At 41.1% G+C, this 72,089-nt stretch overlaps 1 protein-coding gene across 4 annotated transcripts; it reads right to left on the bottom strand.

The window, feature by feature from the left end:
* Positions 1 to 21,018: 21,018 nt before the first annotated feature.
* LOC308077466 (protein NLRC3-like) lies at positions 21,019 to 70,005 on the bottom strand. 4 transcript variants are annotated; one of them, XM_080418154.1, is made up of 10 exons: positions 69,891 to 70,005; positions 48,065 to 48,238; positions 45,174 to 45,287; positions 44,498 to 44,599; positions 42,172 to 42,347; positions 37,790 to 39,581; positions 36,291 to 36,464; positions 32,342 to 32,494; positions 29,585 to 29,634; positions 21,019 to 23,826 (listed from the first exon to the last, which is right to left on the bottom strand). In XM_080418154.1, the coding sequence occupies exons 2-10, from the start codon at positions 48,217 to 48,219 to the stop codon at positions 23,291 to 23,293; spliced, it is 3,252 nt and encodes a 1,083-aa protein (XP_080274280.1). In that variant the 5' UTR covers positions 48,220 to 48,238; positions 69,891 to 70,005; the 3' UTR covers positions 21,019 to 23,290. The 4 variants fall into 4 exon arrangements, with proteins under 4 accessions (XP_080274280.1, XP_080274282.1, XP_080274283.1 ...); XM_080418156.1 differs by having other exon boundaries at positions 37,790 to 39,578; XM_080418157.1 differs by having other exon boundaries at positions 44,498 to 44,596.
* Positions 70,006 to 72,089: the final 2,084 nt, after the last annotated feature.

Raw genomic sequence — 72,089 nt, 5'->3', positions numbered from 1 at the left:
ATGCTGGCTGGGCTGATTGAAGAATGAGGCCCAGGTGTGTCTCCAGACACCATGCCACTCCTCCAATCTCCACTTCACCATCCATTACCAAATAGGGCACTGCAATCACTCAAGAGGGTTAAAAATACAATATGAGGCCACATAGGGCCGTAACACCCCCTCCCATAAAAATAAACTCAGAGGTTTACAAAACAGAAACACCTAAATATCCACACCATACAAATCAAAACCGTTGGAAACAAAGAATAACACCAAGTCATTCAAGGTTAACCTGTGTCCACCCCACAAAAAGACCAAGTTCTGGACATACAGTCACACCAGACTGTGTCCACACAGAACAAGGGGATGACACATTTTAAAGTATTGACCAACTGACAATTTGCTCAAAATAGGCTTACTTGACTTGTAGAGGTTGACCTTTAAACTGGGGATCAGGACAGTCGGCAATGCTATGACCAGGCTGGTGGCAATAGTAGCATAGTCTACCTGGCTTCAGCTTGGAAGTGGTTTGGTTAAGTTGCTTGGACAGAGTCGGCACCTGCATCGAATGTAGTAGCTGGAACAGAGGACACGGAGGGTTCCGGTTTCTCCACCTTTACGCACTAAGTATATATATATATATATAAGATATATAATATATCATATACATTATAATACATATTATTATAATATATGTAATTATAATATAACATTTTATTACAATAATTAATTTATTATATCTCTGCTGTCCATATATATATATATATATATATATATATATATATATATATATATATATATATATATATATATATATATATATATACACACACACATATAATATGCATATTTATATTATTTATATAAATTATAAACATTTCTACAATCTCGTCTAGATGAACTCTTCTTTCTTTTCACTTGCTAGCATCATTTGCTTCCACGCATTTCACTCATTTACTATCCACTCATCTGCACTACCATCAGTTGCTCACATTTACATACATTCCCAAACTATGTTATAACTACCAATGCCAACCACATCAATCACCTACAACAATGAACACTTCCCCTCTACACCAAACCTCTTTGCCGAAAATAGCCGATCTACAAGCTCACAACAATTTTTGGCTAAAGTTCTCCTCAAAATAGGGATTCCAGGGTTCAAGTGGTTAATGAAAAAAAAAAGAAATACTACTAAGATTTAGGGGGCCTCCCTGTGGTAACTCTGAAGACCCCTAGGGGTCCTGGACCCCCTGTTGAAGACCCCTGGTCTAGATTGAAGGACCAGAATCACAGTCACCAGCATCCAGATTCATGAGTAGGTCATTGGTGACCTTAACCATGGCAGTCTCAGTATTGTGGCGTGCTCTAAAACCAGACTGTAACTTTTCATATAATGTCAATTGTTATTGCTCAACTGAGTAAGAAGCTTTGAGGAAATCACCTTTTCCAACATTTCTGACATGAAGGACAGTTTTGAGATGGGTCTTAACTGGAACAGGAAAGGAGTATGCCAGCTTCTGGAAACCTGCAGAGCCTATTATGCATTTATTGACAGTTAAAAGTGGGAACAATGCCTTAAGGTAATAAATCCTTTTGTATGCACTTATTAACAGTTAATTTTTTTAACACTTAAAAGCAGCAAATGAGTGAGACGGCAAAACCAGCAAACTGTAGCCACTTTACTTGTGAAGGTTGTCAACACACAGGTACAGTTAGTGAAACAACACAACTAACTGATGTAGCCAACACATATAATTACACAATACACACCTAAAGTGTTCACAATGACAGTATGTGGATTATATCTGCCTACCCACAACAACAATAATAAACGTAATTATTATAACACAAAGCAACAAAGTGCTTTACAAAACAAGATACAATTACAGCAGAAATATAGAGGTAAAAGAATAAGAATAGACAATAAAATGGTGTAATGTAAATGATATGCAGCATTGAATAGGGTCACCTTCTGGCCAAGAACTCTGTACTTGATGAATGAAAATAACTACAGATAATTATTGGAAGTTCACTGTGGGTTTATCTATGTACCTTGTATAGGTTTAACACAGGGCAGTTTGCCAGTCTTGTGGCAGAGGTACAGCAAAGGCTGAACAAACCCAGTGACTACAGTAATGAACCAACATATACCCTTAACTAAATATAAATCATCATTCATCATGTAGCCTTGCATTAAAATGGCAAAAATGCTCCAAGTAAAGAAAGTTCCCACAAATGACCCCATGATCAGGCAGATGATAATGAAGGCTCTCCTCTTCATGCTGTTGTCCCTCTCCCTCTCCCTCCCCATCTCCCCTGGCATGGGCTGCTTCAGAACCCTGAGAACGGCGAGGCTGCAGAACACCATCACTATCATGAAAAATAGGCTTTTCCCCAAATGAACATAACGCGATATTTTGGTAAAACCCACCAGCATGTAAAATAGTGAATCCCCAATGATGACCAACCAGGCCAACGCAGAGCAAGCCATCCGGTACCTGAGGGGTTTGTACTTGAGGAAGAGCACTGGGTGAACCACTGCCATGAATCTCTCTACGCAGATACAGCTCTGGAAGACGGGACGTCCAGTGAACAGCAAACCACTTGTGAATCGTTCTAAGGGGTGAATTTGCAAGATGACAGCTGGAAGCCATAACAAGCTGATGAGGATCTCACATACACTCAGATTGAGTGTGAAGAACTCTGAGGCCATTGCACCAGCTGGTCCGGTTAATACCAGCCACAGAACCCAGCTGTTAATGGGGACTCCCAGGACCAGGTTGATTGTTGTGCTGGTGATGACTACAATGTCCCCATTGCTATAGATGGAGGACTCATTTGATGTGTTCATTCTCCTGGCAGCTTTAAATGCGCTCTGTCTTTTCACAATTCAGTAAAGTCTTTTGGAGAGACGGACAACAGATGAAAAGACAAATAATAGACAGACAGAGACAGAGAGAGGACATAGTGATAAGATACACTTTGAATAGTAAAACACCTCTAACATAATGCTAATCAAAACACCTCTAAAAGATAATAGGCCTACTACTGAAAATACCACTACAACATAATACTAATCAAAAGACATCTACAACATAAAACTAAACCAACAACATAATATTACTCAAAAAACACACACATAATGTTAGATATAACATTTGCAATCAGACCTTGTCCCGTGCTCTTGTCTGTGTGCTCTGCTGTCCACACATGCAGTGTACCAACTTTTAATGCTCGGCAGTGGCTTCATATGCAAATAGTTACCATCATAATTATGATGACAGGCCATCAAATGTTCACCAATCAGTTCTTGCTTTCAGTCACCCCATGATGATGAGCTGAAATATCACGGAAAAGAGTGACTTGTAATTGGAAAGAACATGTAGATAAACACTGTATGGAAAGTGGTACCTCTTGACTTTAAATACTAAATATGTTGTTGATATCGTCTCTGTCGGGTGGAAACCTCACATTTTCAGGATTCAAATGCAAAAATGGCAAAAGTAGCAGATCTACAACGCGTCGCTTCATGCCACGCTTCGTGCTTGTAGATCTGCTACTTTTGATGCTTTTGTGTGACACTGTAGTATGATCAAGTAGGACATTAATTTACGAAATAAATACAAAACGTTCCACGTCAGAATGCACTTATATTTTGTGAGAGACACTCCTCGGCTCTGTACTCCTGCATGTTGTCATCCGTGATGCAGCAATGGAGGTGTCTTCTTCAAACTTTGTAGAGGGCACGTTCCAGAGTTGAAGTGGAAGTCAGAGGTGTAGAGATTTTAGCACCGTCTGCTGGGCATGATGCAAGTGCATGTCCCTTGTGTCCCTTGATCTTATCTTATAATGCATATGTTATTATCTCCACCAGGCCGGAGACTATCGTTTTCACCCCTGTCTGTCCGTCCATACTGTATATATCTTTTGCAACTTTTTCACTCTACATCAAAAAATGATCAAGGCTATCAAGTATTGAAATTAATATCCTTAACATCTCCCATGCTTCTATAGCATGAGCGATCCCTGGTTGGAATCCACTATTTTGAAAATATTCACATCTAAATCCTAACTAGGCTAAGTAAACTGTAAGTAATGGCACGTGACTTTGGGGGGGGGTGCTACGGCAGGGGTTCCCAAAGTTGAGAGACTGATGGTGGGGTCGCAAATTTATTTATTTATTATAAATTGGATGAAATACATTCAAAAAGTTATCTAAAAATGATTACAAATAGTACATTTTACCATTTTAATACATTACAAATGCGCACCGAACATGCAAGTTTATGTGCATAAATGACCTCCAGCTTTAGGTGGGGTCGCGAGTCAATTTCCGCATTATTTTGGGGTTGCGGGCTGAAAAGTTTGGGAACCCATGTGCTACGGGGTGTGTGTCATATTAAAGCTCTTCAAACCATGACTAGTTAGTAGTTTGGCTTACTATGTTGAGTATGATTTCGAACTCAGTAGCATGAAAGGCTATTTTTTCCTACATTTAGACAATAAACACCTGGACCTTGACCCTGAAATTATACCCCTGCTGGCTGGCTATGAGTAACATGCTTAACATTGTTGAATACCGGTAAGCTAGTTTTACGATTTTTTTGGAGGCTGAATACTAGAATGATCTCATAATTTGTATCAGTTAACTGGAGAAAACTCTGAGACATCCAGCACTTAATGTCAGAGAGAAACAGAATATTTCCTGTAACGCCGTTTTTTTATGGAATGTAAAAATCTGCATTACCTTGAAATTGCTTGTTGTGATTAGGAATGATATTACCATGGGGAAGAATACTATAAATAGAAAACAATAATGGACCCAAAATTGATCCCTGCTGAACATCACAGTAAATGGGCATCCCAGATGAACATGCTTCCCAATTACGATCGAAAAGCTTCTGTCAGTGAGAGAAACCAGTCCAGTGCCGATTCGCCAATACCAACCCATTATTCCCAACAGTCTACTTAAATGGAATGGTCTGCAGTGTCAAAAGCGGAGCTAAAATCAATGAGGATTACAATTGCCCAGTGAGTGACCATAATCTGCGGCCAGTAATAAATCATTTGTGACCTTGAACAAAGTTGTCTCAGTGCTTTGGAAGATCCCAAAGTCAGATTAAAGTCCTTACAAACAGTATTAAAATTCATAAACTTTGAGTGGAGACAATCCTTTAAAAAATGTAAAGCACACGAATGGAAGGAATTATGGAAGCTTACAAATCAGTATTATTTAAGAACCAGGGGCTCCAGTAGGCCTATTGGTTGAACCAGGGTACTGTTAAGGCTAGAGGGAAACAAGCCAGTGGACAGAGAGCAGTTTTTGTAATGGGTAAAATATTTGGGCCAATTAACTGTCTGCAATATCTCCTTCATGAATGTGGTGGGGATGATATCTAAAGGGCAGGAAGATGATTTCATATGTGAGATGTTTTCCTCCAGGGTGGCCAATGAAATAAGATCATAATAATTAGTTAGTAGAGTTGGGAGCACAAGACAATCGAGCACAAGACAATCTCCAGGGTCTCTGATACATTTTAAAGAAAAAAGAAGGCCTGGAAATGGCCTATGTAAGGCTGGACCTGTGAATCAGTAACCGGGTTTACATTAAAACGTTTTGCAAATACTGACATGTAGGCCTTTAATGCCTTTTTCTGAAATTTATTCTGCATGGCAACAGAGGACAAGATCTGTGAAGTTGACCTGTGAAGTTGTTTTCTCTGTGTGCTCTGCTGTCCACCTGATGACCACCTGCTAATGTTCTGCAGTGGCTGGAAATGCAAATTAGTTCTCATATTCTGGCAGGGCATCAATCATCATCAACACAATGTGAAAACTCTGCAGCACAAATCAAATATTGCTATCAGTCACAGTCACAGACATAGATGAATACATAGATGCAATGCAAAACAATCAGAAATGTAAAGTGGTGCCTGTTGAATTTCTATATGAAACATACAGCACATACTAAAATGTTTATATACTACATATTATATATATAATGCATTAAATAGGTAGTGTGTATACTGATAATCTTGAAATTGATCACCAGATTTGTATTAACGTTTGCATTGCGTGCACGCGTGTGTTGTGTCAATGATGTTTTACCTTCCTGTGTATTGGTGGTATAGCAGTGGATGAATAAACACTCAGGTTAACGATTATTAAGGCAATTTCAACTGACATGATTACTGACATGACGGTTATCATAGTGACATACATTATGATAGCATGCACACAAATGCACACACAATGTATAGTTTCAAGTTAACCCATTTCAGTATTTGAATGCATAGCACTATCACTGACCTTATTCAAAAATAAGAGTAAATATGTTTAAATATATTACATAAACCCATGTAATAATAATGACCTGAATAGAGTGGGGTTGGGAGCCTTCAGATGTTACATTTTCCAGGTTGTAAATCTTTGTTAATTTAAATAAAGTTGTCCACCAACCCCCAAAAATGTATTTAAAAAAGTGTTGCATATGCAGTAGGCCTATACACAACACACATTATCTTGGTGAAGCCCTGCTGAAGCCAAAAAAGGTTTGGCTTTGTTTGTAGCATGCTGCAGGCTATAAACATACAAATAGCATACATTATTTTCAAGTTAACCTACTTCCGTATTTGAATGCATAACAGCACTATCACTTACTTATTCAAAAAGTAAATTGGTTTAAAGATGTGGTCACATGAACATGTAATAATAATGTTCTGAATAGAGTATGCTGTAGGTTCTCAGGGGTTGACAGCGTTCAGATGTTACTCATTTCCCAGGTTGAAGCATAATTTGCTTTTCATTGCTTTACATTAATCAGTTGACAGGGGCACAAAACAGTGTCCACCAAATTTTTCTTTTTGCATTTCAGTATACATTACATACATCTCCATTTGTTTATTTTGATTCTGTGGTCCTTTGTGTTTGTTTTTATCTGTGTCTCACAAAGCAGTGGACAGGGCTGACATTGGGGCTGTCACTCCCATAATACATATAATGAACCATTAAAACAGGCAAAAATAAGCTCATGAACAGATTCAAATACAAAACCTTTAACAATCACTTCAGCTGTATTTATGATGTGTTTCTTATGCTTAATGTTTTATGTGAAGTGCTTGAATTTTCTTGTTGTTGAAATGTGTGCCATGTCTTGAGCTGGTGTATTGTATGTTCAATATCGTTGCTATCTTTTTGTATTTTTTTTCCCGCAAATGAACGGCATACTTGATCATACTACAGCGTAGTATCAAAGTATCAAAAGTATCTAAACGAGCCGCAAAAGCTTCGGGCCATGTTTCGAGCTTGCAGATCTGCTACTTTAGCTATTTTTTTATTTATTTGAATCCTGAAAAGCAACTGTTTTGAGGTTTCCACCTGACAGATACGATATCATATATTTTGCTTTTATTGATGTGAAATCATACATGGTGTACAGTGCTACTACTCTTGCTATTGGCCTGTTTCATTGTGTATTTGCATTGATTCTTTTTTTTTAGCAATTTTGCCTTTATTTGGATAGTATAAGGGAGATTGACAAGAAACAGAGACAGGGAATGACATGCAACAATGACTGTTGGGCTCGGGAAGCGAACCCATGACCCACTGTCTCATATCTATATGTGAAATGCGCTTTAACCACTAGGCCATCAGGACAGCCAGCGATCCTCAGGAGTAATCCACCGCATACTCTACCTCAAGTACTTAACCTCTGAGGTACAGAATTTGCTGTTGCTGTGCAATCTGACTTCGGGCTTCTGCTTATTCAGTTTGCTTGGTAGTGATTTGGATCATTTCTTTCTTGTTTTCTTGTCTGAGTACTTGGTGCTGTGGTCAGTGAAACTGTAAGTTCTGCTGCCTCTCAGTTCGAAGGGCTCTGAAACGTCAGGCATAAAGGGGGCAGAGAAAATCACGCTGAATCTTTCAACGGAACGCCGTACCAGCCCGTTCTGACCCACTTTCACCCCTGAGTACCTGCAGGCGAGTGCAGGTGATGGCCCCATGAAGACAAAGCCATACATTTGCATTTCTATGTGCGGGGTCGCTTCACTGAATGGTGCGGTGGTGATTGGCTGTGTGTCGGTGACGGACACACGACTTTCCATTTCTGATTATTTCGCATCACATCTACACGTTCACTGTTTCAACTCATCTCTGTTGTTCTCCAATTACAAATCAGTCTTATCTCTGATATTTCAACTCATCAAATTGGGCCTTGACTGACAGCAAGATTTGATTTGTGCTGCAGAGGTCCAAAAGACTTTACTGAATTGTACAAAAGAGCTGCCAGGAAGATGAACACATTGTCGTATATTGGTCCATTGATCAGACAAGAAAAACACTATTCCATAACTATTCCCTAAGTAATAAGAAGCATCCAGTTTGAAAGAGGGTTTGTCCACAGAAATGTATTTATTTCCATAGACGTTGACACCTGCATTGCCAATCCACAGAGTGTACTTGAATCACCAAAACATTGCACTTTATACAGACAGACATTTGACATAGGACCTCCTCCCAGTCCTCCTTCTTGACCACTCACAAACAAGTTTTTAGAAACAAAAGGTTTCTTGGCCAGCCTTTCTCAGTCATCACAAGGAATTAGCATCCGCCTAGATTTTAAACATGTGACAATTTACCCTTATCCATAAAACTATACTTTTACACAAGCTCATATTATGAAATCTTTGTTTAACATCTTATTAGCTTATTAAGTCCACACACATTATACATTCACAATTGCAAACAGCAGTTAGAAATACAATGAGTCAACAAAGTTGCAGTTACTTTAAGACAGAATATTTTCCTTAACTGACATTTCTCTTTGTTAACAACACAAGTCATAGTTATCAAGACTTTAATCATTTTAACTACACACTGCAGACCTAAGACTGAAGAATAATAAAAGTGTATATATTTAACTGTCATCTTGACCTGGCTTCCAACCATTCACTACACAATTCCTGTCTGCAGAGCCGTCTGGGAGAAATGCGTGGCCCTGTTCCGAGTTTTTGGTGGTTATTTGCGGTTATTTCTCGGTATAACTCTTACTAAACGTGAATCTGTTCACTAAAAAAAAAAAAAAAAGCGCGGGGCCCTGTGCGGCCGCACCGTTCACACTACCCTTGGTGCGGCCCTGCCTGTCTGTAGCTGATCGCCCAGGAAGGAACAATGACTACTCTGATTAGTTTAAATGAATACAAAAAGACTTCTGATAATCAAGACAAGACCTCTGAACCAAGGAACAAAAGGTTTATCAGAACGACTGTTGTGACTCTCACCTGGACTCTCTAGTGTAGCTCAATGGACAGGAACTCTGAACTGATTGCATTACAGCTGAGCCCACACTATGTTGGGTGGCATCTCTCCCTAGCTTACAGTACTTGATCAAAGGTCAAACTCAGTTCCAAATACAAACCTTCAAGTATTTTACCAATTAAATGGAATATCATGGAAATATGCTTAAAACGATATACCATAACATCAAATGAGTCCTCCATCTATAGCAGTGTGGACATTTTACACATCACCAGCACAACAATCAACCTGGTCCTGGGAGTCCCCATCAACAGCTGGGTTCTGTGGCTGGTATTAACCGGACCAGCTGGGAAGATGGCCTCAGAGTTCTTCAATCTGAGTGTATGTGAGATCATCTTCAGTTACATCTTTAAATTGTTATCAAGCGAATTCCCCTGTTTGAAACATTCGTCAATGGTTTCCTGTTAACTGGGCGTCCGCTCTTCCAGACCTGTATCTGCGTAGAGAGATTCATGGCAGTGGTTCACCCAGTTGGAATTGTATTTAATCAAGGCCTGTTAGATAAAATGGATTTAGTTGGAGCTATATGTATTTGCATTACTGTGGTCACTGGGTTGGTTCAGCCTCTGCTGTACCTCTACCAAAAGACTGGCAAACTGCCCTGTATTAAACCTATACATGGTACATAGATACTCCCACAGTGAACCCAAGTACAGGGAGAGGTCATGGCTTATAGAAGGTGACCCTATTTAATGTTATGTATCCTTAACTATATGTATACTATTTTATTGTCTGTTTTTATTCTTTTATCTCTACGCTATATGTTTCTTGCCTAATTATCTTGTTTTGTAAAGCACTTTGTTTCAAAAATGCATAATGTCATTTTTTATTGTTGTAGTGGGTAGAAAGACCTAATCTATATACGTACTGTCATTGTGAACACTTTTAGATATGTGTGATGATGTGTTTTGGCCGCATCAGTTGTGTTAACTGATACGTATGTGGAATGGCTATTGTTAAAATTATCAGGCCTACCAGTGAAAAATTATATCACAATTACCTTTGGTTCATTTGAAAATGTTACACAGTATGACTTTACATTTTTATAGAATTCCATTGTTGTAAATGGCTGTTGTCTATTCCAAAATAGAACAGTTTGGAAAACCGTAATATATCAGAGAAAAAAAAAAAAATGACTGTGTGTCACTTTAGTTCATGTGATGTGATTTCCAAGTATTTTCTTTTCCACTGAAGTTGCAGGTATTGCGCAGTTTTGACTCCCTGTCAGAATTTGAATCCCACTTTGCCAACTGATAGGCAGTTAATTGTGTCTACTTTGTCAGGAACATGTTGTTGTATTGAAAGACTACAAGGCTTATTTGGCCAAGAGCTTATTTGAAATAGCCCGTGTTGGTGTTAGAGCTGGGATGGGTGGGTGGGTGTGGTGCTGGGTGCTGGACAGTGGTGGAAAAAGTACTCATATTTTTTTACTTAAGTAAAAGTATCCATACTGCAATGTAGAAATACTCTGTTCCAAGTACAAATCCGGAATTCAAAATTTACTTCAGTATAAGTACAAAGTTATTGGTATCAAAATGTACTTAAAGTACCAAAAGTAGAAAGTACTCATTATGCAGAATGTCCCATTTCACAAGTTTTCAAATGTATAAAATGTATTAAAGATCCTTTGAAAATAGCAGATCTACAAGCTCACAATGCATCGCATCGCCACTTATGGTGAGCTTGTAGAATGGCCGAAATGGCTATGTAGGGCTGAAGTGGAAAATGTATGTTTTGTAATAGTAATCAAAATCTACAAAGTAAATAGTAACTAAAGTTTTCAAATAAGTGTAGTGGAGTAAAAAGTACAATATTTGCCTCATGTTGTGGAGTAGAAGAAAAGTACAGAAAATTGGAAACACTCAAGTAAAGTAAAAAATACCTAAAAATTGTACTTAAGTACAGTACTTGAGTAATTGTACTTAGTTACTTTACACCACTGGAGCTGGAGTGGTTGTAGATGAGGGGCCCAAATTGGACCTGCTGTGTCTGTGATCTCACTTGTCCCCACATGACAGGGTTTACCAGGTTAAATGGTACAGTACAATACTACCATCTAGTGGACAAAAGAGTGAATTCCAGAATAAAGTGTGTTTGCGTGCAGAAACAGATGAAATATTGTAGTCTATCACTGTGTTCTCTAAGGAGGAAAACACTTAGCCTGGTTCCAGACCATAGACCCCGCCCACTCTCATACTAATAGCCAGAACATCAAACAAACATCAAGGCAGATTTGTATTATTATTGTTTTATATAAATTATTTTCTGAAATCCATAATGTATTTGATATTCTACAGTGGGTGAATATAGTTGCCAATGTAGCCCAGGTGGGATAGTGTTGTTGACACATTACAGGACATACGCAACATGATTTTGATATTAAAGCATTGCTAATGTAGCTATATGTTAAGCCCTGCCCCTACGTCTGCCTCTGCCCAGATGGGTAATGTGTAGATGATAGTGTCATACGTTGGCAGTGGCACAGGGTGTGGCTGTGGCATAGCACTGTGTATAAAATGTAGCAATTGCGGACAAACAGTTTAGAAAAGGGGGTATTGGACAGAGGAAGCCAGCCCTAATACAAGTGTTTCTCAAACATTTTAATGTGAAGCACCCTCAAACTGAACAACCAACAACTGGCAAACCCGACAATCTGAATAGAGTCCTGCAGTGTGTGATGCCTCATTGTTTTAAATTGTGTAGTGTGTGCATGTTTAAGATCTGATAAAATGATCTTATCAGATTATCCTGTTGTCTGTGATGCTATACCAGTTTTCAAAATCGTTTAAGATTTAAAAATCCTTATGTGTGAGTCCAACTTTAGGAAAACGACTAACTGGTGCAGCCAAAACACATCATTACATACCTACAAGTGTTCACAATGATATCATGTGGATTATATCTCTCTACCCACTACAACAATAATACACATTATTTACTGTACAGTGTTACACTGTTACACAAAAGAAAACTTACAAAGTGCTTTACAAAACTAAATAAAATTACAGCAAAACAAGCCAAGAAACATGCATGGCATAGAGATAAAAGAATAAAAATAGACAATAAAATAACGCAATATAGGATTGCATATCATTGAACACCTACTAGCCATGACCCCTCACTATACTTGATTAATTAATATTACTACAGATATAATTATTGTGAGTTCACTATGTGATTACAGTATCTACGTACCTTAGGTTTAACAAAGGTCAGTTTGCCAGTCTTTTGGCAGAGGTACAGCAGTGGCTGAACAAACCCAGCGACCACAGTAATGAACATACCGTATAACTGCAAGTAAATCAAGGTCATCTAACAAGAATACTTGAATGAAAAATATGACAAGAATGCACCAAATTAAGTAGCTTCCTACAAAGGACCCCATGATCAGACAGATGATAATGAAGGCTCTCCTCTTCATGTTGTTCCCCATCTCCCCCGGCATGTGCTGTTTCAGAACCCTGAGAACGGCAAAGGCTGCAGAACAGCATCACTGACATGAAAAATATGCATTCACCAAAATAAACATAATGACTAGATGACTCTTTTCTATACCCACCCTCACTAACCTTAACCTCAGTAAAACAACGACCTAACCTCAAGAAACACTATTTGTGAAATGAAGAATTACAAATGTTGATCACTTCAACACATTGTTGGGGACAGGGATCAAACCAGCGACCTATGGACTCACAGGCTGTCTCTCTTCTCATTGAGCTAGAGATATGGCCTCCCTGATGGTGTCTGTTGATATCTATAGGTTTTTCCGTCCGTTATGAACCAAGCCTCTGTTTCGCTAACTACTGTAGATCACTGGTTCACAAAACATTTACCAATACATTTTTTTTTTGTCTCCTCGGAATGGAAACTAGTGAAAATAGTCGATCTACAAGCTCACAACACGTTGTTATCTGAAAAGTTGTGAGATTGTAGATCGGCTATTTTCACAAGAAAGTATGTCATACATAAAAAACAACTACTCTCAAAAAAACATTTCATGTTATTGTTTAAAAATTGCACATGTCTGAATTAACAGGGTCATGTTTTGTACAATGCAATTTAAATGTAAACTGTAATGAGTAGGGTTTTAACCGGGGACCTTCGGCACATGAGGCTCACACTCTATTGATCAAGCTATTCAATCCACGACCTCAGATAGTGAGAAAGGAGAATCCAACAAAACAAAACAAAAGGGCGAATGAAGTACGTCATACATTGAAAATAACTACTCTCAAATAAGCGTTTCATTTAACAATTGCACTTTTATTCATTGATACAGTCATGTTGTGTGCAATGCAATTGAGATGAAGTCTGCATGAGGTGGGATTTGAACGGGCGACCCTGTGGTTTCAAGGCAGATGATTAAGCCATTGGACCAACAGACCTGAACAGGTGAAAAGGGAGTTCACACACATGACACACTTTCACGCAAATTGCTCAGAAATCCTGGGTTTAAATGTTTTTCAAACTGCTCAAAATTGCAGACAATCTAAGGGTGGAGCTTACTGGTCAACGTGACAGATGTGTTCCTCATGAGTCAAGGCACATGTGTAAGCAGGTTTAATGGCTGTCGGCCAAACGAGGCATGACTTTAGCCTGTTTACAGTTTGCATTTTCAAAAAAATGCTATAGCGCCCCCCTTTGACCAATTGGAGTAAGATTGGTTTCAGTGATACTTGGAATGACCCTCTACATTATTGCAAAGTTTCAAACAAATGTGAGTCTGCATGAATGTGTTAGGGGCAGACGAATAATTGTCATAAAACTGTAATATTCATTGGCTAATAAAAGCTTAAAGTAATACTAGGTAACGTTTTCAACAAAACTAAAGTTAAATTGTATATCTTTTGTGAGTGGCAAAAGTTTCACAACACCCACTCCATGAATTTCACCCCCGGAAGCCTTTTATTTATATATTTTCTATTGAACGTGGACGGGGGGGACTTTCCCGGGAAAATGACGTTCCTGGCCAACGTCATGACGTCGTGGCCGACGTCCTGGCCGACGTCATGACGTCGGCCAGGAACTACCGCATCGGTTTCCTGTTTGGCCAGGAACTACCGCGCTAATAACAAAAAGGAACCTCACGCTGATTTTAAGAGAATGTAGGATTGGAAGATCGAAAAAGAACAGAAAAAGAAAGCACAGCTCATGGTAACTAATGCTCCACTGGCTAAGAGAAACGATCCGTAGATAGTATAAAACAATTAAAAGATCGCTTTTTGAAACGCTTCCGGCTTCCGGTGAAAACGAATGGAATTCTGGGTAATCGAGGACTACGGAAATTGTATGCAGTGACGGTAGTGACCAGCAGAGGTTGCTAAAAATCGTTATTTGTGATTCTGCATTGTACAACTTTAACGTTTTCACTTATGGAAAATCCACTTGCTCACGTTTGTCGGCATAGGTCCAAAGTACATGTGTAGACGGTTTCGGGCAGATTGCTCAAAAATCCCAGGAGGAGATAGATTTTAACTGCTTTTCATATAATTCAAAATGGTGGGAGATCTAAAGGTCAGAGGTCAAAAGTTGTTAGGCATGAGCATGTGTGTATCGAAGTTTCATGGCTGTAGGTCAAACAGGGCATGAGTTGTACCTGTTCAAAGTTGGCATATTTCAATTGAGTGCTACAGCGCCACCCTTTGGCCAATGGTTGTGAGTTTTGGGTCTTCGCCGTTTGGCATAGCCCTCTACCATATTGCCGAGTTTCGTAAAAAGCGACCACGCGGTTGGGCCAGAACTGAAAAAACGGCGGAAGAAAGCCTGCAATCTCAATAAAGCTTCGAGCCTGATAGGCCTCGAAACCTTAATTAAAGCTGCAAGCAGCGATGAACGGGCCCTCGACATTCTGTCCAAGATACAAGCCTTTAAGGCTACATAGCTTAAGCAAATGAACTGAAACCTAAAAAATAAAAAATAAAACTGACAAAAAGTTTGAATAAAAAAGGAGTTTGGGAAAAAAAATAAGGGAAAAAAAGTTGGGGAATTTTTTTTTTGGAAAAACAATGGGGGAAAAAAACATCTGAGAGCTCCAGAAATTACAGCTCGTTCCTATTGGTGGTCTTAGTCCACATACCAAATTTGGACTCCGTAGCACGCTGCAAACCGAAGGTATGGCTGTGTAAAGGCCGGCCAATAGGAAGACATAGGGGGCGGAGCTTCAGAACTTACAGCTCGTCCCTATTGGTGGTCTTAGTCCACATACCAAATTTGTACTCGGTAGCATGCTGCGAACCGAAGTTATGACTGTTTAAAGCCCAGCCAATTGTAGATCGGCTATTCTCACTTCCTGTTTGGCGTTGAAGTTTGACGCTTTGCCACGGTCACGCCGTTTTACGAAAACTCAAGCTTTTGATAACTTTTCATCGTTAACGTCTTTTGTGTACTCTGAGCGAATTTGAGGCGGATCCGATAATCCGTCTGGGAGGAGTTCGTTAAAGTACAACCCGTTAAAATGGTGTGAAATACACAAAAACGCCACTATCAATAAAAAATGGCCGACTTCCTGTTTGGTTTTGGTCATTGCTCCAAGAGACTTTTTCGTAAGTTGGGACATGATATAGGTGTGTACCGATTTTTATAGATGTAGGTGAAACCGTATTGTCGGGCTTGAAGCACAAGGTTTTGTAGGGGGTGCTATTGAGCCATTAGGCCACGCCCACTTTATTTATTTTTTTAATACGTAATTTTTCACCACTGATGATGTGTGTGCACAGTAGCGTAACTTTTGTAGTATGTGTAAGCCTTCATTTTACCGTTTCATTATCGGGAATAATCGGAAGAAGAAGAATAACTAGAAAGTACTGTTCCTGAAGAAACAGTGTGGGATCGCTAAGAATGTTTATGGTATTGAGTATTGATAGTGTTAGTAGTGTTAAAGGTTTGAAAGGTTCTAAAGGTTTTAAAGGTTTTAAAGGTTCTAAAGGTTCTAAAGGTTCTAAAGGTTCTAAAGGTTTGAAAGGTTCTAAAGGTTCTAAAGGTTCTAAAGGTTCTAAAGGTTTGAAAGGTTCTAAAGGTTTGAAAGGTTCAAGAGGTTCTAAAGGTTTAAGAGGTTCTAAAGGTTCTAAAGGTTTGAAAGGTTTGAAAGGTTTGAAAGGTCTGAAAGGTCTGAAAGGTTTGAAAGGTTCAAAAGGTTTGAAAGGTTCTAAAGGTTTTAAAGGTTTACGGTTCTAAAGGTTTGTCGGTGTTGAATAGTGTAAAATGTAGTTTTTTAGGGTAAAACTGCGGTTGCTAGGGTCTGATAGCCGGTTGCTAGGTTCTAATATGTGGTTACTAGGGTCTAATTGGTGGTTGCTAGGGTAAAACAGGTAGTTGCTAGGGTAAAACAGGTGGTTGCTAGGGTCTAATAAGCGGTTGCTAGGGTCCAATAGGGGGTTGCTAAGGTCTATATGGTCTAATATGCGGTTACTATGGTAAAACAGGTGGTTGCTAGGGTAAAACGGTGGTTGCTAGGGTCTAATCTGTAGTTGCTAGGGTATGATAGGTGGTTGCTATGGTCTAATATGGTGTTGCTAGGGTCTAATAAGCAGTTGCTAGGCTCCACTGTAGCTAAATAGGATTTCCCCATTGAAATGAATGGGATTTTTTTAGCAGTAAAAAGTGAAATATCTCTAAAAGTACAAATTGTTTCAAAAATTCAAAAGGTAGCCAATATGTCCTAAGTAGGCTGAACGTTGAAGAGTTAGAACGGAGTTTGTAGCTAAAAGTATGAAGGACTAGTTAGGGTCCAAAAAACGGGCGGAATATGGTATAGTATATAACTAGAAAGTACTGTTCCTGAAGAAACAGTGTGGGATCGTTAAGAATGTTGATGGTATTGAGTATTGATAGTGTTAGTATAGTTAAAGGTTTGAAAGGTTTAAAGTTTTTTGATTGATTGATTGATTGATTGATTGATTGATTGATTGATTGATTGGTTCTAAAGGTTTGAAAGGTTCTAAAGCTTTAAGAGGTTCTAAAGGTTTGAAAGGTTCTAAAGGTTTGAAAGGTTTGAAAGGTTTGAAAGGTCTGAAAGGTTTGAAAGGTTTGAAAGGTTCGAAAGGTTTGAAAGGTTCTAAAGGTTTTAAAGGTCTACGGTTCTAAAGGTTTGTCGGTGTTGAATAGTGTAAAATGTAGTTTTCTAGGGTAAAACTGTGGTTGCTAGGGTCTGAAAGCTGGTTGCTAGGTTCTAATAGGTGGTTGCTAGGGTCTAATTGGTGGTTGCTAGGGTAAAACAGGTGGTTGCTAGGGTAAAACAGGTGGTTGCTAGGGTAAAACAGGTGGTTGCTAGGGTCTAATAAGCGGTTGCTAGGGTCTAATAGGGGGTTGCTAAGGTCTAATATGCAGTCTATATGGTCTAATATGCGGTTACTATGGTAAAACAGGTGGTTGCTAGGGTAAAAGGGTGGTTGCTAGGGTCTAATCGGTGGTTGCTAGGATATGATAGGTGGTTGCTATGGTCTAATATGGTGTTGCTAGAGTCTAATAAGCAGTTGCTAGGCTCCACTGTAGCTAAATAGGATTTCCCCATTGAAATGAATGGGATTTTTTTAGCAGTAAAAAGTGAAATATCTCTAAAAGTACAAATGTTTTCAAAAATTCAAATGGTAGCCAATATGTCCTAAGTAGGCTGAACGTTATAGAGTTGGAACGGAGTTCCTAGCTAAAAGTATGAATTTCCCTATTGAAATGAATGGGATTTTTTTAGCAGTAAAAAGTGAAATATCTCTAAAATTACAAATTATTTCAAAAATTCAAATGGTAGCCAACATGTCCTAAGTAGGCCGAACGTTTGGAACGGAGTTTGTGGCTAAAAGTATGAAGGACTAGTTAGGGGCCAAAAAATGGGGGGAAGTATAGTATAGAAATAGTGGCAATAACATGAGTGTGATCGCTTTAGCGATCCCACAACTAGAAAGTACTGTTCCTGAAGAAACAGTGTGGGATCGCTAAGAATGTTGATGGTATTGAGTATTGATATTGTTAGTAGTGTTAAAGGTTTGAAAGGTTTAAAGTTCTAAAGGTTCTAAAGGTTCCGAAGGTTTGAAAGGTTCTAAAGGTTTGAAAGGTTCTAAAGGTTTGAAAGGTTCTAAAGGTTTGAAAGGTTCTAAAGGTTTGAAAGGTTCTAAAGGTTTAAGAGGTTCTAACGGTTTGAAAGGTTCTAAAGGTTTGAAAGGTCTGAAAGGTTTGAAAGGTTTGAAAGGTTTGAAAGGTTTGAAAGGTTTGAAAGGTTTGAAAGGTTCTAAAGGTTTGAAAGGTTTGAAAGGTTTGAAAGGTTTGAAAGGTTCTAAAGGTTTTAAAGGTCTACGGTTCTAAAGGTTTGTCAGTGTTGAATAGTGCAAAAATGTAGTTTTCTAGGGTAAAACTGTGGTTGCTAGGGTCTGATAGCCGGTTGCTAGGGTATAATAGGTGGTTGCTAGGGTCTAATTGGTGGTTGCTAGGGTAAAACAGGTGGTTGCTAGGGTCTAATAAGCGGTTGCTAGGGTCTAATAGGGGGTTGCTAAGGTCTAATATGCAGTCTATATGGTCTAATATGCGGTTACTATTCTTTCCTCACAAGGTACTATGCAGTTACTATTCTTTCCTCACAAGGTACTCCTCCAGAATGAAGTAATTATCACTGCCACTGGACTTCCTCTTTGCCTTGCCCTGTCTGGGAGTAGGGGTGCAACAGGTGAACTGATCGGTTTAATCTAACAAAGCAACAATTTTTTCATGTTGACTCATTGTTAAAACTAATTGATAGAATAATTGCTAAGAAGATATTCGATAGTTGCAGATCTACCTGGGAGCTACAGCACCACTCTCCCCCTCACTTTCTGGTGGCCTTGACTGCTCTGCCTCTGATGGCCCAGCATGCTCTGATGGTCCAGCAGCAGCATCCTCCTCACTCTCTTCCTCATGCTCTACATTGCTCTGGGTGCTATTCAGAACAACTAATTAGTACTGTGCCACATGGTAATGAGAAGTGTATAGGAGTGTTTAAAAAATAAATAATAATAACATTTAGTGACAGAATTACAGTGACAATTTACAAAAGACAAGATACGTTAATATGGCTTGTAGCAACTGATTGATTGAATACTTTATTAGCAGTTTGCAAAAAAAAGCACAGGAAAGTACAGTTCAATAGGTATACTAAGAGGATTTTAAACTCAAGAAAGCCTGGATGAATATGGCTTGTTTCCATTGGGGTCCTTTGTACTCAATTCATCGAAAGATTTAATGACAGACAAATATACAATACTGTGCAAAACATATAACAACTCATAATGTAACTAGAAAAAGTGCTCCTCGGAGCACAGGTCTCCGCCAGGTCAGGTATGTTATTGTGGCCTCCTGGTGGCGCTATAATAGGCCAATGTGAAAAGGGTGCCATTTATTCTTAGGTCGTTCACGGCAATCGGACACTGCATTCACGATTTGAAGCATTTTGTTCCAAAAATGTGTTTTGCCAAATTAGACCTGCTGGTGGTGCTATTACAGGCCAATGTGAAAAAGGGTGGCATTTCTTCCTTGGCCTAGTCGGAATGTGTTTGTGAAATTTCACGGAAATCGCAAGCTGCGTTCATGATTTGAGACACACACGGATAGGACACACGGACACACACACACACACACACACGGACGGACGGACGGACGGACGGACGGACGGACGGAGGGTAGAACATACTCTCTCGCCATGCCTTTCGGCCTGGCGGAGACAATAACAGTAATATCATGGCTATAACCTACAGTACCTCCTGAATGATGTGGGCTCCTTTAGCATTGCGTGCATCGTGTCCCAATGGGTCCATTTCTTCTTCTTTTTGATGAATGTTGTTTTGCTGTGACGTCACATCCACATGCCAACAACATGCATTTTGATTGGTCAAAGGTCTAGCAGTCGGCAGCGAATTTACGCAAAATACGACTGCTGTCCGAATAAATAAAAGCTGTATATTTGCTCCACGAAATGTCGTCTTTGATGTGGAAGCTTGCATTGACTTTATAAGCTTTTAAAAAACAGGTGAAAAAAAAGTATTATTCGCATTAAAAATTCGCCCCCGGTGTGTAAGGACCTTAAGGCTTGCATCTTCCTTTATTCACCCATATTGTGGCCTGTAGAACAGTGGTTCTCAAACGTTTTCGTGCCAAGGATTGATATGTATGTGGCCGCGGACCCCCACTGGAAAATATGTTGTGCCAGGGACCCCCAGAAGAAAAGATTTAGGTTAAAAATGTTCGCCTTATTAAAAAAAAAACATTTTCAATATTTTCCCAAAATAGCAGATCAACAAGCTTGTTTCCAGCACTTGTGCAGGAAACCAGGATGAAATCCGTGGTAGAAGAGGAAAGTTACGGAGTGATGCTTTAACAATATAATAAAACAATGTATGTTAACTACAATACACCCTGCATTATTTGGGGAACATTTTCAATTATTATGAATTTTTCAATAAATATTTTTTCTCCCCACAATTTTCCAATTACTTTTAACATTGAAGAATACAGAAAATAACAAAAACAGGATTTCGCGGATTTGACTTCCATTGTACAGTGACACGTTGTCATTTCACATTACAATCACCTGTTTGATCACAACCATGACCAGGTTGTCATGACAACACTATGAATATTAAAACACAAGAACAAGACAGACTTTCAAGAATATTTTTATGAAAGAATTATACTTCTACAAATGATCATACAATAACATAATGAAGAACTAGAATAATATCTCAATAATATTCAATGAAAACTAAACAATGATCTAATAATGAATCAAACAATGAATCATTTGAGTTAATTAATTTATTAATACATTTAGTGGATGTTTGAATCCAGAGTGATTGACAAAGTCCCAGATGAGAGTAAATGACATGAAGTGTAGTCAACCAACAACATGCTCACAGCAGTAGGAGAGCAGAGAGAGTCATCACATATGCATCAAGTAGAAAGGTTTATATACAAGAAACAATCATGATACTGTGATCATTACATGCTCAAATATACACTGTTCCTCACTCTGTTGTGTCAAATATCAAACGTCACATAGACATAAAATACATGAGTATGTATCTACATGAGACACACACGTATGACACTGATATTTACATGATCACATATCATCATCATCATCATCATCAGTATGTATGATACATATTCATAAATCGATGGAGTGGAGGTTTGTGCAGTGCTATCTAATCTAATCTCAGCTCCCTGTGGTGATGACTGAATCAAAGCAAAGGGGACTAGTAGTGAACAACTAGCGTCACAATTCTGAAACTCACTTTTCAGCAGTATTGTGTCATTGTAGCTTCCCGTCTACCTGTCTGTGTTCAGGTGTAATTATTCCCATGAAGACAAACACAGACAGCAAAGAGGAGAAATGAACTCCATTGGTCCCTGGCTCGCTGGGACCAACACATTCTCACTGTGTGGGGGTTGGGTTGTGTATCTGATGGGGTGTGTGTTAACTGCTGTCTATTGTTTTCCTTAAGTAGCCGACCAACAACTAATCTGCATGCTAGGCCATTGGTTCTCAAAGTGGGGTCCGGGTACCCCCATGGGTCCTTAGAGGGGTTCCAGGGGGTCCTCAGCAAAATGTGTTAATAGACCGTCACAATCATTTGAACCACTTAATCTGTGTTTTAACTTGACTATTCAAAAATAGCAGATCTACAAGCTCACAGCGCGTCACTTCCTGCCACGCTGCGAGCTTGTACATCTGCAATTTTTTACGTCGGCACTGAAACGTTTGGGAACCCTTGGTCTACACCACTGGTCAGGGGACCCCAGGGGTCCTTGGAGGGGTTCCAGGGGGTCCACAGCTAAATGATTGAATCAGTTTAACCACTTAATCAATTAAGACCGGGAACACATCTGTGTACTTTTAAGATTTCTTTGGTTATTCAAAAATAGCAGATCTACAAGCTCATAGCGCGGCACTCGGTGCCGCGCTATGAGCTATTTTTAGAATAACTCTTGCAAATCTTTGAATATATATATATGTTTTAAAGTGAACTCCGATCTGTGCTTCTGGGGGGTCCCTGGAATAGCATATTTTTAGATGGGGCTCCGCGGCCAAATACATATCATTTTGGGGGTCTTTGACATGGAAAAGTTGGAGCACCACTGACTGCAAAATACTGTTAGGATTTAGAAAACATTTTTAGATATGTATTTGGCCGCGGACCCCCATCTCAAAATATTGGGTTCCAGGGACCCCCAGAAGCAAAGATTTGAGTTACAAATGTTCGCTTTAAAAATATATATATATTCAAAGATTTGCACACATTTTCAAGATGTTTCAAAAATAGCAGATGTACAAGCTCATAGCACTCGGTGCCGCGCTATGAGCTTGTACATCTGCTATTTTTGAACAGTGGTGGTAAAAGTACTAAATTGTTTTACTTAAGTAAAAGTATCAATACTGCAATGTAGAAATACTCTGTTACAAGTAAAAGTACCAGTATTCAAAATGTACTTGAGTAAGTACAACAAGTAAAAATACTCATTATGCAGAATGTCCCATTTAAAATATTCAAATGTAAACCTAAAAGTAACTAGTAACTAAAGTTTTCAAATAATTGTAGTTGAGTAAAAGCACAATATTTCCCACTGAGATGTAGTGGAGTAGAAGTAAAAGTACTGAAAATTGGAAATACTCCAGTTAACAAAAAATACCTCAAAACTGTACTTAAGTACAGTACTTGAGTAAATGTACTTAGTTACTTTACACCACTGTTTTTGAATAGCCAAATACATTTTAAAATGACACAGATGAGTTCCCCGATTGAATGGGTTAAACCATCTTTTATATTTTCCATTCGGAAAAGGTAAAATATTTAAATTTGTAATCATCATGATTACGTCACACTGAGTCACTCATGCCCAAATATGGAGACAATGATGTCAGACTTAGAAAGTCTCAACATGGTAACAGTAACAGTGGTAACCATGACAACCTGGACTCACTCAAACATGTTGAGTAACCATGGTGACCTAGTATCATCCTCAAATAGAGACTCTATCTCTGCTCACACAGAAACACAGAGGAGTCAGAGTCCCGGCACCTGAATCCAGCATAGAGAGGTTCAGGGAATGCGGTCTGTAAGGTGTACAGGTGTGTATGTGTGTCAGTGGACAGCCTGTAGAAAAACAGAGTCCCAGCAGAACAGTCTAAATACACTGCTACTCTGTGGGAGCCAGAGGGACAAACAGGGAGGACAGTCTCCTTCTTATTGTGTCTGACAGAGTATCTGTTATCAGCACAGTGCAGACTCCAGGACTTGTCATTGTATCCAAGCCTACTGTCTTCATCACCAAGACCTTCCCTGCTGATCCCTCTGAAAGTCACTGCTATATCAACATCTCCACTCCACTCTACCTCCCAATAACAGCATCCAGTCAGACCCTCTGTACACAGAACCTGATCCCAAAAACCAAACCTGTCATCATGAGGAGGATACGACTGAACCTGTCCCTTTGTCACCTTTCTGTTGTTCTCAGACAGAGAGAGGTCTTCGTATGCTGTGTTTGTGTCCAGTGTGAGATGATGGTAATCTGATGAGAAAAAAACACAATAAACATTAAAACATCATTCACTGAAACACACGCACACGCACACACACACACACACACACACACACACACACACACACACACACACACACACACAGCTTCCACCTAAATAGTATTTCAGTATTCACCACTTAAAGCCGTATACTTCACTAACCCCGGGGTCTATACTTTCTCCTCCTTTTATCCATTTACACACCAAATCCTTTTGCTGGAAAAGGCGGATATACAAGGAGAAAGTACCAATTTTTAAGCTTCATTTTTATAGTGTTCCAGTTCCAATTTTGCCTGCTCATTTCTTAGTGTCATCACTTCCAATTTCACTTGTTTAATCTATATCCTGATTGAATTCTCTATCCTGATTGGATAAAATTGGAAATGAAACTGAAACTGAAAAGAAAAATAAATTTCTGTTTTATAAAGAGCTGGAGAGACAAGGAGACTCCTTTTACTGAACAAACACTCTATAGCAATGAGTACTATCAGAATATAGAGCTATTTAACACTTATTTTAACAAAAGAAAATCACTTACCCTACCTTTAAGTAAAAACATGTAGTATTTTTCCCACCACTACAGCACAAACACCAAAAGCCACACTCACAGTGTTGAATGATGGACAGCCAGAAGATAAAGGAAAAGCCTCGCTCTGCTTTATTTTGGCATGCAATTTAACGCATGCCATGAACGCACCGGAAATAACTAATTAATAATAAATACATAAAAAGGTGTCGGGCTTCAGGCCGGGCTGGAGCTGTACAATTGTGGCACCTATAGACGAATCCACAGACGCGCAGCCTAGGGCATTCACCAAAAAGTCGACTTCGACTTGAGTCGACTTAATTAACACAAGTCGACTCCCACCTGGTGAAGTCGAAAGTTTTTTTTTTTTTTTTCATGTGTGTGTGGGCGGTGGGTGCGGAGTGCAAACCCGGTCTCTGATTGGTTTACCCTGATAGTGTATCCTACATTTAACCAATAATCACTTCATGTTTAAAATCAAGGGGCGGTACTTAGCGCGGTGGAGGGAAAATGAACAGAAGCCGACAACAACAATGCAGACATGGCGGATTCAGAGGATTCAGCTACGCAGAAAAACAAACACAGTCACAGATCATCTGTGTGGAAGTACTTCACTCTAGATGATGAAGAACGTACAGTGACCTGTACACTATGCAAGAAGTGCTACAAGTACAACAAGAATACGAGCGTTATGCTCGGCCATCTGAAAACGCATCCAGTTAACCTGAATAATGACGGGAGTGGTGGGAGTGCGAGTGGTCCAGTGCAGAAGGTCATGAGCAACTACACAAAAAAGCATCTAACAGATCAGAAAAAACAGCACATCACGGGTTTGCTCGTTAATTTCATCGTCAAAGACGTGCGACCTTTGGCTGTAGTGCAAGGGGAAGGCTTCAAAGCAATACTGAAATATTTTGAACCGGACTACACAGTCCCGAGCCACACAACACTGTGGAATAATATCAACCGGCAGTGTGACGCCCTAAAAAAGAGCATCAAGGAGGATATGAAAGGCAGGAGCGTGTCGCTAACAACTGACTTATGGACATCCCCAACCATGGAGCCTTACATCACAATTACTGCTCATTATATTACAGACGGGTGGAACATGAAAGCCAGAGTCCTGACTACCTCTCTCATGACGGAGCGACACACAGCTGTCAACATCTCAGCTCGCCTGGATGCAACAATAAAAGAGTGGGGCATACAGGCGTTTTGTACGGTGCACGATAATGCCTCAAACATGAACCTGGCCTTGGAAATGTGCGAGATGTCCCCACAAGACCTAGGATGCACCGGGCACACTCTTCAGTTGGCAATAAAAGCTGGATTAGTCCTACCTGAAATCACCAAGACCGTCAATGCAGCCAGACGCATTGTAAGTCATTTTCGCCACTCATGCGTGGCAAGTGGTGCTCTGAAGAAAAAACAGTCTGACCTGAACGTGACCAAAAAAAATAAACTCCAAAATGACTGTGCGGTTCGGTGGAATTCCACTTTCATGATGCTGGAGCGCTTGCACGAGCAAAGAATCCCTGTGCAGGCTGTTCTGGCAGATGAAACAGTCACAAAGCCAAGTGTTCTGAAGACCCTCACCATGCGAGCGTCACATTGGGAGCTCATAGAGCAACTTATTCCTGTGTTAGGTCCCCTGGCAAAGGCTACCAAAGTGATGTGTGGCGAGTTGCACGTTGGCCTGTCTTTCATCTATCCCGTGATTTTAAACGTCATCAACACCACCCTCGGTGTCCAGGAGTCGGACTTGGGTGTGATCCGCTCCTTCAAAACCACTGTGAAAAAACAGCTGCAAACGCGCTTCAAACTAGAGTCTGAAGGCCTGGCAGAGTCAATTCCCATCATCGCCTGTCTGCTAGACCCCCGCTTCAAACATCTGCTGTTCCTCCCATCCAGCACGAGAGATGATGCCCACGACCACCTGCACAAGCTGCTGCGAGAGGAGACAGACCCACCCCAGCCTCCCCAGGCGCCTGCCACAGCTGCCACAGGTAACGTTAGGCCTACAGTCCAGTCTATTAATCATTTTGTCAAGTGAAATTACTTATTTTGTCACAATAGCCTACGTCACTAGATACAGCTGCTTTCGTAGCTATCCAGGTTATTGTTAATTTATTATACAAAAAAATCATTAGTTTTCATTTTTATATTTATTTCGTAAAACTATAATTACCTTGGTGGCTATTGAAATGTAGGTCTGATCTTTTATACAATTTGGCTGTAATTATTACCTAATTATTCTTGCGTATATGTGGTTGTTTGTGAAGAAACTGATCAGCGTTATTAATTGCCGTTGCAGCTGAAAATGATGACGGCGAAGATGATGATGACGATGATGACATCCAAGCTGAGGACGTTGGTGCTGCGCCGGGCCCGGTGATGAAGAAATCCAGACTGGAAAGTGACTTTGAGGAACTTTTTGGACCACACTATGAAAGCGGGAAGAAAGAGGGTCGCTCCACTCCAGCCGAGGAGCTGCGGGATTATTTCGCAACACCTCACATTCCCACCATGGAGAACCCACTTAAATGGTGGGCCCGGAACCAGGGCCAGTTCCCTAGATTAGCCAAACTGGCTCATCGATACTTGGCTGTGCCAGCTACCAGCACCCCCAGCGAGAGAGTGTTCTCTCTGGCCGGGAATACCATCACCCGACAGCGGGCAAGCCTTCATCCTGAACATGTTGATACCCTCATCTTCCTCCATGAAAACCAGGAGCGCAAGGCCAAGACTGTGAAAGAGGATGACAGCGACGAAGAATAGGATTACTGGTGCTATTGACAGTGGACTTTAATACCATTGGAATATTATTTAACGTTTTATTGGGATTACTTGATTCTCGTTTTATTTCTAAAGGATATCTGGGTGAGTTTTGAATTATATTATTTATTTGTATAAGTTGAAGTTGTCTTCTGAGAGTTGACCATGGGCAGCGCATTTTGAAAAAGCTTTAATGTTTGGTTTGGCTACATTTCGTTTATTATTTTATTATAACTCAAGCTGACTTGTTTTGGGGTGTGCAATTAAACCCTTCAATTTGGTTTATGAATGTCTGAAAGATGCGCTAACTGGTGTTATTGTAAAGCCAAGCTGACGTTTATTTTGGGGTTTTAAACCTTTTCGATTACATTTCACAATGGAAAGTATCTCTAACTGGCTTATTCTTATTCTATTCATTAGCCTATTGTATAGGCAAGCTGTTGTTTTTGGGTGTGAATTTTCGGATTCTGATTATTATTATTTCAGTCAGTGTACTGTGTTTTGATTCTGAGCTGTTAATGGTAAAAAAAAAAAGAGAGAAAAGAAATACAATGAAAACGCACATGATTGTATGTTGTGAAAGTGAAGACACAGATATCTTTTTCAATACAAGTAAAGTTGCTCAATTTGGACAGCAGTGTGTCAGTGTGGTTTCTCCTTATATGGCGCTGGTTTCCTTTTTGCTTGATATTGTTTGACGAAACGATCACTAGTACACATGAAAGAAGACCCTTCACATCTAGAGAATTTTAAATTTTAATAATCGGTTCAGAATTGAATGAGTACGGCTATAGTTAAATGTGAACCTCTTTCTGCTATAAATATGCATGGACCATTCTGCGCGCCCCTCGGCTGCGACGTACATTTTTTTTGTACCGAATGAACCGAATTAAAGTATGAAACCCGACATAAAAAGGGGGGGGGAAACGGACCGAACCCGCCCAGAACCGCGAAAAAAACGGACCGAACCCGCCCAGAACCGCAAAAAAAATCGCACGCGCGCGTGCATGTGTCCCGTGTCAACTCGACTTCAACTTTACTGTGAGTTGAGTCGAATTGGAAAGATCTGAGGTCGTTAATGCCCGCAGCCTGTAGTTTGATATTTGAATATGGGGTATTTGTAAGGGGTGAGATTCAAAATATGTTGTTCCAGGGACCCCCCCCCCCCGCGCTGCCTGTAGCTGCCAGTAGGCGGCCATTGCTGCAGTGTCGCGTCCGCGTAGCGTTGACACCGCAGCAATGGATGCGCGCAGGGCAGCGCTCCGTGGATTTGTGTATAGGGCCAGGGGCCGGGCTGGGCTGAATTCCATGGGCCAGGGTCGGGCTAGGGCCCACATTTTTGGCCTGTGCAGGGCTCTAACACTCCCACACACCCACACGCACACGCACTCACACACACACACACACACACACACACACACACACACACACACACACACACACACACACACACACACACACACACAGATTTTTATCATCCAGACAGAACAGAATAACAGAGTAGTCATGGTGTGTTCTTCAGACACAACGTTTGTTGGTTTATTTATTAAATCAATCTATCTATCTATGTATATATGTATCTATCTATCTATCTATCTATCTATCTATCTATCTATCTATCTATTGTTCTATCGTTCTATCCTTCTATCCATCGTATCTGTCTGTCTGTCATTTGAGCCCTGTCACAACAAGACAGACAAGGGACACATGACCAACATTACAACTCCATATATGGATATGATGACTCATAGTGACATCACCGGGATGACACAATCCACCATAGCCAAAAGACAAGGAGATCTCATAGTTAGATCCAGATCCAACGGCGGTGTAAAGTAACTAAGTACATTTACTCAAGTACTGTACTTGATTTTGAGGTATTTTGACTTTACTGGAGTATTTCCAATGTTCAGTACTTCTATTACTCCACTACAGTACATTTCAGATGCAAATATTATACTTTTACTCCACTACAATTATTTGAACATTTTAGTTACTAGTTACTGTGTAGATTTTGATTATTATTACAAAACATACATTACCCACTTCAGCCCTATATACATTTCGGACATTTGAAAATAGCAGAAAATAGTATAAACTTGTAACTAACCCTAACCCTTGCATAATGAGAACTTTTTTTTTTTTTTTTGATACCAATACTTTTGTACTTTTACTCGAGTACATTTTTAAATCCGGTAACGGGGAGCTGGTAGATAAAAAAAAAACAATGTTGCACATTAAGGACTAGGCCAAGGGGGACAAAGAAACCCACCTGAATTCATAGAAGCTCTCCTGATCAGTTTATACAGATCAGCATCCAGGAAGAGGCCAACGTATAAACCATATAATGTCAAATGTGTGATATTTTGATACAGACAAACAGACAGACAGACAGACAGACAGACAGACAGACAGACAGACAGACAGACAGACAGACATATACTCACATCTTGTAAGCAGTTGAGGATTCTGCCAGTCTTCTCCTCCATGAATCACTCTGTATGAAGTAAAACAACAATGCATCAATGTCACTGTGGAACACATTAATGTCTCCAGTACCTGACATTACAGTGTTTCTCTATTATCTTGACCAGGCAGCTGGTCAGGCCAAAGTCTGGTTAAAGTCACGTGCCGCCCAGCTTGGAGGAGAGGTTTTAGACACATTTAGTGTTTTTAAATGTTATAGTATAATTTATTCTTTTGCCATGACACCAGTTTGCAAGCCTTGGGCATACCATGCAAAATTCACCTTCACATTTTAAATTGAAATGGTGCCTGTTAAAACACGGTAAAGGCTGAAAGTCCACACCAATGCACCATGGTCTTAAACATCGCAAGACCCTTCACCAGAAAAAAAATATTACGGATTTTGTGGACCGGACATATCAGCCGCATATTTGTGAAAAGTATGCGGAAAATAGCAGATTAGCACAATGCTTTCACTTTCAAACATGTTTGGGGTCATTCTAACCTCTACTCGGCTTGTGTGAGCACCCCAGACAGTTTTTAAGTTGCTTGATTCAGTATTTAGATGTTTGATTTTCATTTTATCAGACACAAACCGATTGTAATTTCAAACTCGATTTCATGTAACTTTTATTTATTTATTTTGAAAATCCAATTCAATGAAAAATGTCAAATGAAAAAAAAATGAAAAAACATGGCCCCCTCACATATTAGAAGGATTTTTTTCAAAAAGTGAGCTTCTAGGCTCCCTAGTCCTCATCTTTGAAGCAGCTTCTTGAAGCAACTTCTATTCCATTACTAGCCTTCAGACTTACAATCGCTGTGTTCTTGTGAAGCAGTTAGTTTGTGCTTATTTATTAATTCATTAATTAACAACCTTTATATCACCCAGTGTGCGATCACTCTGGCCCGCCTCTCGAGGTCTGTCACCGGGTACAGAGAGAGGACTAAAATATGCGGTGGTCTGAAGGGCTTTCCATTCTCTTCTACCCCCAGAGAACGGTGGTGGAGCGGGTGGAGGGAGAGGCAAGTCCACCCGACTTGACTTTTTCTTTTGACTAAATAATCAGTTGTATAGAGAATAATGTTGCTCCAGTAAAGTGAAGCATCAAACCATGAAATAAACAATACGTCTACCGGCTCCGGCTGTGGAAGTGAGCGGGGAGACCAGAGTCGACAGACCAGGAAATAATGCAACATGATTTTTTTCATAGGTCATGAAGTAACTAAATATAGACGTATTTCTTCAGCTGCTATTTTACATTTTAGAATTCTAAATGCACTCCTGTTCAAATGGCCTGTTTTGTCATGGCCCAAACAGGCACACCAGCTGAGACTTGAGTGACAGGTGGCACTCATAACCTTGGACACGCCCAATTATTGATAAGAAGCTGCTTCTACTGTACTTCTAGCTTTGTTTTAGTTTTAGCTTCATTTGGTGTGTACAAGTCTTAAACACCATGAATTTTAACTTTTTCTTCTTTTTTGTGTGTTTTTGGTCTCCCCTACCTCTCTTCTATCCCCAAAAATACCCCAGTTTGAACACTCTGCAGGCTTTCACAGCAAATCTGGGGTTTTCCGTAAATTGGTCTAGAAACAGGCCAAACTGATTTGGTCCCTGACGTGACGTCACGTCAGGGTACAATACCTCCCATTTTTCAGTTCCAACCAACCAAAAAAAAACAAACATTTTTTTTAAAAAACTTTTTCCACACAGAACCAGGAGATAACATGCATACAAACTGGCTCAATAGCGCCCCGTGCCAAACAGGACAATGTGGTATTGCAGGTGAAAGTGCTTTATAAGCCAGAAGTTAGTTGGAATGAGTATATCTGAGGCTTGATTTACAGTAGGCTCAAACCTTTTAAAAAATGTTTGAGGGACATAAATAATATGATATTAAACATATATATATTTTTAAATTCATGGTGTAGTCCCTTTAACATGGTTAAAATGGAGTTTGAAGTTACAATGGGTTTGTATAGGAAGGGGGCATGCCTGATGAATATCAAATATCAAAATACTGAATCAAGCAACTTAAAAACTGTCTGGGTTGCACACAAAAGCCTGAGTAGTTGTTAAAATGACCCCAAACATTATGTGAAACATAAGTGAAATATCCCTTTAAATAGCTCTATATTCTGATGGCAATCATTTCTATAGATTGTTTGTTCAGTCGGGTGGTTCAGTAACAGGGTCTTCCCGTATTTTCAGCTCTTTAGTGTAGAGAAAGTACATTTTCAGGTTGGGATAACAATTTCAACATTTAACATTTAAGCTGATAAATTGCTACTCTCTCCTGATTGGATGAAATTGTCAACTCACAACAATAATAATAATAATAATAATAATTGTAATAATAATAATAATAATAATAATAATAATAATAATAATAATAATAATAATTATTATTATTATTATTATAATAATCTTTATTTATATAGCACATTTCAAAACAGAGTTACAAAGTGCTTCACATAAACATTAATACACACAATTAAAAATGAGGAAATGAGAATAACAGATAAAATAATAAAGTTAACATGATTTGGTGGGAAAATCTGTTTATTAAAGAGATGAAGATATGAGGAGACCCCTGTTACTGAACAAACATTAAAACATGTCCTTCAATTGCCCAGTCCAAATTTGCATCTATTCACTGCTTTGCATACAGTGTGAACACACCATAAGGGAAACACTGCATTATCCAGAATGAACACAGTCCACATCTACTCACTTGAGATTCTCCACTGCAGCAGACAGCAGCGTCAGTCCAGAAGCAGGCAACACATTGAGACGGAGGTCCAGTTCTCTCAAATGGGAGGGATTCGATTTTAGAGCTGAGGCCAGAACTTCACAGCTTCTCTCTGACAACCTGCAGTTAGTCAGTCTAAATGAAGAATAAAACACCAGATGTTCAATTGTTTGCAATAAAATACATAGTCCTTGCATAGAGAGCCTGCTTACAAACATCTATTAAAGGACCTGGTTTTGGAGTAGGGACCTAAGAGATAGAAAGCACAGGCAGGCAGGAGTAACCTGAACTAAATAATCTTTACATAATCTTTGCTGGTTGCCAAAGACAACCTCTGTCATTGTACGTTTCTGCAAAACATAGATATGTTGAATACATTATGTATGCAAATAACATGGCATATCAATATTTTAATAGAACACATGAAAGTCTAATGTATGCTATGTAGCCTAAATATTGTATACAATTCATTTTCATATTATTCAACATTTAATCTCAATAATTGATCAATAATCCACCCTTGTTTTTATTTAATTTTACCAAGAGGACACTCTACTGTTTAATGATATCTTTGCAGTCATATTCTTCTGGAATGTGTTCAACTATATTACTCCAACTACCAGCATGCTTTGCACAGCACCATTCCAAAAAGCTCCTCCTGGAGTTGTTTCACTTTTCTCCTCCTCCTTGTTGGAATTACCCCCCCCCCCCCCACCCCTCTCTGTGTCTCTGTGCTCTAATCTCTCTACCTGCAGAGATGCTACATGCATCTTATTTGATAGTCCAATAATGTTACTGAACTAATCATGTTGTCAAAATGTGTTGTAATGGATTGGATTACAAAGTATCAAGTCAAAACTTGTCATGGACTGAACGCAACATGACATGTTTTGGAAGGGAGCTGGCTCCGTCTACTTGCTGTGTTGTTGTTGTTGTTGTTATTGTTGATGGATTGCTGTGGACGGTGATGTGATGACTAGAAGTAGACTACAAGGAGACATGATACAACCCTCGCCAATAAAATAAGTTATACAGAGGTAATAAACTGCTGTTCTGTACTGATTCAATGATGTATTCTAGCACAGTAATTAATATAACTATTATAATTGTGAAATACCTGACATTATCCGTGATGTCAACTGCTGCTTATACATGCATAAAGTATTCTATACTGTACACTAAGTACAGCAAATGTGGTGTGATTTTCTGTAGGCCTGCTGTGCTGAGTAATGCATCAGCAATGTATTGCTATAAAAAAAAATCTATCCAGTGTCATTATTTATTTCTGCACATAACAAGGAGAAATGCAAGATGCAAACCATGTCATTGTATTAGTACATTCAGCTGAATGAAGCCTAGAGCTTTTTACTATATGCCATTGTGATTTACTAACAATCATAATAATAATACTACATTTTATTTATAACACACTTTACATTCTCACAAATCTCAGAGTGCTAAAATAACACCAACACCATACATTTCATTAGCAAGTGATTGTCTAATAAATCACATTGTTTCACTATAAATGTCCTGCAGGAACATTGGAATCTCAGTGTATAAATATGTTCCATGTACATGTTTGAGTCTCAGAGTTGCAGATAACCCACACACAGTTTTGGCCAAAACTTGAATATAACATGAATATTTTTGGTGTAACTGAGACATATTGCACAGGAATGCTACGCACACCAAATTCCTTGTAGTGGTGCCGGCCCACGGCAGAAAGATCCAAAAGATAGTCTTACAGAGACAATAAGGTGGCCGCACACACGTGTAGAGAAGAAGGCAGTTAGCTGCCGAAACATTGGTTTCAATTGCTAATTCTAATTCTAATAAAAAATGTGCACTTTTGCTACCAGTGTGTGGACACCTTATTGTCTTTTGAAGACTATCTTGAAGACATATGCCTTAATTTGTGTGTGAGTTTTTTTGTTTAGCTCTGCTGTCAATTAATTGCGCTAGTTATTATTACAGGTAGTATAATACTGTCTATTAAATGCCTTTTTATTGACCGCTCTCACCCACTGGTGGTGGAGTAGGTTGCAGTGATGCAGGTGGACAGTGGTATGGTGGCCTGGATTACAGACTATCTCTAAGGTAGATAAGACCACAGTATGTGAGAATGCAGGGATGCCGGTCTGATAGTGTGTTAGTGGGCCAACACGGGTGCTCCCCAAGGCACTGTGCTGTCACCTTAATGCTCTGTATGCTTATTCATAATAAATTTTCTTGTATTTGTCTTCCCTTGGTTTTAACCTGTACCCCCCCCCCCTTTTTTTTTTGTTGTAATGTGTCTTTAACTAACCTTACTGTATGCCTGTATGAGCTATGGGGTATTTGAAGTTCCCATTTGGGAATTAATAAAGTATCTATCTATCTATCTATCTATCTATCTATCTATCTATCTATCTATCCTGTTCACCATCTACACCACTGACTTCAGTTACAAGACCTGTCACCGCCAGAAGTTCTCGGATGGCAGCCGTCAGCTGAATCACAGGTGACAACACTAGGGAGATGAACTGGCTCTGGCTTAATGCCAGCAAGACCACGGTGATGGCTGTGGATTACCACAGGAGCAAAAGGGTCCCTCAGGTTCCTAGGGTCATATTTTGAGATGGGGGGTCGGCGGACAAATACATATCATTTTGGGGGTCCTCGACATGAAAACGTTTTGTTCCAGGGACCTCCCCAGAAGCAAATATTTGACTTAAAAATGTTGTTTCATAAAAATATATGTATTCAAAGATTTGCACACATTTTCCACGATTTTTCAAAAAAAGTGCAGATCTACAAGCTCGTAGCGCGGCACCGAGTGCCGCTCTACGAGCTTGTAGATGGTGTGTGTAACAGGATGCTGCAGTTCTATCAGTCTTATCAGTCAAGCTTGCTATACATTCTCCATAATCTCCAAAGATAAAATGTTAATCCAATGTTAATTTGGTGTATCAATGATGATGCGAAACAGCATTGGCCACGCCAAGAGAGACAATTTCTATCTAGCTAATCCAGAAATTAAAATAATGCTTTTTAATAGCAAGAACATAAGAGAGAAGAGAGAAGTGCGAGACATATGGAAAGTTGTCTCTGCATTCCGCAGTGTGCATCAAGTTTTAAAATACATGTTTGGAACATGTTTACATTATTTAAATACAAGCACAAAGGTGTCATTGACTCTATATATTTTGCAGTTCAACAGTGCCATGGCTTTTGTATTCCATCTCCCATAGAGCAGGGAGGTTAAATCCCATAGCCCCGCGAGTGCCGTGACTTTTTAGATCCAAGTCCAAGAAGACTGTGGGACTCTTTTTGCAACATTATTTAAACAATCAGGTTTGGGCTGTTTACAGTATGTACATAATGCATGCGACAAGGGCAAGATTGTTCCAATTGTTCAAGTCCGGTTTGACTTAACATTGACAAGACACTGCTGATTTGTGTTGAGCCTTTAGTGGGAGTTAATCATTCTAACCAGGCTTTCTCAGAGATTCCTGAGTGAAAGAAAGAAGGACTAAGCCAATCCCGCAGTAGCAGAGTGGCGAGGGTGTACAGTGGTGTCGAGGGAAGGGAGGACCTCACTTCCCACGACAGTGAGAGAGTAGCTATAAAGCATTGCAGCACATCCGGGACAGAGGCACAGCATGAGGACAGGAGGAGAACAGTCCATCAGAAGAGGGGCATGGCAGAGTCTGAGGACATGGCAGTGAGTAACGGGCTGAATCCATTGAGCTCTAAGATGTAAAGGCAGTGGAAGAGTGGAGAAGCTCTTTGATAAAAAGTGCTATATAAATCCACCATTTACCGTTATTGTACTTCACCATGCTATCAAACTCATTCAAGTCTTCAAATAAAGTTAATTTACAGTATTGATATAATCTCATAATAAATGACAAAACAAAACAAAAGAACACTGTTAAATTAATCTGACCTGAGAATTTCCAGTCTACAATGTGGACTCTTCAGTCCAGCAGAGAGGACGTTCAGTACTGAAATGTGTAGGTCGGGGTCACTCAGGTGCAGTTCTCTTAGATGGGAAGGATTAGAGCTGAGAGCTGACGCCAGAACTTCACCATCTGTTTTTCTGAGTTTACAGCCAACAATTCTGTAATTAACGATTAAATGTAAAATTAGAAATGATCAAAGCAGATTAGGCAGAGTTCATTGACAAGGAAGTTAACGAAGAGATATTTTATCTAGTTACAGTATCTTGACATTAAATAAGAACAATAACTTTTTTAATTTTTAAAAAATTCATCAAATAGCTAATCAGGACACGAGCATAGTAAAGAGGACTTGAGTTCTCTTGTTCTGTGTGGCACAATATGTGTGTCCCCTGTTGGTGTGCATGTATGTCATTGTGTATTGAGAGTCTTAATTATATATCAGTCCAGAATGGATATGTAGTTGAATATTATGTATTTTGTGATTCTGTACAGACATCCATAACACTTCTTCAAACTACCTCAGTCATACTTGCTGGATATATTTTCCACCTGCACATTTACTTGCCATTTACGTGTTGCAATACTTTGTATATTGGATTATTCTGTTCTTTCTCCTCTATGCTCTCTTTCCCTATTCCTCTATTATAACTATTAGTGTAACTGTGTTGTAAGCTTGCATACAAATTAAAACCTGAATTTGTGTGATGTGACAATAAAGTTTATTCTGATTCTGATTCCACTTGATACTGTATGTAATATAGTTGGTTTTAGTTGACTAGATATTTGAATCAAATTGATGTTGGTTACCACCATGTATGTTGATCCAATTAGACAACTTTAGTCCAATAACCTGAAATTATCAGCTTTAGACGATAATTAATCTGTTACTGTTTAGGTATTGAATTGTTACACATAGCTACTAGCTGCTGTGGATGTGGACAGGTGTGCACCATGAAAGTCAACACTGGTAGAGTTGTCAGTTGTGTCTGCGTACTCTTGGTACCATGGTGTGTTTTGCATCAATACATGATTATTATGGAATCAAGCAACAGCCCATGCTTATTTTACAATTCATTTCTTACACTCACAATTTTTATTTTTTCGAAGAAATTCAAAATTTGTGTTTTACCCTGCTTTATTGGGGACTCGCTTTTATTTGCCCCTCTATTTGAGACCTGGGCAGAATATAAGGCCCGGTTATTATTGTATCTTTTATGTTGACCATCATTTCGAGTTAGATGTGATGGCTGAGTTACTCTGTTCTAGTATGTCTGTATTCACATGACTACTATCTCTCAAGCACCACTGCCTCAAACATGTAGTGTTGTTGTTAATGGGAATAAACACAGAAGCACCCCAGAGGAAGTGGACTAAGAAAGGGGAGGCGCCAAACCAACTTCTTGGGTCTACACACAAAAGGAGGTGGTGTCCCAGTCAGATGCAAAAACAGGATGGTTTCCCAGATTGCATTACTAGTACTAACCGAGCCTTTTTGCAGTTCCTCACAGCTGGAATCAGTCTTGATCGCCCCGTCTCTGATGTGTTGTATTTGCCCATGTCCAACTCATCAAGAACCTCCTCTGACATCTGTAGCATCAAGGCCAGAGCTGAACACTGCGTCTCAGTCAGTTCTGTCTTTGATCTGTCCCCGGACTTCAGGTACTGTTGGATCTCCTGATGTACTGAGTGGTCGTTCATCTCCATCAAACAGTGGAAGACGTTGATGTATCTGTCAGGAGAGGCCGTCACATTGTTTATCTTCTTCAGATTGGTGATGGCTTTCTGGATGCTCTCTGGATCGTTCTTTGTCTGACCCAGAAGGCCTCCTAACAAACTCTGATTGGATTCCAGTGAGAGACCATGAAGGAAGCGGACAAAGAGGTCCAGGTGTCCATTTTTACTTTTCAGGGCTTTTTTCATGGTTCTATCCAGGAAGTAATCCAGGGAACTGACAATCTTAGAAGTGACGCATTTTCCGACAAATGTCATGAGTACCTCTACATTCTTCTCTGTGAAACAGTGGTACAGGTAGACTGCAGCCAGAAACTCTTGGATGCTCAGATGAACAAAGCTGTAGACCGTTTTCTGGAACAGCACACTCTCTCTTTTGAAGATCTCTGTGCACACTCCTGAGTACAGTGAGGCTTCTTTCACATCAAGACCACACTCTTCGAGGTCTTCTTGGTAGAAAAGTATGCTTCCTTTCTTCAGATGTTCAAAGGCCAGCCTGCCCAGTTTCAAGAGAACCAACCAGTCAGGCTCCATGAGCTGCTGTTGATTTTCCTCATTAGCGGCATCATACTTCTGTTTCTTCCTCTTTGTCTGAACCAACAGGAAGTGGCAACACATCTCAGTCAGGGTCTTGGGCAGCTGTCCTGTCATATCTGTCGTCAACATGTCCAGCAGAACGGTAGCAGTGATCCAACAGAAGAGTGGGATGTGACACATAATGTGGAGGCTCCTTGAAGTCTTCATGTGTGAGATGATTCTGCTTGACAGCTTCTCATCACTGAATCTCTTCTTGAAGTACTTCTCCTTCTGGGGGTCTGTGAACCCTCGTACTTCTGTAACCATGTCAACACATGCAGGAGGGATCTGATTGGCTGCAGCAGGTCTGGTAGTTATCCAGAGCAGAGCTGAGGGGAGGAGCTTTCCCTTGATGAGGTTTGTCAACAACACGTCCACTGAGGATGTCACTGTGACATCAGAAACAATTTCCTTTTTGTGAAATTTCAGTGGAATTCTGCTTTCATCCAGACCATCAAAGATGAACGCAACTTTCCAGACAGCGAGCTGCTCTGCTGTGACCTTCTTCAATGTTGCGTGGAAATCATGGATCAGTGTGAGAAGACTGTACTGCTTATCTCTGACCAAGTTCAGCTCCCGGAATGAAAAGGTAACCACAAGATTTACATCTTGATTTTCCAAACCCTTTGCCCAGTCCAGAGTGAACTTACGAACACAGAAGGTTTTTCCAATGCCAGCGATGCCCTTGGTCAGAACTCTTCTGGCGGGTGTTCTGCCAGGTCGGGGTTTAAAGATGTCACAGCAGCTGATTGGTGTGTCATGGAGGTCCTTCATCTTGGATACGGTCTCAAGCTGCCTCACTTCATGTTGGGTATTAACCCCTTTACTCTCTCCCTCTGTGATGTAGAGATCTGTGTAGATTTTGATGAGGGAGGTTCCAGTCTCTTCATTGATGCCGTCTCTCACACAATCCAGACTGTTCAAACTGACTTTATAATCGTTTAATTCCTCCTGATGACTGACATCTGCTATGAGAAGAGAATGAATATAGTTGAATCATTCACAATTATTTATAACTTTACATCTGTACAGCACACACACAACTAGAAATGGAAAAAAACGGCTAAAATGGACTAATTCCATACAGAAAATATGAGGGACTCTCCCTGGCAGCGGAAGCTGTGGCAGAACTGCAGGCGGAGGAGCCGGCAGCTGCCACTCTGCCGCTGCCGCCCCGCCGCTGCCGCCCCTACTCTCCGCCACCGGCGGAGCAAACTGGTCTGATTTGCCGTTGATCAATATTGATTAATTTAATATTAATAACGTCTTTTTTTAAGAATTTATTTACTGTATATTATTCAGATTCAGTAGGACTATCTAAAATGAAGGACCGGTCCGTCAGTCAAACTAGTCCCCCCAAGGCCTGTGAAGAAGAGTCCTACGAGGTGTCTCTCCCTCACCATGTTCTAATCCTTGTAATATAATAAAAACTATAGTATTAATAGCTAATCTAATTTGTCAGGTTTTAATCGTCTTCAAAAAAAATTGTGGTAAATTAAATAAAAAAATACATTTAAAAAAAGTAAACCCTAACCTCAGTAAAATATTCTTCCTCATGAGTGCATGTTAATGAGGGCATGTAACACCCACGTAGCGTGCTTGATAATGTTGACTGGACAAATCAGAATCTCTAATGGGTGTCTCTAATTGTATTTGAACTGTTATTGACTGTTATTGTAAAAAAACAACAAAGTAAAATCGAACTAATCGACTGATAATGTTAATAAAAACGAACTAAATTACTAATTATTTTATTACAATGATTAGTAGGCTACATGGTGAGGGATAGAACCTCGTAGGACTTTTTCTTCACAGGGCCCTGGGGGGACTATAGTTTGATTGACGGACCGGTCCCTCATTTTAAATAGTCCTACTGATTCCGCACTGCCGCTCCACCGCCGGCAACTAAACTAGCAAACCCACTTAATTTTTTGTTTTAAACTAAACTGAAATTGAAAATTAAAACGGACACAATTCACTAAGCTCAAGCACCCTAATCACCAAGAATACATTTAAGTCAATGAAGTGTCATATTTTAGGGGAATCATTTTCTGTAATGGTGGCTTCTAATTACCATAGTTAGGAGAATGCTTACCACTAATTACATTTAAAATGCCTTAATCGCATTGTCTGACCCTCAAAACATAGAAACCTTAACCTTAGAAAAGTTATTGAATAAAAAGTTACAATTTGGCAGCTATTTTGTTATGCAAATAGGATGGTCAAAACCTTAAAATGTTGCTTCGGAACCATGTTTTTCATATTCAGCACCTTTAAATTATTTTAAATTGCCTAGTTCCCCACTTTTACCCCAAACTATCTCTAACATCTCAGACGCCCCACTGGTCTATTCCAAGGGTTCCCAAACTTTTCAGGCCGTGACCCCCAAAATAATCATATTTGAACTGGGGACCCCCCACCCTGACAAGCACTTCGAATTGTTTTGAATTGTAGGCATTACATTTAGTTTGACTCGGTTCCAAAGATCAATATTGTGAAAATAGCTGATCTACAAGCTCACAACGCCTCGCACGGTGAGGCTTGTAGAGAGCTTGTAAATTGGCTATTTTTTACAATGGTTGCCTCTTTCATACGTGATATTTGATAATTTGACCAATCTGGTATTAAAAAGGTCTTAAAAATCATAAAATTGTCACTTTAGAAATGTGCAGATATCCTGTATACATGTACGGGGACCCAGTGGGTCCCCGTTTGGGAACCACTGGTCTATTCTACCTCATGATAGATGATAATCTGTAGAGTAACTGATTTTACTTGAGTACATAACGTTGTTTGCAAATATTCAGGTCATGCCTATTTGCAAGCCTCAGTCATTATAACATAATTCTACGTAGTAAAATATCTGCAAGATGGCCATAGGAATGGCCTCTGAAAATGCATGTATTCTAATACATATAAAGTTGCCATATTCTGAAAAATCAGCAGGTCAGCAAAGAAGGTCAGCAGTTGGGAATTTGTTATTAAGGAATTGAATGACCCAAAACCACCTTTAGAAAATATTCATACCCAAAGTATACCCAACTCGGTCCTTTTGGACTTTTATTGGCCACTAATTGGTTAATTATGCTAATGCTAATTGCTCAACACTCAACTCTTGGCAACAAAGTTGAATTTCATACACTAGGCCTATAGGTTCAATAGTTAAAGTTTATATAAAAACAAATATCTGGGCCCAAGACATTTCCACTAGTCGATGTTAATACAGAGATATGGTCATACATTCCCCCCTATCCAATATAAAAATTGCTCAATGATGACAACTAGTCAGCAGGTTGTTTCATGAATGTGTATTGACAATATTTGAACACATTTCCCACCCCACCTCACCTCATGGGCTGCCGGCCTAATTCTATAAGAAAAAGAGCTAAACTAATATCATTGGCTCATTTGTTTAGTTTGTATTTATCTTCGCTATTTGGACATGATAAATCAACTTGAATATGTAGTCTAAAAATATCTTCTGCCATTTAAGCCATTAACACTAAGTCAGTGTATTAACATGAAACATGAAGTACTGCCAATTTTGACCAGTCTTACTTTGTCCACTGCTGGTTTGACTGGATGTCTTCAGTCCAGGTGTGGCTCTGGACCTCTTTCCACTCTGGGGACCACAGTGTCCACAGGTTGTAGACACTGGATCTGTCAGAACCTCCTCACACACTGAGCACCTGGACGCCTGCCCAGTCACAACACTACTGCTCCTCTTCCTCTCTCTGTGGAGATAGACAATGCATTATTATACAAGTCTTATATGACTTATGATATGTGACATAAATGATATACATAACCCCTTAAAATGTATTGTTTTCCCAATACTCCAAAGGCAGCGTTGCATTCAACTGTATGTGACGCAGCCCTCTGAGGGACTGAGAGGAGCTGAGATCAGCCAATCTGGACACGTTTCAATCGAATCATTTGTAATGTTAACGCTGGTGAACAAGGCCATTCTACACATTCACAACAGGTGGCAATGTGATGTGTTGTGAGATTTTAGGTCTGCTATGTGTGACCAAACATGTGTGGTAAACAAAATTACCCCCCAAAAAGTTAACCCCTATTATGTTTTATTTTATTTATTATTGCCATTGCATTTATTTTACAAAGATATTCATTGCATTTGCATTGGTAGTGTGGTTTCATTGTGCTCTTTCACATCCAGCCCACTAGAGGGCGCTTACGGATTATGCTACGTTTTCAGCTGAAATTCCTCAGAATAAAGCAGTGAAACGATCAACATAAACAGAGCCTGTCATGTCTGTTTATACCTTATACAGGTTAATAAAACGGAATATAATGATCAGAATAAGAATTATATAAATGTTAAGAATCTAATGTTGTAAAGGGTTGGACTAAGTTAATGTAGGCCTACTGTCTCAAGAAAATGCGTTTTGAAGAATGTTAAAGAGAGTGCAAAACTGGTTTCAGGTGGACAACGTGTCCCATACTGATACTCAGGCATGCAAACAGACCAGGGGTGAAAAAGGTGACAAGACCAAACAAGCCCAACACTGTTTTAGGGGGTGGGAACACCACAGTGTTAAGCTATAGACCCCTTAACAGACAACGTCACACTGATAAGAACCAGTATGCTCGCGCAGGCCGGCACCAAATGAAACCCATTCTGTCATGTCTCGCTAGGACGCTTCTCACTAGCCAACACACAACTGAAACCAGCGCACCCTGAAACAATATGTTGGGAATTGATTGCATGAAACAATCACCTGTGCGTCCAGTCTCAATGTTTCACCTGTTTCCTAGGCTGTGTGTTTTCCAATGAAATCCAATGAAACTGGTCAAATGACCAATGATATCCAATGAAATCGACAGGAAGTGGAAAACACACAGCCTAGGAAACAGGTGAATACTCTTTGGATATGAACTCATTGACTCATACATGTAAATAGAAAATGTTGTTTCCCTGTACTGTCTTCACTGTGAATATGTGTTTGTCAATCCATGTCACTATAAAGCCAGACATCCATGCTGACATATTTTTTATAAGGAAAATAGCTAATAATAGACCAGATAAATTATTATAGATTAAACACTTTATTATAGATGTTTTTTATTTTTTCTGGACATGGTAATTTAAAATGTAAAAAGTAAACTTACACTGTTCTTCCCTGCCATATCATTATTAAGAATGCATTAGAACAAATGTTCCCAAACATTTCAGGCCGCGACCCCTCAAAATAATCACCACCCAAGCACTTGGAATTGTAGCCATTACATTTAGTTTGACTCGGTTCCACAGATAAATACTCTGCAAGGCGTTGTGAGCTTGTAGATCGGCCATACTAATGCATGCAATGTTTTTTTACGAAACTAGGCAGTATGGTAGAGGGTCATGAAAAACTAGAGAGATCCACAACCATTGGCCAAAGGGTGGCGCAATAGCACTTGAAACGTTTAACAGGTATAACACTTGAGCCGTTTGACCTACAGCCATGAAACTTCATCACACATATGCGTCTCCTCATGAGGAATAACTTTGCCACTTTGATATATTATTATTATTATTAGACTCGACTTCTTTGTTTTCTTTCCTTCTTTTTTTGATATTGTTGCTGTCGGGTGGAAAATGTGTCAAAAACGGTACATTTTCTAAATTTAAATACAAAAAATAGAATATGTACAATCTCAAAATATGTCGCAATGCGGCACGTTTTGACCATGTAAATCTGCTGTTTTTGCTATTTTTGTGTGACATTGTAGAATGATGAAGTAGGTGTAGGTCATTAATTTATAAAAGAAAAAAATATATATGGAGATAAGATTCCGTCTGACAGCAACGATATGCAACTTAGCATAAGATACAGTACATAAATACATTTGTGTATATTGTATAGGAGGATTCACAAACTTTGTGTGTGGAGGTCCAGGTTCATTACTGAAGTTAGGAGGGTGTGGCATAGACCAGTCACTCTTCATAGACACACAGCTGGGTGTTGGAGACTCTGGTCTTCTGGAATCATTCAGAAATATATATTTTTGCACTTATGTGAATGAAAAAGTGTGATTGATGAAGATGATTCAATGTTACATCCCATAATACAAGTATAAGAGTTATTTATTTTTTACTTATGTATTAATATTCTAGAAATTGTTGTACAGATATACGTGCACACAAGCAGCAATACTGTAGTGTAACTTCACCACTGACTTCATTCACAAACTGCACACATAGTAACTTGCAATTGATAACAAAATATTAAATATTATTAGACTTGTTTTGTTTTTTCATATTGTTGCTATTGGGTGGAAACCTCACAGGTTAATTTTCAGAATTAAAATGTAAAAATAGCAGATCTACAAGCTCAAAATGCGATATGGTGTGTCTTCAGCTTGTAGATCTGCATTTTTTGCGACTTTTGTGTCACACCGTAGAATGACGAAGTAGGGGATTAATTTACAAAAGCAAAAAAAAAAGCAAAAGGTTAAATATGTATATAAGAGGTCTCTGCCCGACAGCAACGATATGTACTTAGCGTGAGATATATATATTTTTATATATTATGTATATAGGAGGATTCACATACTTTGTGTGTGGAGGTCCAGGTTCATTACTGAAGTTAGGAGGGTGTGGCATAGACCAGTCACTCTTCATAGACACACAGCTGGGTGTTGGAGACTCTGGTCTGTGGTAAAGACTTCTGCAATCATGACAAATATTTCTATAATTATCATGTTTATGAAAAAGTCACCTTGATCAAGATAATTTAATGTTACATCCCATTATACAAGTATTAAGACATTATATTATATACAAGAAATGTATTTTGATTATGTTTTTCCCTTGAGCGTGGGGGTCACCTTTCAACAGCAGCAACAAGGTAAATAGGGTCCACTCATAATTCCCATTATTCCGACCATTAGGTTAGTGTGAGGTTAGGGTTAGGTACAGGGTTAGTTATAATGGGGCCAGGCGGACCAACGGGATGTCGGAATAATGAGATGTCAAAATAATGACATGGCACCAGGTAAATAGTCCACAGTTTGTTGCATAGATAGGACATGTACACAAGCAGCAACAGGTTGTTATTATGAATTGTTATCTCATACATACGGTATCAGCTTCACCACTGAACACCACATTGTGATTTGTACGACTTCATTCACAAACTGCACACATAGTAAGTTACAATCTACAGGGAAGTCACGTTGTTATTAGAATATGTGTTGTTGTTTAATAATTTGAACATGTAACTTAGCAGGAGATCACTTTGTTGTGTCACAGTGTTATGTAATATATTGTACAGGAGGATTCGCATACTTTGTGATACATTGTGATTTGTACAACTATATTAACAAATTGCACACATAGTAAGTTACAATCTAGAGGAAAGTCACGTTGTTATTAGAATGTGTGTTGTTGTTTAACCCATTAAGACCTGAGGCCGTGAAGTACGTCATGTAGCATGAGATCAGTGTTGTGTAATCGCACATCCTCATGAAAGAGTATGCCAAAAGAAAAAAATTATCAGCACGTCACAGTGAAAACCAGGGGGGGACATATTGGACCACTGCTACACATCTATAAAAAACACTCACAAATCACTACTGCGACCAGCTTTTGGCACATCAAATCATTTATCAGTGTTTCTAATGCCTGGCTATCGGCAGAAGATCAAACAGACGCTACCAATGATTATAAAACTATTCAGCGCTGGTCTGACCTAATCTAACAGGACTGTTTTGATTCAATGGACTGGCCAGTCTTTATTGAGGCAGCTGAGGGAAACATTTATGAATATGCTGACGATGTATCACCAAATGATAAACCGTGGTTAAATAGAACTGACGTCTCTCTGTTTGATGCCATTAAACAGAGAGACACAAACTATGCACTCTGTAAAGCATCGAAAACTTCCAAAACGGCAATATGGAGTGGAGGTTGAATCCTAGTTCATTGCGAGTAGCAGGAGTCTATGGAATGGTCTTAGAACAAATTATAGAACTATTATTGTCTCCGCCAGGCCGAAAGGCATGGCGAGAGAGTATGTTTTCGCCCCTGTCCGTCCGTCCGTGTGTCCGTCCGTGTGTCCGTCCGTGTGTCCGTGTGTCCTGTCTGTGTGTTAGCACCAAATCTCCGGCACCGTTGGCCCGGTCGCTCCGAAACTGTGCACACACACTCCCTGGATGCCAATTCAGAACCTCTGCCTCAAATTTTTCACATGGGTCCGTTATAGCGCCACCTGGAGGCCGATTTGTTCAAAACCCATTTTTTTTACATTACTCCTACAGATTTTATCCAAACGTCATGCAAATCGGTACACAGTATCTCTATAGTCATGTGATCAACACGGATCTGTCCCATTCCCCATATTCCATCCTCATTGGCTAAGGTTGCCTTCCAAAATTTGCAGGATTGGTCCGTTTTGAACAAAATGCCTCAAATCATGAACGCAGCTTGTGATTTCCGTGAAATTTCACAAACACATTCCCACTAGGCCGAGGAAGAAATGCCACCTGCCATTTTTCACATCAGCCTCATGGTGGCGCTATAAAAGGCTGATTTGTGTTTTTAACTATAACTGCACCGATCTGCGTGAAACTTTTCACGCACACTCCCTAGAGGCCAAGGAAAAACATCCGCCCTGCATTTTTCACATTTGCCTTTTATAGCGCCACCAAGAGGCCGACTTATGTAAAACACATTTTTGGATATTAAGCCTTCACATTTTATCCAAATTTCACACAAATCGGTACACATGATCTCTATAGTCATGTGATCAAGATGGAACTGTTTGATTTTTCATATTTCATCCTGATTGGCTAACAATGACATCTAAAGTTTGCAGAAGTGGCCCGTTTTGAACAAAATGCCACAAATCATGAACGCAGCGTCCGATTGAGGTGACACTTTACAAGCACATTCGCACTAAGTTGAAGAACAAATGCCACCCTTTAACATTGCCCTATTATAGCGCCACCAGGAGGCCCATTTTTTCAAAACCTTTCTTTGTTGTATTACTCCTACAAATGTTGTCCAATCATCATGCAAATCGGTACCCATTATCTCTATAGTCAAGTGATCAAGATGGTTCTGTCCGATTTTTCATATTCCATCCTGATTGGCAAATTCCAAACATTGTTGGCCCACAATAACCTACCTGACCTGGCGGAGACCTGTGCTCCGAGGAGCACTTTTTCTAGTTTAGACTCTAAACCTCCCATTAACACCAGTGCAAATTACACCTCCTCTCTTCCTGATGACCTGAACAGACACTACTATCACTTTCAACATGACGGCTTGAATGACTGAGGGGTCTTCGACTGACTATGTGAATAATCAATTTTCAGGGGGCAGGCCTCTTTTTTTTACCTATGCTGCTATACTGTCTGAAGGAAGCCAAGCGAAGATAAGTTTTACAATTAAGTACAAGACCCACCCACCACAACCCCCACCTGAACCCTTGGATTCACATACTTTGTTTCTGGAGGTCCAGGTTCATTACTGAAGGCAGGAGGTATTCCTTTAGACCGGTCACTCATCATAGACACACAGCTGGGTGTTGGAGACTCTGGTCTGTGGATGTGCTGTTTGTCAGTCCCCTCCTCCTCTTTCTCCATGGACTCACTCATCGTGTGGTCTTTATTAAACCTGTCAGGATTACAGTCAATAAAATACATCAGAAAAAGGTAAATGCTGCATGCAGGTGCACAACACATGCATTACTCGTAAAATGCATCAGATTGACACATTTAACCTTAATATGTGTTACCCTGGACCACCCTTCAAAAGCCTGTGGTCCCCCCATAGTCCCACAAAACCCAAGGGAAACATTGAAAGAGTAGAGAATCATCCCATAAGCCCATTCTTACAAGGGCAATGCAATAAGGTTTCCCAACAGAAAAGATGTAGATAATAGCATTGCTGGTGGTTTTCAGAGGGAGAGCCCAGTGCACACTGCACAGAGGAACTGGCAGGTAGAGAGCAAACAGTAAAAACAAACAAAACGAATTGATATAAGATCAATTTATTTGCATATTCCTATTGCAATACTAAGCAGTAGATTTTATTCAGTATTGTTTCATAGTAGGGATCAACATTATACATGGCCCGAATGCAGCAGAATGCACTTTCGACTCGCCCACTTGTGGCAGTAAAAATAAGGCCTTGTAATGTAAAATCAAACGCTTAAATACTGTACGTGTGACTAGTAAACAACACTGGGCCTCATTCACCAATACCTTTGTAAGTTGTCTTCTTAACTTTCTTCCTAAGTCAATTCCTAAGAGAAGCCGAGTCAGATTAATGTAACGTTATTAAAAGGCATAATTGTTCGTAACTATTCGTATGATGATGACATGTTTATTGTTAATAAAACATTATGATAAAATTGCAAAATTGTCACACCATTATCAAAAGGATGAAAAAGAAGCTAGTGGCTTATTTCCATTGTGGTCCTTTCATATGTATGTGCAAATTATGTTGTGTTGCATGGGTGTATGGGGCTTGGGCTTCAACTCAACCTGGTCTATTCAGGTTGGATTGTCATTTTCAGGCCCGTTGAAAACTCTAAGGCAGTGGTTCTCAAACATTTTCATGTCAAGGACCCCAAAATGTACATGCATTTGGCTGAAGCCCCATCTGAAAATATTTTTCTGCCAGGGACTCGCATTTTTTTCAAGTTTTGATTTTTTTTTTTTTTTTTTTGATTTATCAAAATGTTTCGAAAATATCCGAACTACAATCTTCCTCATTTAGCTGTGGACCCCCAAGGACCCCTGTAATTGATTTATTATTTGATTTATTATACAATTGTAGAATTGAAGAAAACAGAATAAATTGTTATTTTGACCAAACATATCAGCACTCAAATGTGTCTAAGGGTGCTCTTGAGTGTGCGTAGATTCTGTTCTGTGAACAAATCACAGTTAAGAAAACATTGGTGAATGTCGGGGGCTTCTCTGAGAGTATTGGGGAGTGCATTTCACAGGGTTGGGGCAGCAGAAGCAAAAACTCATATCGCCCCAGGTATGGTACTTGGTCCTGGGGACCTCAAGGAGGTTGGCGTTACCAGACCTGAGGGAGCGGGAGGGGACATGACGTTTGAGGAGGTCGAAGAGGTATGGGGAGCCAGATTGTTCAGTGCCTTATAGATGGTGAGTAGTAAAGTTATTATCATTGATTATTATTATTGTGGGCTCGCGAGCGAGCACACTATAGCTAATTGTTACTATTTATTTATCTCCCAAAAGTATGGCACCTAACTACTCCCACATACTTAGAAACTCCATTCAAACTTTGAAAAATCCAGCTTACTGTCGACACGCGTGCTTGTACTTTTCTTTTTTAAATCATTTGTAGTTTTTGAAATATTTAACTTTAAGCACCCAATGCATTTCCAATGGGTTTTGCTAGAGGACAGAGGAGAAATGCCCCGTGTTTTCGTAAAGTCACTGTGGCCACATTCACTTTCACATTCACTGTGGCCACATTCAGATCTGGCCACAGTCACTGTGGCCAGATCTAAGCTGTGTGATGTATACATTTTTAGTTAAGACCATTAATATAAACCCATGCACCTACACACTCTAGCAATCAGTGCAGCTGCTGCTATGTACCTAATCTGTCAGTCATTGGTGCTGCTAAGTGCTAAGTATATTTACTCAAGTACTATGCAAGTGCTTACCATGCACAGTCTAATTTTGAGGTCCTTTTACTTTACTTTTCATTTTTGTTACTTCTACTCCACTACAATGACAGCATTTGACAGCTTTAGTTACTTGTTACTTTGCAGATTTTATTATTAATTGTACACTGTAAGCTCCAAACACACACACAGACACACATACGCCCCATACTCGATCGCCCTGCACCCCACCTCCCACACCACATGACATACCCCCCCCTGTCATACAAACTATACAAAAGAAAAGCTGATCTACAATGTGATGCGTGATGAGCTTGTAGATCTGCTATTTTGGAAAAAGCTTGACAGTCTTTGGAAAGTGTGAGTAGAGGTGGCGGCAGTGGCTCAGGGGTAGAGTGGCCGGTAGAAAGGCTGGATGGCAACTGCGAGGTTCACAGTTCGATCCCGGGCTCCCCCAGAATTAGTATCGAAGTGTCCTTGAGCAAGATGCTGAACCCCTAATTGCTCCCGATGAGCAGGTGCCTTGCAAGGTTTCCTCCGCCATCGGTGGGTAAAATATTGATGGCAATTATTTTGTACATTTCAAGCTCCAATTTAACACTAATGGTGTGTATTGGTCAACATAACCCCCCCCCCCACACACACACACACACACACACACACACACACACACACACACACACACACACACACACACACACACACACACTTTAAACCATAGTAAATAGCTAATCTACAAGCTCACTGGAGCCAGGGGGAAGCACCCCGCACCCATCACTCCTGGCCCCTATACCCCTCCATCCCCTTACTACCATCACTATTCAAGCAGGTGTTTAACTGATGACAATTAGGAGAATGATAACCGGTGCTCCCGATCTGATCAACCGGAGGCAAGTCTGCACCCACACACAACACAAAGACAGAGATACCGTGTCAAACTGAATTTGTACTTTTTATAACTACAGTTTTTTGGCTTTAAAGCGAGCCCACATTGTTTCTTCAGGAACAATATTTCTAGTTATTATTCAGCTCCTCAAAATTGCAGAGAGAGGGAAACAGAGGGATGGATGGAATTAGGGACGGGCAGACAGACGGACAGACAGACAGACAGACAGACAGACAGACAGGCAGGCAGGCAGGCAGGCAGGCAGGCAGACAGACAGACAGACATTTTTGATTGATTGAATATTTTATTAGGCAAAAAATGTAAAACAGCACAGTTACATTTAAAATACTTTGTCTAACAGGTCCGTTCATAAAAGTCCTTGCGGACTTGTTTCCAATGAGGGCCTTGGTATTTAATTCATAGGCATATATAGTGGCACCACAGTTCAAATATCATTACAAAATAAACAGCCAAAAACAATATATAACACTATGTACAACAAAAAAAATAAAAAAGAGGGGAAAAAAATAATATGTACAAGAACAGGGGGGGGGGGTCTGCTGTCTAACGGGAAAATGGTACTACCTCCACCTTTGGCCTCCTGAAAGGTGATTTTTTAAGGCTCTTTTAAATGAGCCCAGTGAACTGCATTTTTTGAGGGATGGAGTTAGACTATTCCAATCCTGGGTGGCAGTGCTGTAGAAGGAGAATTTGCCCATGTTTGATTTATGGGTGGGTGGTACCAAATTGTTGTTAACGCTCCCTCTGGTATTGTGACTGTGGGTGTCGCTAACCTTTTGGAGGTATTTACTCAGATATGCGGGAATTGGGGGCATATCGGGCAAATTTGCATTTACAATTTTGAAGGCCAGTCCCATTTTTAGTTGTTTAACCCTGTCTTCCACCCTGAGCCAGCCTAGGCTGGCAAAATGGGTGGGAGAAAGGTGGGTCATGGGCCCCAATCCGAGGAGTAGCCGAATCAGTTTGTTTTGGGAGGTTTGAAGCTTAGTCTTCAGTGACACTGAGGTGTTGGAGTACCAGGAGGTGCAAGCATAGTCAAAAAGTGGTTGAATCAGGGCCCCAGAGAGGGTCCTGAGGGCCTGAGGGTTGACAAAAGAGGAAACTCTGCCCATAAATTTGGTTCTCTGGTTTACTCTTTTGACCACCTTTGTAGCCATGCTATCACCTGTCAGGTATTTGTCAAGTACACAACCCAAATAGGTAATCTCTTCTTTGCTAGAGATAATTGTGTCATCGACTTTGACCTTGAAATCATTTACATCCATCTGTCTGAGGGAATGTTTGGTCCCAAAGAGAATGGATTCAGTTTTCCCAAGGTGTAGTGACAGTTTGTTATCGGTAAGCCAAGTACGGATTTTTGAGAGTTCGGAGCTGAGCGCCTCCTCAACTTGCAACTTGTCCTCTCCCGAGATCAGGAGTGCCGAGTCATCAGCGAACAGGAACAGTTTGCAGTTACAGGCAGCACTCATGTCGTTAATGTATAGAAGAAACAGTAACGGCCCTAGAATGCTGCCCTGAGGAACCCCACAGCTCACCGGGAGGGATGAGGACATGGTTCCGTTGATGTCAACCACTTGTTCTCTTCCCTCCAGGTAAGATCTCATCCAGTTTAGTGATGTGCAGTCAAAACCAATCGCCCTCAGCTTATCAAGTAAAATTGAGTGGTTTACAGTGTCGAACGCTTTTTGGAGGTCCAACATGACCATGCCGCAGTATTTGCCCGCGTCTACCTCACGTTTGATGTAGTCGGTCAGATACAGTAGGCATGTGTCAGTGGAATGGGAGGTTCTGAAGCCCGATTGGAATTCAAACAACAGTTTATGCTCGCTGAGGTAGCTGTTGATTTGTTCTTGAATTAATCGCTCTACAACCTTTGAGATGGAACAAAGGATGGAAACAGGCCTATAGTTGCCAGGTTCTAATTTGCTTCCTTTTTTATGCAGAGGGATTACTCTTGCCAACTTGAAATCCTGTGGGACGTGACACTGGCTGATGGATAGGTTTGTGATTTGGGCTACTATGGGGGCAATAGCAGTAGCTGCGTCTCTGAGGAATCTGGTGGGGATATTGTCAAGGCCGGTGGCCTTGTTTGGCTGGAGGGCGAGTAGTTTTTTCTGCACATCATCAGCATTTACTGGTTTGAATGAAAAGGAGTCTTTTTTAGCCCCTAGTTTAACATAGTGAGCATGGATGTGGTCAGAGCCGTACAAACCTGAATGCTGAGGAAGTTTGCTTACCAACTGGGTTGCAATGGTGGTAAAAAAGCTGTTAAAACAGTTTGCTACCGCTTGCTTGTCGGTAATGAGCACGCCACTTGAAATAATGCAGATGTTTGTAGCTTTGGTTTGAATTTTGTTGTTGCAGCCCAATTTCTGTAGCGCTTCCCACAGCTTTTGTGGGTGGCTTTTGTTTGCCTCAATACTTTCATTTAAGAAATTCTTTTTGGCAGTTTTGACCAATTTGTTTACTACATTTCGTTGATTTCTGCATCTTTCAAGTAGTTGCACATCTTTGCATTTCCTGAACTCAGAGTACATTTTGTTTCTGAGTTTGATTGCATTTAGGATGTCTCCATTCATCCAGGGTTGTGTACGGGCTCTGACTCTCACCACCTTCTTGGGCGCTAGGCTATCAATAACAGACACAAAAGCAGTTTTGAAACCAGTCCAAGACTCCTCAGCCGAGGAGCCACCGAGTACATTTGACCAATCCACTTTCTCAAGAGCTGTTGTGAGAGCTTCTGATGAGTAAGTTTTCACAGCTCTGCAGCTGATCGTGCTATGACAATCAACTACAGATCTGTGAAGCTTACGCGTGCAGAAAATGATGTTATGGTCGCTTAGACTGCACTCAATGACTCCACTTAAAGGAATCCTCGACTGGTCTGATGTCAAAATGAGGTCAATGATGGTCTGAGAAGTGGGGCCTACCCTTGTGATATTTTTTATCATTTGGGTGAGGCTATGCATGTCACAGAATTTTTTGAAAGATTTAAATATGGCGGCGTCTTTCCGGAGTACATCCGTATTGTAGTCGCCAATCAAAATCAATTCCGAATTTCCAATGATTGCCATGTGCTCCTCTAATAAATCATAAAACTCATTTTGACCTGGGGGCCTGTAGATTGCGCCAATTATCAGGGGTTTAGCGTGAGGATAGGTGATTTTTATCCAGACCGATTCCGTGGAGTTGTTCTCCAATTTTGGGTACACATTGAAAATGATGTCAGATCTCACATAAATGCATACCCCTCCTCCACAAAGAGTTCTGTCTTTCCTAATGACATTGTAGCCTATAATCTCAATTTCAGAATCGTCTACTGTGTCATCCAGTTTTGTCTCTGAAAAAGAGAGAACCCCTACCTTGCCATTTCCAAACATGGATCTTATTTCAGACATCTTTGTGGGGTTTTTGAGGCTATTCACATTTAGGTGGATGATGTGTAGTCCTTTTTTGGAGAAAATCGTGTCCATCTGTTCAGTCTGGAAAAAGTCAGGTTCCTTAAGCTGTTTTGTCCCTGTAGCTTCAAAGGTGGGTGGGGCAGGTGGAGGTGTGATCGGGGGAGTGGGGTGGGGGCTTTGTGTTTGCAGCAGGGCAGTGGGGGAGGGGGATAGGGGAGGGGATGGACTTTTGGGGGAAATGGGAAACTCAGGGAGAAAATAATCTCTGTTTCCACGCCGATCCCACAGAGGAAAACCTTGTAGTTGACCTCCAGTGCCCGTTGGAAAAACAGGGACCATGCGGTGGTGCCAGGAGATAGGAAAAACAGTGGGAAAATCACCGTATTCCTGTGCTTCCCTCTGAGAAAAACCTTGCGTTTGTCTCGAGTCCATGTTGCGCATGAGGAAATCCTCTCGTTGATGATGTTGGTGGGGAAACCCCTGTGACGTCATCGGCCAGATTTCCTCTTGCAGTGGTGTTCTGTATGAGAACGTGGGTCCTGGAGCAAACACAGATGTTAAACGGGACAAATAATCCATTCTTGTTTCTCCAGGGCTCTGCTGGGGTTCGTACTTATCAGGTGAGGTTGTCCGTTGCCAAACAAAGTTATTTGTCTGCATGTTGTGGACCGCTGGGCTCCGTCTAACGCTTCCTATACACATTCTACACTACTACATCTATTGCACTACTATATATGGCACTAATCAACGATACTGCTTCTCGTTCATGGACGAAGTCGGGCTTTGACAAAGTCGCCTGTTGCCTTTGTTCGCCTAGCCTTCGTTCACTAGCCGCTTTGAAAGCTGACGCTTTCAGAGCTGGTTTAAACCACTTCAATTGATTGCTAATTGTCTGCCGGGGAGTGCTGGCCCTCCCAGCCACTTTAACAGGTCAATCAATTTGCCTATTCTACCTGAGACTACTTCAAGTGCTCTGTGAGACAGACACAGAGTATCAATGGGCTACTGCTTAAAGCACAAATACAAATATAAACTACAGACTAACACAAGCTAATAATACAGCACTAGTAGCAAAGCACTTAAAGTACAACTGCTAGCAACTTGCTAAATAAGAAAAATGCTATACTCACTACCCAGAAGTTCAGGAGCTCAGTTCACTCCAGATGTTGAAAGCACACTGAAGGAATAACACTAGCAGCCTGCCTTTTATCCCTTTGAGCTGTGTTGGCCCTCCCAGCCACTTTAACAGGTCAATCAATTTGCCTATTCTACCTGAGACTACTTCAAGTGCTCTGTGAGACAGACACAGAGTATCAATGGGCTACTGCTTAAAGCACAAATACAAATATAAACTACAGACTAACACAAGCTAATAATACAGCACTAGTAGCAAAGCACTTAAAGTACAACTGCTAGCAACTTGCTAAATAAGAAAAATGCTATACTCACTACCCAGAAGTTCAGGAGCTCAGTTCACTCCAGATGTTGAAAGCACACTGAAGGAATAACACTAGCAGCCTGCCTTTTATCCCTTTGAGCTGTGTTGGCCCTCCCAGCCACTTTAACAGGTCAATCAATTTGCCTATTCTACCTGAGACTACTTCAAGTGCTCTGTGAGACAGACACAGAGTATCAATGGGCTACTGCTTAAAGCACAAATACAAATATAAACTACAGACTAACACAAGCTAATAATACAGCACTAGTAGCAAAGCACTTAAAGTACAACTGCTAGCAACTTGCTAAATAAGAAAAATGCTATACTCACTACCCAGAAGTTCAGGAGCTCAGTTCACTCCAGATGTTGAAAGCACACTGAAGGAATAACACTAGCAGCCTGCCTTTTATCCCTTTGAGCTGTGTTGGCCCTCCCAGCCACTTTAACAGGTCAATCAATTTGCCTATTCTACCTGAGACTACTTCAAGTGCTCTGTGAGACAGACACAGAGTATCAATGGGCTACTGCTTAAAGCACAAATACAAATATAAACTACAGACTAACACAAGCTAATAATACAGCACTAGTAGCAAAGCACTTAAAGTACAACTGCTAGCAACTTGCTAAATAAGAAAAATGCTATACTCACTACCCAGAAGTTCAGGAGCTCAGTTCACTCCAGATGTTGAAAGCACACTCAGACAGACAGACACACAGACACACAGACAGACTGACAGGGAGGGGGAGGGAAAGACCTAGGGACAGACAGACAGACAGAAGGACAGACGGACAGCGGAAAGACCAAGGGACAGACAGAGGGAAGGAGGGAGAAGGACACACAGTAGTACACAACCAATTCCTCTGCTGTGCTCATGTGATTTACTGTTAACTACTGAGGTGACTCTTGCTGAGTGACTCACACTGTGAGGAATATCAGACTTGTCACTTAGCACTATTTGTTTCATCATTTATTTTATAGCATTATCTAACTCACCTTCTGTTACAATGGTCTTATGTTCTGTTCTGTATTCTAAATATGTTGGTGGTGATATCATGGGAGAGAGGGGTGGAGGGTCCCAACGAGAGCAGGTATAGTGGCATAATTTTCCAAAAAAAATCACAATTCCAACTGCCACTTACACTAGCTTGGTGTAGGGTTTTTAGACACGTAAATCAGGTGGGTTTCTCTGTAATTGCACATCCATAGTAGAAACTTGACCACAGTACTCACAGACTCCACGAGACAGGGATAAGGTTAGTGGAGCTTTACTGAAGTCCAGCTCAGTTACAAAGATGCATATAAACAAAAAACAAAATATAAAGTCCTTGTTGTCCAGGTTATAACATCCACAAAAAACACCCGAAAATACGGTCAAAACTGTTAGTTTCCTGCGCTCCAAACTAGCGTCTTACAAACATTTTCTCTCATTAATTCCCTCGTCAACTTAAGCCGTCACAGCTGCGCTCAGCATAATAATTAACTTAACTGTAGGGGGCGCACTTTACCATATTACAGTAGACAGTTCTATCCAAACATTAAACCCAACACAACATGACAATAAGGCAATAGAAATAAAGAATTAAATACAGTTCCTAAATTGGCTCTTACATTACCGGCCCCTAATTGAGTAGGCAGGATGCATATCAATTACAAAAACAAATAAAATTACATTTCAAGAGCCAAACTCAACAATCAAGTACTGTTCAATGTTCTTTACTCATTGTCCTTTTTTCTTCTTTTCTTCTTATGTCTTTTTTCCTTATTTTCTTTTTATAAATCAGCTTCACAAAGCAGGCAAAGCTTGGCAATAGGCCTCTCCAAGGTATTGGTCTTTGTCTTAATCAGGACTCTGCGGACCAGACCGTGTTTGTCTGGAATAGTCTTTAGAACCCTGCCCATGACCCATGAGTTGCGGGGGGCAGAGTCGTCCACAATCAGCACAACGTCGTTAGGTGCTAGGTTTCGCTTGACTTGAGACCATTTTTGGCGTTCTTGGAGAAGGGGCAGATACTCTTTGGCCCACCGCTTCCAGAACAAGTCGGCAATATACTGAGTCTGCCTCCAACGTCGACGAGCGTACAGATCTGCTGTCTGGAACAGCCCTACAGGCATCAACGGCTGTTTTTTCAACAACAACAAGTGATTGGGCGTCAGGGGCTCAAGATCACTGGGATCATCTGACGACGTTGTGATGGGCCTGCTGTTAATGATGGCTTCAGCTTCACATAACACTGTCTGAAGGCACTCATCGTCAAGTGTCTGCTGTTTCAATACAGAGCTCAGGACTTTTCTCACGGTACGGATTTGCCTCTCCCAAACTCCACCATGGTGAGAGCCGCTGGGTGGATTGAAAATCCATTGGATTCCTCTCTGCATAAGGGAATCTTCAATTTTCGATTGGTTCCACTGCTGGATGGATTCGCGGAGCTCCCGCTCGGCTCCAACAAAATTGGTGCCGTTGTCCGATCGAATTATCTTCACTTGTCCTCTTCGACACACAAACCTGCGCAGTGCATTTATGCACGAGTCCGTGTCCAGGGAGTGTGCAACCTCTATATGTACGGCTCTAATAGTTAGGCAAGTAAAGAGCACGCCGTACCTTTTCACAACGCTGCGACCTCTTTTGACCTCCACAGGGCCAAAGTAATCGACCCCCACGTTTGTGAAGGGGGGTTGGTCAGGCAGCACTCTGTCGGGCGGCAAGTTGGACATCTTTTGTTCCCCAACTTTTCCATGGTGTCTGCTACAGACAACGCACTTCGTAAGGAGTCTTCTTATTGCCGAGTTTGCTTTGGGAATCCAGAAACGTTGTCGTAATTCTGAAAGCATATAATTTCGGCCGGAGTGTCCAATCCTCTCATGGATGTCTTGCAGGATGAGAGCAGCAATGTGCATGTCTTTTGACAAAATGACCGGATGCATGGCATCTTCCGGCATTGCAGAATTGCATAGCCTGCCTCCGACTCTGAGCATGCCGTCTTGCAGGATAGGATCCAATTTGTAGGTTGGACTACTTCTTTTGACACTGGATCCTTGTTGCAGAGCAGTTAGTTCTTCGCAAAATCTTTGCCGTTGACTGAAGAGGATAATTTCTCTCTCTGCATCTGCTAAGTCCTTCACTGTCAGAGACTTTCCTTCCAGTGTTCTCTTGTAGTCACACATGGTCTGCTCCACTGCATCTTCCAGCGTTGCTGCATCAGTGGTTGTCTGACTCATGGTACTTCTGATCTCCTGTCGTTTTTTACTAAGCTGCTGAAGAATCTGTTTGAGCTTGAGCATCCAGGCAACGGCTTTCTTCAGTCGATACCATCTGGAATGGTGCTGAATCAGTCTGCTCACAGGACTTTCCGTTGTGTGAGTTAGGTTCACGTTCACTGTGACCGACTTCCTCAGTTCAATATCATCAAGCTGGACCTGTTGTAGGTCAGGGCGTTCAGGCCACTGTTCTTCTGGTGTCTGGAAGTAAGATGGTCCATTGATCCAACTGTGGTTCTTCAAGAAGTTCTCTGCTGTTTGTCCGCGTGACGCACAGTCAGCTGGATTCAGTGAGGAGTTGACGTACCTCCACTGTGTTGGTCTTGTGCTATCTCTGATGACAGCAACTCTGTTAGCGACAAAGGTTTTGAAACGTCTTGTTTCGCTTTCAAGGTACCTTAGTACTGTGGTACTGTCGGTCCAGAAGACTGAGTCCAGCAAATCCAGTTGAAGTTCCCTTTTCATCATCTTGTCCATTTTTACAGCTACGACAGCTGCTGTCAGTTCCATGCGTGGGATAGTGGTCTGTTTTAGCGGTGCCACCCTAGACTTTCCCATTAAGAAAGCGCAGTGGGACTGTCCGTCTTCATCAACAAGTCGCAAGTACGACACCGTTCCATATCCATGCTCACTTGCATCAGAAAAATGGTGTAGTTGGGCTGTGGTGTTAGACCCAAAGCCAGTAGGCTTGATAGACCTCCTCACACTGAAGTCAGACAGCTGATGGAGGTCATTCAACCACTTCAGCCACTTCTGTGCAAGCGCTTCTGGGACATTTTCGTCCCATCCTAGTTTGTCTTTGCACGTTTGTTGGAGGAGCATCTTCGCAGGGAGGGTGAGTGGCGCCAGAAAGCCTAAAGGGTCGAAGATTGAGCATACGACTGAAAGGATTCCACGCCTTGAGATTGGCTTGTCTTTGGTATTGATGGTGAACCTGAACGAATCGTCTTCAGTGCACCATTGTACACCAAGGGCCCTCTCCACAGGTAGAACATCCTGACTCAAGTCCAGGTTCTTGAAGTCCTTTGCCCTCTCCTCTTCTGGGATCAATGACATCAGCAAACGGCTGTTGCTGGCCCACTTCGTTAGACGAAACCCTCCAGTAGCACATAGCGCCGTGAGTTCTTGAACCAGCACGACAGCTTTCTCTTCACTCGGAACAGACTTTAAGCAGTCGTCAACGTAGAAGTTTCTGAGAACAGTGTCAACTGTCTCAGTCGATGAGTTGCTTCTGTTGTCTTCGGCTGTCTTTCTCAGTGCAAACGTTGCACAGCTGGGGGACGACTTAGCACCAAAGGTATGTACCACCATCTTGTACTCCACAAGGTTCTCTGTGAGGCATCCCTGAGGCCACCACAAAAAACGCATGAGGTCTGTGTCTTCATCAGGTACCCTTACCTGGTAGTACATTGCTTCGATGTCAGCCATGACTGCAACATGTTCCTGTCGAAATCTCAACAACACTCCGACAAGTGAATTTGTTAGGTCTGGACCTTGGAGTAGTACGTCGTTCAATGAAGTTCCTTGAAAGGAAGCAGCGCAATCGAACACGACTCGCAGCTTCTTCTTCTTAGGGTGGTATACCCCATGGTGGGGAATATACCAGGCTCTGCCATCTTGACGGCTATGTTCGGCGTCGCGTACTGGAACTGCATGACCCTTAGCCATCATGTTGCTCATGAAGGTTGTGTATTCTTCATGGAACTCAGGATTCTTGGCGAGTTTCCTCTTCAAGTTGACTGCACGCTGCAAAGCAACACTTCGATTGTTTGGCAAGTTGAGTGTTTGCTTCTTTACAGGTAGGTTGATGTAATAGTGCCCATCAACATGACGAACAGAACTTGTCATCTTGTCCATGAACTGATGGTCCTCCAAAGACATCTCCACGTTGTCATCACAGTTCCTCTCAGGAAAGTCGCGGTTGTATAGCTGTATGGTTAACTCCTCTACACTCTGCAGAGAGATCCGATTAACAGAGAACCATTGCCGTTCATCATTTTCAGAATTTACATCTTTGTGTTCTTTTAGTGGCCCGTTTATGACCCAGCCAAGGGCAGTCCTCACAGCATAGGGTCCGTTGCCCTGACTGTTTATTACTGTCCATGGCTCCATTGCCTTGTGGGCGTTGGTCCCTATCAGGAGCCCCACTTCGGCATCAATGTATGGCAGTTTCACATCTCTCAAGTACGGCCATCTGTCTACATCCCTCTGCAAAGGAATGTTCCGTCTGCTCACTGGTATCTCCTTCTGTGTGAACACTTTGGGCAAGTCTATGAAGTTGTCTTCTTCTAGACCGCTCACTTCCATATCCGAGAGCACGTGACTGTCAATACTTCCCTTCAGATTCATGGTTTGCAGAATAATCTCTGTCTTTCTGCCAGTGAGGTTTAGCTGCCTGGCTAGGTTTTCGGTGCAAAACGTACCTGTACTGCCCGGGTCCATAAAGGCATAAGTCTCTACTGTTTTGGGACCTTTCTTGGATTTGACACGGACAGGTACAATAGCAAGGATACCGTCCCCGTTACCGGCCCCAGTGTACCCACTGGTTTCTTTGTGTACAGACACAACGGCACTCGAGACTGCTTGATCTGTCTCACCGTTGTCAATTCTCTCACTGGAGCTATGTTCTGGCTTGGAGATATGGAGCAGACTGGGGTGTTTCCCCGAGCACACTTGACACGTCGCCTTCTTTTTGCACTCTTTGCTGCGATGACCCTTAACTAAACAGCCAAAACAGAGTCCAGATTTTTTCAAAAATTCAACTTTGTCCTTGTGTGGTTTGTCACGGATGGAGTGACAGATTTCCAAAGCATGGTTCTTCTCACAGAATAGGCAAGGTTTGACAAGGGCAACATTTACAGGGGTAGTGTCATGCTTAGCCTTAGGAGTAGGCAGTGCCTGTTCTTCCCTTGAGACAACATTTGTTGCAAAGCTGCTCCTTTTAGTTTCCTCTTTCTTGACACCTTTCCCTGCTGCTTTGTTCTTGTCTCTTTTTTCGGTATTCGGCCCATCATCTGCAATATTCCCGAAGAGCGGGTCCATGATGACTTTAGCCTGTCTTTCAATAAACTTGACCAAGTCGAAGAACTTGGCTCGTCCATGCTGTCTCTCTTGGAGGTCGAAAGCAGCACCTCTCCATCTCTCACGGATCTTGTATGGGAGTTTTGATATGATGGTTCTCATGTTTACAGGGTTGTCCATCTCATCCATGTAGTTAATGTCCTCCATGGCGTTGCGACATGACACAAGAAACAGTGAGAAGGAGTTCAGTGACTTGCCATCTTCTGACTTTATCTGAGGCCATTGGAAAGCCTTCTCCATGTAAGCCGTGGCAATCTTTAACTCATTCCCATAGTGATCTCTGAGTAGCTTCATCGCCTCTCTGAAGCCTCGCGTGGGTGTCATATGTTGACAGCTCCTGATGAGATCTCTCGGTTCTCCCCTAGTATACTGTTCTAGGTAATAGAGTTTGTCAGCATCACTCTGAGTCTTTGATTCAATGGCGTGTTCAAACGCTCTCAGAAAAGATCTGTACTGGAGTGGGTCGCCATGGAACACTGAAATGTCTACTTGAGGAAGGTGAGAGAGCTGTTGTTGTCTTGCAAGCATTTCCGTAATGTCATTCTGTTTCTGCATTACTTTGAATATGTTTCCCATATCATCATTACTCTGTCGCTCACCCTCAGTGCGTTCTTGCTTTGGTGGCTGATCATGACGTGTCGTAGATCTGACATTAGCAAAGCCAGGTATATTTGACTGTGGCACTGGGCCTGCCATTCTATGTCTGACGTCAGGGAAGACAGGTACATTTAACCATGGCACTGAGTCTGTCGTTCTGCGTCTGACATCAGCGAAGCCGGGTACATTTAACTGTGGCACTGAGTCCATCGCTCTTTGTAGCTGCCTAGGAGTAAAGGTAGCACCCTCTTCAGGCTTCACCTGTGGCTTGATGTCATGCTGTGGGGATTCAAACTCTGAATAAACCTTGATTTTGGCAGTAGACTCTGCAATAGCAGTTTCCATTTCTAACTGTGCCATCTTAGCTTTTAGTTGTGCTTGCTGGATTTCCATTTCTTGTTGCAACTGTGCTTGTTGTATTTCCAAGTCTTGTTTTTGCTTCATGGCAGCTGCCTTAGCTACTAGTGCAGCTCTGTTGGCTTCTTCTTTTAAACGAGCCGAGGAAGCAGCTGAAACACGGGACAGACGGGAAAGACCACTGACAGACCCTGGTCCATTACCAGATTTGTCCGTTCTATGTTTTGATGAGACCACGGAAACACTGTCCGAGGGGGTCACTTCTTTGTCACATTTCTGTGCCATCTTAAGTCGTCTTTGTTTGGCCGCCTCCACCCATTCCTCTGTTCTTTTAACTAAGTCAGAGAAGTATTCCAGCTTTGGTTGAAACCATTGTTCTTGGTCTGCATGTTGTTCCTCCTCTATCATGAAAGGCAGCACAGCTTTGTTTGCTTCAATGAACTCCTCCAGCATTTGTTGTAGGTTTTTTAAGAGTACTTCTTCAATATCCTCCACATTGCAGTCATGTTCCATAAGCACATCAATTTCTTTCTCCTTTACAGTCATCACTCTGACCCTGTATCTCCTTGCATTCATGAGCCTGTGTAGCTTGTCTTCTACATACTTTAGAGTGTACTTTGGTTCCCTCTTGTGGTCAGGCTCAGGCACTGCACCACTCTCCTCCTCATGCTCTTGCATCATGCTCTCGTCTGCCATAGTGACGTCACCAACAGTCACGGTAAAACGAGTGGCTTAATAAACTTCACAAATCGAAGTGATCTTCACTTAAAGCAGTCACAAGTTTCAAAAAGTTGTTTAAGACTTGCTGCTGGCTGTACAGAAGTTGTTTTCTGGCACTTTCTTAGCGTTTTCCATCCATAAGGATACAGTTTTGACTTGATATAGTGGCATAATTTTCCAAAAAAAAATCACAATTCCAACTGCCACTTACACTAGCTTGGCGTAGGGTTTTTAGACACGTAAATCAGGTGGGTTTCTCTGTAATTGCACATCCATAGTAGAAACTTGACCACAGTACTCACAGACTCCACGAGACAGGGATAAGGTTAGTGGAGCTTTACTGAAGTCCAGCTCAGTTACAAAGATGCATATAAACAAAAAACTAAATATAAAGTCCTTGTTGTCCAAAACAGGTTATAACATCCACAAAAAACACCCGAAAATACGGTCAAAACTGTTAGTTTCCTGCGCTCCAAACTAGCGTCTTACAAACATTTTCTCTCATTAATTCCCTCGTCAACTTAAGCCGTCACAGCTGCGCTCAGCATAATAATTAACTTAACTGTAGGGGGCGCACTTTACCATATTACAGTAGACAGTTCTATCCAAACATTAAACCCAACACAACATGACAATAAGGCAATAGAAATAAAGAATTAAATACAGTTCCTAAATTGGCTCTTACAGCAGGTATTAAAGGGTAAGTTCAGATTTTTGGGCTTAAAGCTGTAGGAAATACTTACCATTAATGTAGTGGTTGCAAAGGTATTCATTGATTGCACGAGTCCCGTGGTCAGAGTTCTGGTCCGGCTCTGATGAATATTAAGTAGTTCCGGTGATTTGGTGGGGTCACTCATTAAAAATAAATTAATCACTGCGCTGCTGCAGCATACTCTCTCAAAACAAGGTGTACTGCCAGCGTTGCCATGTCCGCTTATTATAAGCGACATGTTAACCAATGAAGACGTGTTGTGAGCTTGTAGATCGGCTATTTTCAATATATATATATATATGTTACAGTATGATTGGAGAACCAGTACGATTGAAGAAAGCGCGCTCGTTTTTACCACCCACCCAGCACTAGAGGGAGCCACAAGCCAGGCTTGTGCACAAACATATATGGCCACACACACACACACACACACACACAGTCACACACACAGTCACACACACACACACACACACACACGCACGCGCACACACACGCGCACGCGCTCATGCTTTTTTTGGTTTATTGAAAGCAGGACTGTTTAGATACTTTTATTGTGTTCTGGCTTTTGTTTTACTTTCTCCCTGACACACACACACACACACACACACACACACACACACACACACACACACACACACACACACACACACACACACACACACACACAGTGATCCATGAAAAGAACTATTCTGTCCCTATCGGTTTACAAATCAAACGGCGCTGAGTCGACTAGTGGAGCATCGGCCGGTCAGCGCGGGCACTCGCGCCTGGAGGCGCGAGGGCGCGCTTCCTCGGCCTCAAGCTCCACTAAGTCGGCGCGCCGTGCGTGTGAACGCGTGTTCAGCGTTCCCCTCATAGATATTATGGTTCCCCTAGCGTAGCTTCCTGGTTGCTATGTGGGGGGGAACAACAAAAGACAGGTCTCCGTCGGCGCATCAAAGCCCCGCCTCTCCGCGCTCTCCTTCTCCTCCTCGGAGGAGGAGGAGAAGGAGAGAAGGAGAGGACGGGACGGTTTATTACGCGAGGAGGAGGAGGAGGAGGAGGCTCCTCTTCCTCGCGAGCCTCGCGTAATAACCCCCCGCCTCGCAGCGCCGTCCTCCTTCTCCTCCTCGCGAGCTCTCCTCCTCACTGTGACATATATATATGTCACAGTACGATTGGAGAACCAGTACGATTGAAGACAGAGCGCTCGTTTTTAGGCACGGGGCTCCTTCGGGGCGAGGCGGGGCTTTTCGAGACAGGGTTTATTAGCGAGGCTCGCGAGGAGGAGAAGGAGGACGGCGCTGCGAGGCGGGGGGTTATTACGCGAGGCTCGCGAGGAAGAGGAGCCTCCTCCTCCTCCTCCTCCTCGCGTAATAAACCGTCCCGTCCTCTCCTTCTCTCCTTCTCCTCCTCCTCCGAGGAGGAGAAGGAGAGCGCGGAGAGGCGGGGCTTTGATGCGCCGACGGAGACCTGTCTTTTGTTGTTCCCCCCCACATAGCAACCAGGAAGCTACGCTAGGGGAACCATAATATCTATGAGGGGAACGCTGAACACGCGTTCACACGCACGGCGCGCCGACTTAGTGGAGCTTGAGGCCGAGGAAGCGCGCGAGTGCCCGCGCTGACCGGCCGATGCTCCACTAGTCGACTCAGCGCCGTTTGATTTGTAAACCGATAGGGACAGAATAGTTCTTTTCATGGATCACTGTGTGTGTGTGTGTGTGTGTGTGTGTGTGTGTGTGTGTGTGTGTGTGTGTGTGTGTGTGTGTGTGTGTGTGTGTGTGTGTGTGTGTGTGTGTGTGTGTGTGTGTGTGTGTCAGGGAGAAAGTAAAACAAAAGCCAGAACACAATAAAAGTATCTAAACAGTCCTGCTTTCAATAAACCAAAAAAAGCATGAGCGCGTGCGCGTGTGTGTGCGCGTGCGTGTGTGTGTGTGTGTGTGTGTGTGTGTGACTGTGTGTGTGACTGTGTGTGTGTGTGTGTGTGTGTGTGGCCATATATGTTTGTGCACAAGCCTGGCTTGTGGCTCCCTCTAGTGCTGGGTGGGTGGTAAAAACGAGCGCGCTTTCTTCAATCGTACTGGTTCTCCAATCATACTGTAACATATATATAGGTCATGTGGCCTATTGGTCCTGGCTGCTTATTTCTCTCGCAATCTGGCAATACTGGCAGTGCACCTTGTTTTGAGAGAGTATGCTGCAGCAGCGCAGTGATTCTGGACACAAAAAATGTGACCAAAAATGTGTACCATGTGACAGAGAGGTCAAAGTTGAATGAAAGCTGCGCTATATGGTAGAAATAGGTCAACAATATGAATGACGCTAGTTTATTTGATTAATTCATTTTTAATGAGGGACCCCACCAAATCACCGGAACTACTATTGTCTGTTCTGGTGAACTACTATTCATCAGAACCGGACCAGAACTCTGACCACGGGACTTGTGCAATCAATTAATACCTTTGCAACCACTACATTAATGGTAATTGAAGTATTTCCTACAGCTTTAAGTCCAACAATCTGAACTATCCCTTTAAGTAATAAGTGATCCTTCATAGTTTGTCTGTTACATTTTTATGATAGAGTCGTTTGAGTCATATAAATACCTTACAATCAACTTTATGACAGCTGAATACTATATACTAACTAGAATGGTTCTAGTATATAGTATGAACAACACCCTACATTATCTTTTAATCATAAGACTAGAGAGATTTACTCTTGTATATTGTTTAAAACAATTACCCTACATTAACTTTGAGTTTTGAGCCGACGTCACAAAACAACATGGCGTGTTCAGTTCACCATGTTGTTGTTGTGTCGAAATGGTTGACTGTAAGATACTAACATTTCTATCACTGGGAGTGTCTACAGTGCTGTGTTTTTGTCTTTCTTTCTAAACTTTATTTTTTAATTGGGAGGAGTCACAGTGAGGCTGACAATTTACAATGTAGGCATTTAGCCTAATTAGAGGATTCATGGAGAGGAGGAGTCATGCGAAGAGAGGTGAAAGACACAGGTAACACCCCCCCCCCCCCCCCCGACCAACCAATATGTCTCTCGCTTGTTCCTACTTCTCCCTCTCATATACACACACATGGGCGTACAGCATGGGGCACACATACACACACAGGCGCGCACCCACCCACCCCCACACCCCAGTGAATTACAAGTCCATTAACCAGTGAATTACAAGTCCATTAACCAGAGAATTACAAGTCCATTAACCAGTGAATTACAAGACCATTAACCAGTGAATTACAAGTCCATTAACCAGAGAATTACAAGTCCATTAACCAGTGAATTACAAGACCATTAACCAGTGAATTACAAGACCATTAACCAGTGAATTACAAGTCCATTAACAAGTGAATTACTAGTCCATTAACCAGTGAATTACAAGTTCATTAACCAGTGAATTACAAGTCCATTAACCAGTGAATTACAAGACCATTAACCAGTGAATTACAAGTCCATTAACCAGTGAATTACAAGTCCATTAACCAGTGAATTACAAGTCCATTAACCAGTGAATTACAAGTCCATTTACCAGTGAATTACAAGTCCATTAACCAGTGAATTACAAGACCATTAACCAGTGAATTACAAGACCATTAACCAGTGAATTACAAGTCCATTTACCAGTGAATTACAAGACCATTAACCAGTGAATTACTAGTCCATTTACCAGTGAATTACAAGACCATTAACCAGTGAATTACAAGTCCATTAACCAGTGAATTACAAGTTCATTTACCAGTGAATTACAAGACCATTAACCAGTGAATTACAAGACCATTAACCAGTGAATTACTAGTCCATTAACCAGTGAATTACAAGTCCATTAACCAGTGAATTAGGCCATTAACCAGTGAAACAGAGAGAGAGGGAGGGAGGGAGGGGGGAGGAGGGCCTAGGGACTGACCGAGACACACACACACACACACACACACACACACACACACACACACACACACACACAAAGCACACAAAGCACACTCACACACACACACTGTGGTCACGTGATTTACTGTAAAACTGCAGACAGACAGAGAGCGAGAGAGAGAGAGAGAGAGAGAGAGGGAGGAGGAGGGCCTAGGGACAGACCGAGACACACACACACACACACACACACACACACACACACACACACACACACACACACACACACACACACACACACACACACACACAAAGCACACACACACAAAGCACACACACACTGTGGTCACGTGATTTACTGTAAAACTGCAGAGGAGACTCTTGCTGAGTGACTTACACTGTGCAAAAACAATGTCTATCACACAAAGATTTGGCGGCCACCCTGTAGTAACGTCAAAACGAGAGCAGCAGAGCTATTAAGTAAGAAGTGAACCGTCGCTTGTATGTTAAACTGTCATGGTAGAGTTGTTCTAGTCATATGAATACACTGCAATCAACTTTATAACAACCATGAAGGAGCTTGTTGTACAAAAACACACATTTCACCCACTTCTTTAAGTCTGTAAACCTGTGGTTGATTCTTAACTTTTACAGTGGTGGAAAAAGTACTCAAATTCTTTACTTAAGTAAAAGTATCAATACTGTAATATATAAGTACTCTGTTACAAGTATAAGTCCAGAATTCTAAATTTACTTGAGTAAAAGTACAAAAGTATTGGCATCAAACTACTTAAATTAGGCTACCAAAAGTAAAAGTACTAAAATGTTTGAAAATAGCTGATCTACAAGCTCACAACACGTCGCAGTGCGACGTGTTGTGAGCTTGTAGATCTGCTATTTTCAAATAGTCTATATATAAAATAGGGCTAAAGTGGTATGTTTCCTAATATCAAAATGTATATCTGAAAAGTAACTAGTAACTAAAGTTTTCAAATAATTGTAGTGGAGTAAAAGTACAATATTTGCCTCTGAGATGTAGTGGAGTAGAAGTAAAAGTACTGAAAATTGGAAATATTCCAGTAAAGTAAAAAATACCTCAAAATAGTACTTAAGTACAGTACTTGAGTAAATTGACTTAGTTAATTTCCACCACTGAACTTTTATAACACAAGACTGTTGCATATTGTTTAAAACAAGTCACTTACCCTAACCTGACACCGTCAAATGGAAGAAGCTTGCGACACACATTTGTTTCACAGCTCCTTCCTGAAATCAAATGCAAATGAGATTTCCGGAGGGAGGGGGTTTACCAGGCTACACTTACCCTACATTAATCTGTAAACTTTGATCCAACGTCACAAAACAAAATGGAGTGTTCAGTTCACCGTGCTGTTGTCGTGTCAAAATGGTCGACTGTGTATCAAGACACTAACATTTCCTATCATACCTGGTGTGTTTACAGTTTTCTCTTTCTCTGTATACTTCAACATGGGTGGAGTCTGAGGATTCAGGTAGAAACCATGGGAGGACTCTCCCTTCTGTTTCTAGCTTGTTCCTGCCTCTCCCTCTCATATACACACACACACACACACACACACACAGACAGACAGACAGACAGACAGACAGACAGACAGACAGACAGACAGACAGACAGACAGACAGACAGACAGACAGACACACACACTCCAAAGTCCCACAGAGCAGAGGCAGACAGAGGAGGGTGGTGTTACGTAATAACTGGTTTTCAAGCTAAACTACTGCAGGCCTGTTTCAAAGTGGAGTTGACTCATTGGGAGGGGGGGGGGGGGGCTGTGGGGAATAGTCACGCATAAGATTTGATGTTAATATTATAGATTCCATGGATAATAATAGGCCTACATAATGTGGGATGCATTTATCATACATGCATACATTAGTGAGTGAGTGAATTAATTAGTTACTTTTCTTGACCACAATATTACAATTTAGATAGCAGGTTATTTAGACAGATGTTCATTGTTTACCTGTTATCCTATAGTTTCAATACACAGATTATTATTTAGACAGCATATTGTTTAGACTGATGCTAGGTTCTTAGTTTACCTGTGATCCTAGTTTACTGAGACACTACACTGTCTCTCTACATTCTATGTATGTGTTTTTGCTTATTGTATGTCACTCTGGATAAAGAGCATCTGCTAAATGCCTACATTTGAATGAATGTATGATTGAATAAATGAATGAATGTCATGTACAAACACATGACAAAGGTTCAGTAACACACTGTACAGCAGGGGCGGACGCACGGTAGGCCAAGTAAGGCACGTGCCTTACCTCGAATACACTGTGCCTTCCCTCCGCCAAACAGCTTTTTGTGTATTTATTTACTATGAATATCGCCCCCTATACTTAAGGCTGACAAACAACGTAGGCCTAATACACATCCATTCTCTCTACGTCCTGCGTGTCTGGAGGATGTTGGGTCTTTTGAGCCAATGTGTATTCTCAGAATCCCTTTTCACACTTAAGAGTGTGAAATATGTCTGTCTGTGTCCCTCATTCACAGAACCGGTTTTCTACGTCATGACATAAGCACACAATATAAACACCACACACAATGTCCTGGCCTCGTTCTCTTCATATTTGATTCTTGAGACAGCAGAGAGACAGCAATGGCACCAGCGTAAGAAAAAAAGTTTGTCCAGAGCAAACTCATCGACGCTTCTCACTGGCTAAATTTTGTGCTTTGTACTCTCAAAGCATCCCTGGATATTAGCAATACATTGCCAGCTTTGTTTTTGTGTATCAGGTGTATCTTTCTCTCTCATGTACATAATATCTGACTGGCGCAGTGATATGCTTGTGGTTCAAGAAAGTACAAAATAAAAGTCTTTGAGTCGTTGTCATGGTTAATAATTTACCAATCATCTACCAACTATTGTAGGCTACCTATGTCTAAGCTAAAAACATAAATATGTAGGTCACCTACATACTTGTAATTTCTGGTTATTTGAAGAGGTTATTCAACTCTCCAGCTGTCTATCTGCGGCGACCCTACCCCCCACCCCCCGGGCGGGGGGTGGGGGCCTACCATGTATTTGCCTGGCCTTACTCATGAAGAGATCCTGTGTCCGCCACTGCTGTACAGAGTTGGGAAGTAACAAAGTACTTTTTATAAGTAGGCTATCTGTACTTTATTTAGTACTTATTTCTCTGACTACTTTTAACTTTTACTCGTGACATTTTAACACAATCTGTACTTTCTACTCTATTTTCAAAACAGTCTCGTTACTTTAGTTCATTTAGACACTTCAGCTCAGAAATAACCAGACCATTAATTATCCATTTAACATTTATTAACCATTACCATATTAACCATATATGCAATGATATTGCATTCAAGTTTGGCGGTGTGACTCTGCTCTTGTGATATTAAAGATTGCCTGTGCAAATATGTCACAGATCTTCAATCACAAAACCCCCAGAGCAAAGCATAAATACAGTTTTACATAAACATTGAACCTTCAATGCCTAATTAAAATAC

Source organism: Gymnoscopelus braueri (assembly GCF_963280865.1).
Source record: "Gymnoscopelus braueri genome assembly, chromosome: 21".
NCBI classification, from domain to species: Eukaryota; Metazoa; Chordata; class Actinopteri; order Myctophiformes; family Myctophidae; genus Gymnoscopelus; species Gymnoscopelus braueri.
This window is presented reverse-complemented; position numbering and strand designations above follow the sequence as displayed.

What these genes read in the sequence shown, in the direction of transcription:
- LOC308077466 (XM_080418154.1), bottom strand. Translation starts at nt 48,219, where the DNA reads ATGAGTGAGTCCATGGAGAAAGAGGAGGAGGGGACTGACAAACAGCAC. An exon ending in AGGAACTGCAAAAAGGCTCG is followed by an intron (nt 36,465 to 37,789) that starts GTTAGTACTAGT and finishes CGTTAATTACAG; the next exon opens with AATTGTTGGCTGTAAACTCA. An exon ending in GCTGCAGTGGAGAATCTCAA is followed by an intron (nt 29,635 to 32,341) that starts GTGAGTAGATGT and finishes TACTTCATACAG; the next exon opens with AGTGATTCATGGAGGAGAAG.